This window comes from Brachypodium distachyon, chromosome 4 (assembly GCF_000005505.3).
Source record: "Brachypodium distachyon strain Bd21 chromosome 4, Brachypodium_distachyon_v3.0, whole genome shotgun sequence".
NCBI classification, from domain to species: domain Eukaryota; kingdom Viridiplantae; phylum Streptophyta; class Magnoliopsida; order Poales; family Poaceae; genus Brachypodium; species Brachypodium distachyon.
This window is the reverse complement of record NC_016134.3, coordinates 25,495,035-25,565,134: the sequence shown is the minus strand read 5'-3', so window position 1 is coordinate 25,565,134 and position 70,100 is coordinate 25,495,035. Positions and strand designations below refer to the sequence as shown.

At 52.7% G+C, this 70,100-nt stretch overlaps 3 protein-coding genes across 3 annotated transcripts; 1 reads left to right on the top strand and 2 right to left on the bottom strand.

Annotated features, from left to right (window-relative positions):
- The first annotated feature begins 12,599 nt into the window (after positions 1-12,599).
- Positions 12,600-18,528, top strand: LOC100841261 (leucine-rich repeat receptor-like serine/threonine-protein kinase BAM1). The gene is made up of 2 exons (XM_003576093.4): positions 12,600-15,757; positions 17,709-18,528. The coding sequence occupies exons 1-2, from the start codon at positions 13,042-13,044 to the stop codon at positions 18,122-18,124; spliced, it is 3,132 nt and encodes a 1,043-aa protein (XP_003576141.1). The 5' UTR covers positions 12,600-13,041; the 3' UTR covers positions 18,125-18,528.
- A 786-nt stretch (positions 18,529-19,314) lies between these two features.
- Positions 19,315-24,069, bottom strand: LOC100830252 (phosphoribosylamine--glycine ligase). The gene is made up of 4 exons (XM_003577635.4): positions 23,520-24,069; positions 22,877-23,250; positions 21,662-22,192; positions 19,315-20,343 (listed from the first exon to the last, which is right to left on the bottom strand). Exons 1-4 carry the CDS (start codon positions 23,773-23,775, stop codon positions 19,933-19,935), a joined length of 1,572 nt encoding a protein of 523 aa, XP_003577683.1. The 5' UTR covers positions 23,776-24,069; the 3' UTR covers positions 19,315-19,932.
- A 1,566-nt stretch (positions 24,070-25,635) lies between these two features.
- Positions 25,636-26,948, bottom strand: LOC112268829. Its single transcript, XM_024455003.1, has 2 exons — positions 26,870-26,948; positions 25,636-26,795 (listed from the first exon to the last, which is right to left on the bottom strand). The coding sequence occupies exon 2, from the start codon at positions 26,759-26,761 to the stop codon at positions 25,826-25,828; it is 936 nt and encodes a 311-aa protein (XP_024310771.1). The 5' UTR covers positions 26,762-26,795; positions 26,870-26,948; the 3' UTR covers positions 25,636-25,825.
- Positions 26,949-70,100: the final 43,152 nt, after the last annotated feature.

The window sequence follows — 70,100 nt, the reverse complement described above, 5'->3', positions numbered from 1 at the left end:
CGCGTCGTAGTAAGAAGAAGGAAAAGAAGCATTGTTGGAGTGGACGGAGTTACTTCACAAGAAGACTACGAAGGTTTCCATGATCCGACGACCGCCGCAGATGACGAAGAAGCAGAACGCACGATATTAACGAGGAAAACGAGAGGGAAAAGAAGAAGTGATGGGAGCGAGAGCGAAAAAATACCACAAAAACCCTATCTCAGAAGCAGTTCAGCGAGGAGTCAAGTTATGACTTACCGAAGGAAGGAGAAGCACTAGTAGTCACATTGTAAAAATGTAGTACTGAATCTTAGCAAACTTTGTACTAAGTGAAATTATGTGTGATCCATGTACTTTTGTGTATGCATGTTAGTACATGGCTTTATGTGATGAATTTTTTAAATTAAATTTAGCACAGATACTAGACAAATGCATGAATTTATTCATCAAACTTTCGCTTTTTTGTTAAATTGGTACAAAGCTCCTGTAATTTAAATTGGTACAGTACTAGACAAATTGGTACAAAATACGTTCTTATAATTTAAATTGGTACAAAATACGTTCCTGTAATTTAAATTGGTACAAAGCTCAGCAAGTATAGATGCACATCAGTAACGGTCGGCTGGTTAACTGCCCCTTACTGATGTGCATCTATACATCAGTAACAGTCGATTTCTTACTTGACCGTTACTGATGTATAGATCATCAGTAACGGTCGCACCGCAGCTTGCCCGTTACTGATGTGCATCCATACATCAGTAACGGTCGCATGGGAAGGCGACCGCCACTGATGTACTTGGGTGTATATAAGCGAAGCGTCGAAACCGTAGCCCGTTACTTCTCGCCTGCGCGTCGCTTTCCTCTAGCAGACTAGCTGTGGGCGCTCCTCCTCCCCGGGCGAAGCCCTGCCGGATTTCCGCGCACCGCCGCCTCCTCCTCCCCCGAGCCCGACGCCGCTGCCTCCGCCCCCGAGCCCGACGCCGCCCCCGAGCCCGTCGACCTCCTCCCCCGAGCCCGCCGCCGCCGTTGACCCCGCCTCCGCACCGAGCCCGAGCCCCGCCGCCCCTGACGCCATCCTCCTCCTCCTCTGCCTCCCTCTCCTCTGTTGCTGTTGTTAGAGTAATTTAGGTTTAGGGTTAGCAAATTAGGGTTAGCAAATTAGGATTAGCAAATTAATTAGGATTAGTTGTTGTCATATATTTGATGATTATTAGATGCTGTCATATATGTTAATTTAGCAAATTAGATGATTGTTAGGGTTAGGGTTAGCAAATTAGGTGTTTTATATGATATATACATGTTGTTGGTTAGGTGTTAGGGCTTAACTTGCTAGAGAGAAATACATAGGTGTTGGTTAGTACAATTTTATATGATATATACCTGTGGTTTATTGATCTTGCTGCTGTATAGGTGTTGGTTAGTACAGAATTGCTGCTTGTGCCCCTGTTTTACAAGTGTTAGGGTTCACTGAAATTAAAGAGCATGATTTATACAAGTGTTAGCTTGCTGATTTGAATTAAAGAGCATGATTTGAATTATGTAGCTATATAATTTATATGCTGCAATATACATGTTTGCGTAGTGTTCCCCGAGCCACAAAAGCATGTTAATTTGATAATTGAATTGTAGTTTGTCGTAGTGGATAATTGAGTTAGATGGGCACACATATTGTGAATTTGATATAGGGTTAGTACATTGTAGGGTTAATTTTCTATATATAGCACACATGAGTATTTTGTGGGCCCGACCATCATGTCGGGTCATTGGAGAAGAGGCCGGCCATCGTGCCGAGGGGTACATATGCGGGTGGGTTTTTTATGTAGGTTTCGAGCTCCTAGTAGAGAAAAATTGCTAGTTTTTTAGTATAGATCATGCCGAAATTTTCGGCCGATATTTGATGGTTTTGATTGCATAGGTACGAAATGGGCAAGAGTAGCCAGAAACCAGTTCTTGATCGGGAGGAGGTAGATCGTGTCGATGAAGAGTCTTCATCGGGAGAGCAAATTGCCAGCTCTGGCTCAGGTAGCTCTCGTTCAGAAGAGCGCGACAACGAGCGACGGGTGGAAGAGAGTAACCCGCAGCCTTCTGAAACTCCCACTAAGAAGCAAAGGAAGAAGACGCCGAGGGGGAGCCACAACTTGAAGGAGTTCTGTTACGTGGTCACCCGGCACTCTGAGAGAGGCCGCCCGGAGTCGCTTGAGAGGGCACAGAAGGCCTTCACAACGACCTGTGGAGCCGTTGCACGCAAGTATTGCAAGATCACCGACGAGTGGAGTGACATCTCCCAAGTTGTTAGAGACACGTGCATCGCGGACGTTGCAAGGAGGTTCCAAGTCACCGACGAGTGGCATGAGCGATTCCTAGCAGCCGTCAACATAGCAGTCCTCTATAGACTTGCTAATTGGAAAACCACCGCTAGAAAGTGGATGGACAAACCATACGAGATCATCAAGAAGAAATGGCCGTCGGTAACTGATGAGGCCGCATGGGAAAAGTTCAAGAAGGAATCATCTGACCCTGCCTTCATTGCGAAGAGTGAACGCATGAGGGCGCTGCGCTTGAGGAAGCCCTTGAACCACAGGCTAGGGAGTGCAGGGAAAGAGGGGAAGAAGAAGGTCTGGCGCAAGCAGGACCGAATTCTCGAGGCGGCAGGCAGGGTGCCTCCAGTGCATGACATGCTGGAGGACCAACGTGCTAGAGAATATGCACGTCAGCACATGACACCCGAGGAGTGGGCGGGCATTGAGCCAATGCAGCCGCCTGTTAAAAAATTTACGATAAGGGTTCACGTGCATTTAGTTGTTGACGTTAATTATGACACTTCTGATCCATATAGACTCACGTCCTGTCTTATATGATAACAGGAAAATGCCCACAAATGGGAGGAGAGCAAGAGGTCAGAAACCTCCGACAACTCCGTGCAGAGCAAGAGGTGGGAGTCGGCTGTGACCGCCGGCTTGCAAAAGGCGGAGCACACAGGCTGTGTTCTAGGAGAAGGCGAAGGGGCCTGCTGGGATGATTATTTCCCACCTTCTCCGAAGCGAAGCAGGGTCCAGAAAAAGCTCCTCGCTTCTTCTGAGATAATATAACAAGCTAAGGCGGAGGTGTGAGAGTAGGCATCTATCGTGTCTCAAGAGGTGTCGCGGGAATATGCAGTGCAAGCTGTCCATCATTTGGTGTCGGCATTGGCCAAAGACCACCCCGCCCTTGGCGCAATACTCGGGGGAGGAGTGGAAGGTTTGAGGAACCTCCTTCCTCCTCTTCCCCCACGAAAGAGCACCCCGCTGAAGAGCAGCGCCGCCTCCGACACACGTATGGAGGACGAAGACACCTACACCCCAGGTTACAGCCCGACTCCTAGCAAGGACAACCCCCCCCCCCCCCCCCCGCTAGCCAACCTTCCCAAGCGACAACATCCTTGTAAGCAATCTTTTCAAACTCTTTTTCACTCCTTACCTTCATGAATAAAGATCTTACACACATATGCCTTCTTCTTGTTACGCGCGGGCACCGGTGAAGTGTCGTATCCACGTTGACAAGCCTGGGAAGCCTGTAGGCGCCATTGGCCGCCTGATGCCCAGACAATCACCGCCATTGGTGCACATCATTCTCATGAACGATGCACAAGTGAGTGTGATGGTTGACTCCGTCGTCGAGGAGCATCGGGATTATGCTATCCCGCTACCTCCGGAGGAAGGCGTGGATATCCTAGGCGGTTGTCCAAACTACCGAATTATGTGGCCTAGGAGCTTGGTATCTCTTTACAACCAGCGCCGGCCCTCTATGACTCCATCTCCCTCCACCCACAAAGGTACTTCTCATTCGCCGCTCGGCCTTTCCCCTAGGATACTTCCTCCTGTCGATGCCGGCGGAGATGAAGAGCGGGCAATGTCGATGCCTGCACAGCTCAAAGATAGCCAGACCACAGGGTCAGCACAGGCTGGAAGCGTCCCTCCCACCTTCTCTCTCTTGGGGGCCGCTGAGTCCGTGGGTGGCCACAAGATCGATGACAAGTACAAGGCAGAGGAGCAGAAGGCATGGGACAGTAAGAGGAGGCATAAAAAGAGGGGGCGCGGTGGCAACGGATCCTATTTCGTGGCTAGGGAGTTCGACCGGGTGCTTATTACTATCCTGAAAGATCGATGGTCACCGAAGATCCGAAGATTCCCTGCGTGCCGTGTCCAGAGAGAGATGCAAGAGCTTCATTAGTTCTACATGCAAGCATCAGCTGGTTCTCAACAGCATGCCCAACAGATCAATGTTAGAATCCCAAAAGACTATGGCTTCTTTGACCAAGAAACCGGGAACATTCAGAAACGTCTTATCACCTTTGGTGTGGAGTTCAACGAACTGTTCCACCTCTTCAACCGCCAAAAGCTTGATATCAACCTCTTAAATCTATGGTCTACCTATCAAATAAGAGAACTGCGGCGATTGGAGGTCAAAAAAGTAGCCATTCTAGACCCCGCGATGTTCAACTACGGTGACATCGGTCTTGAGCCTGAAAAGGATGCCTCAAGAACCATGGCATCTAAATACTTGGTGGCATGTCTCGAGAAATATGCGGACCACGACTTCATCCTCTTCTTCCTTAATTTGGAGTAAGTTGAATTTTATATATGGAACCGTTTGTTTTTCGTAAATCAGTCTTTCTTATACACACTTAGATACTAAAGTTTGTTTCTTTTGAAAACAGAGACCATTGGGTGACACTACTCATTTGTTTGCCTTGGTCCGCGGTATACTACTTCGATTCACTACTTCCGAAGACGGGTGTTCGAGGTAGGTTCTGAAAACCCATCAAATCACTCATTAACACTGCCTGGAAAGTGGCCACCAAGGGAAAACTAGCTGGTAAAGGTTATAAAGACGAGCCGCACCATAACCATAAGTTCCCTTGCCAGCAACAGCCGCCAGGCAGTGTGTTCTGTGGCTACTACTGCTGTCACATCCTTATGGAGAATGCCAACATGTTCAAGCCTGAGTGGAATGGGTCAGTTGCTGCGATGGAAGAGTATTGGCGGCCCTGAATGACAATGGGACACCGACCTAAATGGGTCGTCTATAACATTCAAAGAGAGTTCGCCCATCTCATAAACAATGAGATCATCAAGCCTAGTGGGGACTTCTTCGAACGCGTGGAACAAGTCGTGTCTAGGGTTCACACACGACAATAGATTCAAGCTTGAAATGAGATACATTTGTATTCTTTATATGCTTTCATGAAATTTTGGCACTTTGTAATTATGCTTTTATGAAATTTTGACACTTTGTAATCAATGTCGTGAAGTGAGATACATTTGTAATCTTTATATGCTTTATATGATCCGGTTTATATACATTTGTATGCTTTAAATGATGCGATGTGATGCGATGCGATGCGGCTTTATATGTATTTTTCTGTGATGAGATACATTCTGTGCTGTGCTGTATATAATTTTATGTGTATTTCCTGTGTATTTACTATGGTTTTAATTATTATTTTAAATACCGAAAATGTATCAGTGTCGGTCCCTCAACCGACACTGATGTGGCAACGCAACCGTTACTGATGATATATACATCAGTAATGGTCGGGTAGGATCGACCGCCACTGATGTATATGTACATCAGTACTGATGATGATGGGTATCATCAGTAACACGAAGTTAGTAACGGCGGCCCCGACCGTTATTAATATTGTTTTTCGACCGTTACTGATAAGCCTTCTGTAGTAGTGATAGTTCCAGTTGATCAAACAAAGAAAAACGAAAATATATGTCGTTAATCTTTATTCTCACAGTCAATTAAGCCCAGATCGACCAACACACATCCATGCCGATCGAAAAGAACATATGTACACGAGCTATAGAAACACGATCATATGTAACGACAGACACGTAAAGACTGGCATAGCCTAGGTATCTTTGAGTTGGCATCCACATGCCCATACGTACTAGACCCACCGCACAAGAAATGACGGGCCCTCAGCGCCAAAGGTAAAAACAGAACCCCGAATTAAAGCTGGTAGGGACCGTGAATATAATGCACCCCGCGCGCGCATGGAGAGATGCAAATTAACTAAGATCGCGATCGATCAATTGTATGCCGTATAACTGTTGCATGCATGCATGCATGCATGGCATTAGTTTAACACATAACTTGGAACAGTTGAACTAGTAGCTAGCTAGCACTGAATATCTATCGATCATGCATGCGCTGGCCTGCATCATTTCGTGGAGCTAGCCTTGCAATTAACTAAGTACACATTGTGTGTAGGGACTAGCAGCATCTCAGCTCTTTGGTTCCAAAAAAAGACGTATTTTATTAATTTGGTAAATATGGCCTAAAAGATTATCAAAACTTGAACATAATTCTGCATGAACGCAAATTCTTTCAAAATTTGAACGAATTCTTTTGAATTCAAATTCGGAATAATTTCTTTCGCTGAGAAGTGAACAATTTCGAAATTTTCCTTGACACGCTAAAGTGACCACTTAATTGCTTATTCTCTTATATACTCCTATTTATGAATTGGATACTCATTTTACGCTGTCATGTTTACTTGGACAGTTGGATCTCAATTTTATGGTTAACACCGAATGGAGATTCATAAACCTTCATAATTCAACCGATCTTAATGTCATCTATTCATTCTAGGCCAAAACTATGTAGCAAAAAAAATTATATACCCTGTATGCATTAAAAGATTGAATGATCCTAAGCAATCATGGGTCCCAACTTCTACAGTGTTACCAAAATTCATATTTAATGTCTAAAAGTTCCTAAATATTCATGCAAGTAATGTGTTGATAGAACTTATTCTATTCATGTAAGTTTTTGTGAAGAAAAAAAATGATAATTTGTGACCTATCCAAAGTTCATAAAATTAATGGAATGTGCCACAACTTACGATTTTTGCGTAGCTTGCAAATTTCAGAAATTATTTTGGAAAAGTATTACTTCCTCCGTTCCTAATTAATTGACGCCGGCTGTTTTGCAAAAAAACTCTGTAAATTTTCGAAATAAACCTGCAGTCCACATCTTTAATTAAACGTGGATTGTGCGTTGATTTCGGAAAACAACAGGGGGTTTTGGCTAAAGTTCCTATAGTGGACTGCAGGTTTATTTCGGAAATTTACAGGGATTTATTTGCAAAACAGCCAGCGTCAATTAATTAGGAACGGATGGAGTATCTGAAACCTGCCTAGATCAATCTGATCAAGATTTTTTTTAAGCCATTCATATTTCAGAAAATAAATTGTATGCCTCTCATACTATTTTTTAAACAAAATTCAACCAAGGTCAAGTTTGATTAATTTCGGTCAACTGAAAGTGGCTACTTTCAGGGTTTTCTGAAATAACCGGCCGAGACTTCCTAATGAAGACACAAGGCCGTGTGATCGATTTGATGCTGCGAGCTAAAATGCATGTGATCTCTGAACCTAGCATATGCACGGTAAAATACAAAAGGGTTAACCACCAGGACGACCAGCTTCCTCTGAGTTGAGAGTTGAGACAACAAAAGTGATCGCGAGCTTCTGCAAAGCGGCGCCTTCGTTTCGCCGTCCCTTTGGCCCTAGCTAGATGAGAGTGGAGACACGGCCCAAGAAAAGAGAGCGTGTAACACATACATATGGAAGCCAGAGAGAGCTTTGCAAAAGCAGGAACACGGTAAAAAACTAAAGGAAAAAGAGAGCAGGACGCCGAGGCCGGATACGAGAGAGATCAGGACGAGCCCGTATGATACCCAAATGCACGCTTTCCCATGCATGTGGGGCTGGCTGGCCCCAATACAAGAACATGTCGATCTCTTTATAAATCTCTTGGCTTTCCTTTCGATCGAGTGGGATCCGAACTTGCAAAAAATAATCCCAATCTTTGTACTTTATGTTCTTTAGCAGCCTCACTGCTTTTGGTTAACTGGCTAGTTAGGTGCCGAGGTAAAATTAGCCTGCAGGTGTACCAGCTTGTAATGCGAAGACGAGATACGCATCCTGCAGGGTTGTCAAAATCGATCACTATCCTAGATTTAACTTTTAGTGGGTGATTAGTGATTATTTTCGTTCTCGGCCAGTACAACGAGGTTTGTGATACTCCCACCGGTCATAATTACTTGTCGAAATATTACATGTATGTAAACACTTTTTACACATAAATATAACCGTATTTAGCAAATTTGAGACAAATAATACCGGTCGGAGGGAGTAGTTTGTTCTAGTCACTGTTTTCTTAAGTCGAGATTGTTCAGCTTTACCGCTTGAATTTGTCTGGTTTTAATAATATATGGTTGTGTCATTGGATGCACCTGATGCCGGAGTTATTCTTATTTTCGAAAAAAAAGTCTGCATTAGTTCCTATCACATATATTGCCAAGCTTGTTCATCCTCGACTGATTTGTGTTGTTACGTCGCTAGCTATCTAGATTTGGCGAGTAAAACACTCCCCAAGATTCCTTTTTGTTTTGTTCTAGCTAGCTCGATCGTCGATCGCTTTTGTATGCATGCATGGAAGAGCACCGTGAACCACTCATGACAGGAAGCTGCATGCCGGAAACTTCCTACAAAAAGATGATAATGAAAAGGCGCGTAAGGTAACGTACCTATCGTCGCTTGAATTCAGCTCGGGCATCTGGTACATTTTCGATCAAGGTGCCAATTTGGCTGATTCACAATAAATTCTTAAAAGGTTTATCTTGGTCGCCACTGTAGTATCAAAGTCTAGTAAAGTTTTGTCCCTCAGCTCTGTAGTGATCTGTACTTGTATCCGCTGCTCGGCAGTTTTTTTAACTATAAATGATGATACATCTGCTTGGTGCAGTATAGAAAAAACTATACTCCTTCCGATCCATATTAGTTGTCGAATTATTATATGTATCTAGACGCTTTTTAAGCATATATACATTCATATTTGAACAAATTTGAGACAATTAATATGAATCGGAGGGATAGTACTTTTTAAGAGATGTAGAAAAATTGTTACGTATTTCTCAATCAACAAAAGTTCCACTAAAACCTAAAGTTAAAAACAAAATTTGGGCAGTTAACATTAACTTTAGCTACACAAGCGTATAATTTGGGCAGTTAACATGAACTAATTTAGTTCCACTAAAACCTAAAGTTAAATAAATTTGGGCAGTTAACATTAACTTTAGGTACACAAGCTTATAATTTGGGCAGTTAACAGGAACTAATTTTAGTTGTTGAACAGATAATGAATGTTCAAAACTAAAACTATGCCACCTTGGCAGTCCCACTCCCAACTCTGCCCTCCACTTCATCCCCCATCTACCTGCCTGAGCCTGACAGAGGTTCTTGTTGATCGAGAATCATGCATGCATATATGGCAGGAGCATCAAATTAACTAGGCAGGAAATAGGAATAAAGCGTGCAGGGCAGGCAATCACAAAGCCCCATGATTCCCCCCCACTTCCCTTCCGAGTTCCAGTAATTAACATACTACGAGTTACATGTACGTACAGCCCATGATCATCATCGCCACGTACCCTGCTCAATCCATCATCGACCGATCTCTGAACAGTCTGAACTCCAAAACTTCCACAGGGCCAAAGGGGGGCACCATGCATGCTGGATCCACAGTTCATCCTGGCGCCCCTTGCGGCCTTGCCTCCTCCCTTCCATTCGTCCCCAACGTACAGTCTCCCGTGCACGCTCTGCGCCGGACACAATCATTCGCCCATAATCCGGACCAGAAAAATGCGTGCACGACAAGTGCACCCAGGCACAGCAGTACGTACGTAACGCGGTACGCCCTGCGTTGGGATGCGTTTGTTGGTGCCTTGCCGCTCCAGCACCTGCATGCGGCAGGCCTGCCAAGCTAAATAGCAAGTCGCATGCTGCCTGCATTGTTTCCATGCAGCAGCAGCAGCTGTGACCGAGATCAGATCATCCTATCAACCACTGTTGCAGAGTGATGGTGCCGCAGGCGCAGCGCAGTGGCCTTTCCGTCCTTTGTCGAGATGCATGCACGAATGGCCACTGATCTGATTCGGCTTCAACCCTGTTTTACTGTACTAAAACTAAAACTGTTGTAATCTGGATTGGTCGACACATCAATCCTCCCACGGACTGATGGCTGCTGCATATGTTCCTGTGATTCGTTCGAGCCCCCCATGCTGCCGCAGGCGTCCAATCCAGTCTCCAGGACCAGGAGACCATGGCCGGCCGGACACGGCGAGCCAGCCAGCAGCATGCAGCACTGTTCTGCGTGGCGCGTCGCGTCGCTTTGCCGGATTGTTGAGCCAGGAACATAAGCGCTCGCCGAGCCGAGGCATACGAGGCTGCAGTCAAGCCCAACCTTTGGCAACCGGCGCCTTCAGCTACGCTTTAACAGCTGCTCAACCTCACTTTATTTTCCCTCTTTTAGTCCGTCATTGTCCATGTCCCCGCTGCTGTCTTTGGTTAGCCACCTCACTCGCCTGCTCTGCTCTCCCCGTGTCTGTCTGTGTTTGCATTGCGATTGCGGCTTGGTGGCCATGGTACCCCCATCCCTTCATTGGCTTCTAGCTCCTTCTCTTATTTTATTTTTCAGAAATTCGACCAATGTTTTCTGTCATGCATATTCCTTGCTTCGGTCGCATGAGTTGCTTGTCTAGGGAATATTTGACCTCCCAACAGGGACGAACCCAAAGAAGAAGAAGAAAATATTGTGCCACATCTATTATAACGGCTTCATCTTTTATAAAAAGCATGTATTGGTGTCACCTTAATGAAAGTTTGGCAAAATCACTGGTGTCACTGGCTGCATGCCAGCTCTGGCCCTGCTTCCGAAACCACTAGAGTGTTGTGTTCGCTATGTAGGTCTAGAGGACGAACACCGCCTTCCTTTGTCGACGCCTCCCTCTTCTTCCTACTCTATCTCGCTAGCCACCTTCTCCTCCTTTTGCTCTTCAAATATCCAATTCACTTAGAGCTAAAAATACACTCTTATCAAACAGGACCTTATGAATAGCAATTCATGTCTTATTCCATATTCCTAAATGCAGCGTATGCACTGTCATGAAGTGTACGTTAATTAATTGCAAAATAAATTAGCTATATTTATGAATTAGATAAAAGTCTATTTTATTCTCCCAACAAGATTATGTAGTCCACTTAACTCACTTAAGTAAGAAATCCATCTGAATGTGGAAAATAGTACACCATTTTTCTGATGGCGATGACTCCGATATCTCTTTACGAGGGACGACACGTGAGGCCAAATACTAGTGGCAGAGACACGGGCGTCCCACGTGACCGACGGTGGCTTGCAATGTCATGGAGAGACCCTCCCTAATGGGTCATCGGCTTCGGCAACGTGGCATCCACCTGGTAGTGTACCTCCTTCCGACAGTGTCTCGATGGTGATGTGGTTGATCGATCTCGGGTGGTTCTAGAGACTACCCATGCTTCACGATCGGGTTCACTGAACCCTTCTCTCGCGGCCCAAGGCGGTGGATGGGATCGGAAACTGTGACGAATTCGACCCAAGGGATAAGTCCTTCCCATGGCATGTGATGGCAGTAGTTTTAGGCTGGGCTCGAAGTGAGATGGGTGATGGCTTGTGATGTGTATAGCTATGGTGCCTTTGGTGTTTTTCCTTCCCTTGTACCCGACCTTGCATGGATCGATCTAGTGGTGTGTCTTAGGATCTTGCCGGGATGGAAGTTCGACGCGACATAATGGGATGGCGATCCCTAACGGTGCCGCGTCAACGACCGAATGTGTAGTGCGTATGAAGGTTAACTTACCTGTGGCGATTTCTCCATCAACACGAGAGGGCTATGGCTTTTTCATGTCGAGATGCTTCGTGTGATTAAGTGTTCGCCGATGGCAAACATGGAAGGTGCATTGGCAATTTCATGGTGAAAACTGGATCAAGCAGCACAACGTACGTGTGTCGTATCTTTGTTGAAGGTGTTGGCTCAAGCTACGTTTCGTGGACGAAAGCCCCAAAGTTTTCTCTTTGGTTGGATTTTACAACATTGGAATCTCTTCTAAAATGTGTTGTTAGGTCTTTTGTTGCTCTGCCTATGGACTTATTCCTCGCTCATATGTAGATCTTTATGGTAGATGATGGAGAAGATGGCTGTCACGAGGCCATATGATGCCTTCCGAATTTTTGTAAGTCGATAAGCTCGATCTTGATGCTTAACATATTTTCAATAAAATTACGGTTGTACGTAAAGATGCAGACGGGTATGTTTTTCTTTCCGAAAAAAGAGAGTTTTGAATAACCATCCGGCCGGCCTCCCTAGACAGAACCGACATTTAACATGTAACCAAAGCATATTTTGTTTGTACTACTCGGGAAGCTAACGAATGATTTACCTAACTGAAGCACACATACGCATACGGAACACATTGATTTCTTTGCTTGTTCTTTCATCATTGCTGAAACTCAATCACCCAGGCTATGTACTTCAATTCGATAGAGACCGGAGTGCATTTCTCTTTTTCTGTCGGGCGCCACGCCATAATTGCAAGAAAACTTTCTAAACACTCCCCCAAAACCATGCATGGAACAATTTGTGAACAAAAGAAGTGTCAAAGCTAGAAACTCCCCTATCACTTGCCATGGCTGCTTCCTTGCCCACTAACAGACTTTAACAGTTAGCTTCTCTGCTCTCAAAGAAAAAGCAAAAGGAAGGAGAGAGAGAGATGGAAGAACAGGACCAGAGAGAGGAGGAGCAGAGGAGAGAACACACAAACACTCAAAGCAGAGAGCCCAATGCTAGACAGTAGACACCCTTCTCCCACAAGGCATAAATAGCTCAAAAGACAAAGCCAATTCTTGTGAACACAGAGAACATATTCCCCTCACCTTCAGCGTGAAGCTAGGCTCCCCTCCCCTCACCTCCATTTTCATGTGAAGCTTCTCAAGATTCTTACATGCCTTTGCCGTTCCTCTATCTACCCATCTACGGAGTACCTCTTTTATCTCCACATCCATATATCCATCCATCCGTTTCTCTGTAAGCTTCCCAAAACAGCCGCAATGCCAATGCGAATGGCTGCAAATTTCTAGCTAGCTAGCTGATCCCTCGCCACAATTCCAAAGCCGCAAAGAAGCATTACAAGCCAGATGAGGCCTCGTCATCTTGTCCTGTTCTTGATTTTCCATCTGCTGTCCTCCAATGTCTACGGCAACGGTGTTGACGGCGACGACGCGTTGCACAGAGACGCGCTGGCCTTGCTCTCCCTCAAGGCCGCCCTTCGCTGCCGCCCCCAAGCGCTGCGCTCCTGGTCGGCCGGCAATATCGCCTCCGTGTGCTCCTGGACCGGCGTGCGCTGCGCCGGCGGCCGCGTCGTCTCCCTCGACATCGCCAACATGAACGTGTCCACGGGCGCCGCGCCCGTGAGCGCGGCCCTGAGCCCGGCGCTGGACGCGCTCCAGACGCTCTCGCTCGCCGGGAACGGCATTCCGGGCGCGGTCACCGCGTCCAGTCTCCCGGCACTGCGCTTCGTCAACGTCTCCGGCAACCAGCTGAGCGGCGCCCTCGACGTCGCCTGGGACTTCCCCTCGCTCCGGAGCCTCGAGGTGTTCGACGCCTACGACAACAACTTCTCCTCGTCTCTCCCTTCCACCATAGCCTCTCTCCCACGGCTCCGGCACCTCGACCTCGGCGGCAACTACTTCTCAGGCTCAATCCCTTCCTCCTACGGTAACTTACAAGCGCTCGAGTACCTCTCACTCAACGGCAACAACCTGGAAGGCCCCATCCCGGCAGAGCTCGGCAACCTCGAGAACCTCAAAGAACTCTACCTCGGCTACTACAACTCCTTCTCCGGCGGCATCCCGCCAGAGCTCGGCAATCTCCGGAACCTTGTCATCCTCGACGTCTCCAACTGCGGCCTGACGGGCCGAATCCCGGCCGAGCTCGGGGAGCTCTCTTCCCTCGACACTCTCTTCCTCCACACCAACCAGCTCTCCGGCCAAATCCCCCCGGAGCTCGGGAAGCTGACTCAGCTCACGGCGCTGGATCTCTCCAACAACGTGCTCTCCGGCTCAATCCCGGGGGAGCTCGGCTCGCTCGTGTCTCTCCGGCTGCTCAACCTGTTCCTCAACCGGCTCCACGGCCCGGTCCCGGAGTTCGTGGCCTCGCTGCCGCGGCTGGAGACGCTGCAGCTCTTCATGAACAACCTCACGGGCGAAATCCCGGCTAGGCTCGGAGCCAGCGCGGCGGCGCTGCGGCTCGTCGATTTGTCGTCGAACAGGCTCACGGGGCCGATCCCGGAGCCGCTGTGTTCCTCCGGGATGCTCCGGGTCGTCATCCTGATGAACAACTTCCTCTTCGGCGCCATCCCCGGTTCGCTCGGCTCGTGCGCGAGCCTGGCGCGGGTCCGGCTCGGCCAGAACTTCCTCAACGGCACCATCCCCGCCGGCCTGCTGTACCTGCCGAAGCTCAACCTCCTCGAGCTCCAGAACAATTTGCTCTCCGGCTCGATCCCGTCAAGCCCGAGCCCAGCCGGATTCATCTCGCAGCTGGCTCAGCTGAATCTCTCCAACAATGCGCTAACCGGAGCTCTGCCGGGCTCGCTGGGGAACCTGACTTCGCTGCAGACGCTGCTGGCGAGCAACAACCGGCTGAGCGGGCCGCTGCCGGGGGAGGTCGGGGAGCTGCGGCAGCTCGTGAAGCTCGACCTGAGCGGCAACGCGCTCTCGGGCCCGATCCCGGCCGCCATTGGCCGGTGCGGGGAGCTCACGTTCGTCGATCTCAGCAAGAACAATCTCTCCGGGGCGATCCCGGAGGCGATCGCGGAGATCAAGGTGCTGAATTATCTTAATCTCTCGAGGAACCGGCTGGAGGAGTCGATCCCGGCGGCGGTGGGGGCCATGAGCAGCCTCACGGCGGCCGATTTCTCCTACAACGAGCTCTCCGGCCCGCTCCCTGACACCACGGGCGGCGGCCAGCTGGGGTTCCTCAACGCGACGGCGTTCGCGGGCAACCCTGGGCTGTGCGGCGGGCCGTTGCTGGGCCGGCCCTGCCGCAATGGCATGGCCACCGGCGCCGGAGAAGACGACGGGCCGAGGAGGCCGCGGGGCAGGGGGGAGTACAAGCTGGCGTTCGCGCTGGGCCTCCTCGCGTGCTCCGTGGCGTTCGCCGCTGCGGCAGTCCTCCGCGCTCGGTCGTGCCGCGGAGGGCCCGATGGCAGCGACAACGGCGGGGCGTGGAAGTTCACGGCGTTCCACAAGGTGGACTTTGGCGTGGCGGAGGTGATCGAGTGCATGAAGGAAGGGAACGTGGTGGGCCGGGGCGGGGCCGGCGTGGTCTACGCCGGCCCGCGAAGGCCCGGCTCCTCCTCCATGATCGCCGTAAAGCGCCTCAACAACAACAACAATTACGGGGCCCGGTCCGGGTCGGGAGACCACGGGTTCCGGGCGGAGATCCGGACGTTGGGCAGCATCCGGCACCGGAACATCGTGCGCCTGCTCGCCTTCTGCACCAACGACGGGCTCCGCGCCAACGCGCTGGTGTACGAGTACATGGGCAACGGCAGCCTGGGCGAGGTGCTCCACGGCAAGGGCGGCGGGTTCCTGGCCTGGGACCGCCGGTACCGGATCGCGCTCGAGGCCGCCCGGGGGCTCTGCTACCTCCACCACGACTGCACGCCCATGATCGTGCACCGCGACGTCAAGTCCAACAACATCCTCCTCGGGGACGACTTGGAGGCCCGCGTCGCGGATTTCGGGCTCGCCAAGTTCCTCCGCTCCGGCTCCGGCAACAACAACAACAGCAGCAGTAACGCCTCCGAGTGCATGTCCGCCGTCGCCGGCTCCTACGGCTACATCGCCCCAGGTACGCACGCTTGTTTTCCACATCTCGTTACACGTACATGCATGTGTGTTTTTTTTTTGTCTCTAGTTGTTGTATGCATATCGCCTTGCCTCCCTAGGAGGTGTCGATCTTCAGAGCTTTGGTTTAGTTAGGACCGATCGGGTTTTGGAGCTCATCTGCTTGTCACCATCCTGCACTGTACTAGCAGTACTACGACTGCGGTCACGTAGTCTCTGCAGCGTGGGACCCAGAGTTCTAAAGTCAATACCACTAGCTGGTAGGGCCTTTGCCGAGGAGTGAACGCCTGGTTAGATTTGGATTTTGTTCCCCAGTCAGGCAAAGACCTTCACTGACTTCACGTATTTGCTCTGTATTGGCAGCATGCCGAATCGTATGCGCAGAGTACTACAGTAATAAGTATACCTATCCGTAGTTCCCTGTTCCGGATAGATCGCACAGAAACGCATGGTCCTTGACGATAAGCTGCGTGTTCTTCCTGTTCTGTCTTTCCTTTGTTCCAAAAAACCAAGATGGAAAATGTGGTGGCATCGAAATGGCAAGGCTAGGCGGTATGGCCGCGTGCTACTTTAGTCCACACCGGAGCTGTAGAGCTGTCTCTGCCCGGTCCGGCTCTGGGTAACGCACATGACAACACGCAGCATAGCCCATAGCCTGCGTTGCGTTGCACGCAGCGGTATAAACAAACCCAGTACTACCACAAGCTTTACAGTTTTACTACACCACGTCGTCACCGAAAGCGGCCGAAAAGGGGTCCTTGGGTCAGGCTATCGTGCCCTTCTCTTGGATTTTTTTTTTCCTGTGGTTCAAACGTGTCAGGCCTAGCACTCGAGTGCCCAATAATTTCCGGCGGCGGGACCGACCGACCCATCGGGGTGTCAGGCGCGATGGCGACCACACGAAGCCCCTGCCAGCAACGGGGGCGGCGCTAGCAAACGCAACACACGCGCAGAGGCAGAGACTCCCGTTTACCGCTCGGGTTTGTCGTGGCAGCTGTCCTGGCCACGTCCCTGACAGGTCGGCTCGGCCGGAACAGTCCAGAGCCAGAGACTCCCGTGTACCGGAGTACGTATTGTTGCTGGTCCCGGCGCTTCCACGGCCACACACACACACAGGGATTGGGTTCCGCTGCTGTATCTTTGACCGGCATGGGGCTTACTCCAGTAAGAAAGCCTCATCGTCCTTTGCAGGTCCATCTCCTCCAGTCCTCCTCCTGGGGCCTTGCCAAAGCAGCTCTCGCAGCCTCTTTTTGCTGTTTTACGTCCGTCGCCAAAGCCCAAAAGCCACGAGTGCCATCCAACGGCGCGGCCGGCCACGCTGTTCATTACGGAGTACGAATACTTTTCTTTCTTTCGAACGGGACGGGCGGCTTCACTGTTAACGTCGAATGCTTTGCTCCTCTCTTTACGTGTTTGGGATTTGGCAGGATCTTAGGGCAGCGGCATGGGCCTTTGATATTTGATTTGACGGAGCTTAGGTATGGGAGAGGAGGAGTGATCTCTTGATCAGGGAGAAGAATTTTCCTTGGATTTGACGAGCTTGGTAGAATATCTGTTTATGTGCATGGGAAAGATTCGACAATGGTGTGGATGCATGCGGTTTCTCTTGGGATTCGCCCAAGAATGTTGTACGCACTTGCCTCTGTCCTCCTTCCTCGCTTCACTAGCCGGTCTCTGTACTATTCAAATCGCTAGCTCATGCTCACATTGCCCTAGAATGCTTTTAAACATAGATTAACTACTAAGGTGTGCACACATAGATTTGTTCTCGCTAGGAGATCAGGAATTCAGGATAGTATCTTAGTATATGATCACAGCGCATGGATTCATGTTGGGAATGGTCCCATGTTTAAGTTCCTAGCATTTGAATTCAATATTAGTCTGATTATTGTGTTTTCGAGATAAAAACGAGAAATGTGAATAGTATGTTAATTGTGATCTTGTTGTTTTTACAGAGTACGCTTATACCCTGAGGGTGGACGAGAAGAGTGACGTGTACAGCTTCGGGGTGGTCCTCCTCGAGCTCGTCACCGGCAGGCGGCCGGTGGGGGACTTCGGGGAAGGGGTCGACATCGTGCAGTGGGCGAAGCGGGTCACTGACGGCCGGCGGGAGGGCGTGCCCAAGGTCGTCGACCGGCGGCTTAGCACGGTGGCCATGGACGAGGTCGCGCACCTCTTCTTCGTATCCATGCTCTGCGTCCAGGAGAACAGCGTCGAGCGGCCGACGATGAGGGAGGTGGTGCAGATGCTGTCCGAGTTCCCCCGCCATAGGTCCAGCCAGCCCTCACCGTCTTCATCCTCATCGGCACCGGAGCCGGAGAAGGAGAAGGAGCCCAACTGCTACAAGCTGTTCCCTGACCTGCTGACCTGAGTCGAGCAAGCAAATCAAGCAGCAAAATGCCATGGCAACAAGCTCAGCATCAAATTACAGTACTCTAATTGGAGGTAGCAGCAATCTACAGTCTGTTGGTAGATGGACAGTGATGGTGATAGATGGGGAAGACCAAATAACATGTAACTTTGTTTTTTCTCTCTCATGTTCTTTTCTATATATTCTTTCTTTTCCTCAAAGGTGTATAGGGTTTGATCATAAGCTAGTACTACCATCTAGGGGTTTGTGCTGTCAAATGTAACAGTAGTCCTTTCTGTCATAGCTTTGGCCCTTTGTAATCTCCTGGTAATCTTCAGCCACCATCCATTGTCATCTCCTTTACACTAATCCTTGTTTATGCTCAGTTCTGTACTACCAGTGCTACTTCACAGCGTTTTGTATTACTTGAGCAAAATTTTGTCACCAGCGGGTTTAGTAATGATCTGTCCGAAGATTCTTGACTGGAACTTTGGTTTCAGGGAAAGTAAGGAAAAGAAAACAAAAAAAGGTACTTGGCAGTCTTAGAAAACGTTTCGATTCCCAAAGCTTTAAAGCATCCGGATAGGGACTTGAATTGAACAGCTTTATCAAAATAAAGGAGGGTCAAAAACATCAAGGAAAAGATTTTCCAAGAGTTCCTATCATGGGTCGATGATGCATGGCTTCAGGGCTTGCAGTGTCAGTAACTTCAGGAGTCATGCAAACTAACAGTTCCACTATCACAAATTGCTTTAATCATTAAAGCTTATAGAAACTGCAACTTCCAGAGGATGCAAAGGCAAAGATGCATACTTGAATGTTTTACATATTTCAATTGTAAATTCAACACACAGATCGGAGCAAGTTGTTGGAGGACTAATTTTGGTCTGAAATAGCAAAGGTACATAAAATGGTAATAATAATAAAAGGACAACATTCAGTTCGCCTGTGAGAGTACTGTTGCCAAGGAATCTCCGGAGCAATGGAGATGGGCACGGCAGCCTCGGCTGTTCTCCAATAGAGCTCATCTAGTGGATTCTTTCACTATTTGCCTCATCCTTTTCACCCCTTCTACAGCTATGTATATATGTGGTCACTATAAAAGTTTGCTATTGTGAGCATTCCAGTGTGCAGCTCTATTTTCTATTTTTATTTTGATAATAGCATACCTGAATGTTTTACATGTTTCAATTGTAAATTGAACACGCAGATTGGGACAAATGGTCGGAGCACCAACCTCTTAAAATAGCAATGGCAAGAGAGAATGCTATGTTCACCTCTGAGAGAACTGTTGCCAAGGAATGCTCCAATAGCAATAGAGATGGGCATCCTCGGTTGTTCTCAAACAGAGTCGTCTACTGGATTTTTGTATCAACTATTCGCTGTATCTTTTCACCCCTTATACAGCTCAGTGGTCACTGTGAAGTTGGTCCTTGTACAGCTATGTGGTCATTGGCGTGAACCTCTGTTTGTGTATAATGTCACTGAATGGAATCAGATGTGTCCTTAACCCAGTCGATTAAATAACTCAACAGGAAATTCGTAAACATGATTGAGGATAAGGAACGCTTCCCAGAGTTCATATGGTCATGTTCATCCCAATAGCTGATTGCATGATTGCACCTCAAGAGTTAGATACTTTGCCTTCAGAAAAATACAAGACCACTACAAGAAGGTTAATAACCACGCCATGCTCAAAATATGCTCAAATCTGAACATGCTACTGCTCCAGCAGTTATGCTTCGGAAGCGCTGTTACACTAATATCTCTTTATTTCACTTGACACCACAAGCACGCCGTAGTTTTGGTGCTTCAGAAAAACCTCATCATCAGTTAGCAATCTGCTTGTGTTTCAGTGCCCTCCAACCAATATCATGCCTGAAGAATCCTTCTGGCCAGTCAATAACATCTGCTGCAGCGTATGCTCTTTCCCGTGCTTCTTCAATGTCCTTGCCCTTTGCAGTGACACCGAGAACTCGACCTCCAACAGCGACAAGGTTGCCATCTCCATCCAAAGCTGTTCCAGCATGAAATATCTTAACAGCTGGAGAAACCTGCTCAGCATTGCTGATGTTTTTTATTATCGTCCCCTTCTTGTAAGAGCCGGGGTATCCTTCACTTGCCATCACAACCACCATTGCAATTTCAGGCGACCAGGTTAGCGAAACCTGGCCTAATTCTCCTTTGCATGCAGATAGCAGAACCTGTGCGAGATCGGATTCTAATCGCATCATCAGAACCTGAGGAAAAGAAAAAGAATTAATAGATGAATGCACAATCAGAATTTAACTAAAGAAATAACAGGTGGCAAGTCAACTAGAAAAAGTAAATCTATGAAGAAACAATTTGCAAAATTTGCAGAGTGAGATTATGTGTTGTACTAGAGAAGCATGAGAAGATATGTGAACGAGTTAAAATTTCACATCAGCTATTAAATATTTAAGAAAAAAACTTAAAAAAAAACAAGGTCATTTTGGACTGTAACTATGATTTTAATGTTGGATATATCGTTGATTCAAAGTTCATATGCCATTAAGCAGACACCTAGAAATTGGAGGTCCAACAAATGTCAACAAAATTGATTGTGGTTCTGAAAGTACATGGAACAATAGAACATAATAGATAGGTGGCACAAGATGATTGAAAAAAATAAATAGGCGTGCAAGTTCAAAACAAGCAAGCTTGAGCAGCAAAACTAGCAGGATGCCCCTCTTCTGTTTCCCAAGTAAATGTACATGGCAATAAGAAATGCAGTCTCGATGGCATTTAGTACAAGGCATTCACTCATGTTGCAAATATACATTGTTTTCAACATGAGCACAGTCCACAAGATGAACCTCCGATCACCAAATTCTTTCACAATATGCAACTAAAATGTTGTGGAATGACATTATTAAGATGTTTTTATGCATATACTAGTGATGTATTCATTTATTCATTTCCCGAATATCAGATATTTAACTTATTTTATTTAATCTAGACTTACCCAAGGCCCACATCTATATTTATACCTATAACACATAAATGCACTATCCTCATTGTAGTACACAAACTACTCAATTTTCTTTTCTCTGGATGACAAAGAAAAACACTAAACTCCTTGTCACATGAAGCGAACTGTTCCACAGATCTTTTTTCCACCCGGGATTTCTCCCCTTTCCATTATGAACATAACGGAAATACAAAGTCTTAGACATGCCCAGATACATGATTAGGAGAGCGATGGGGAGAAAAGGATGGGAAGGAAAAACAACTAGGTGAGCAGGAAACCCGCTGACCAACGCCCACAATCGGAACGCTGACTACGGAACAAAAACCTGCTCATAACTACAACCCTAACTGTTCCACAGATCTATAAGGAGAACTTTATTAGGGCAGAAATAAAGTATGACAAGAAACTGTCCTGGGAAAGAATTCAAATCCATTGCCTTCCATTGTCTTTCATCAAGAACACAAGAATATTTTGATCATGAAGTGATTATGAGAAGGAAATCAAGCTTGTAATGATCAAACTGGGAGTTATAAATCCTAAGATCTAGATGAGAGATGACCACTAACCTGGCATTCAGGATCCCCAAATCGCACATTGTATTCAATAAGCTTAGGTAGCCCAGATTTCTTCTCTATCATAAGCCCAGCATATAATACACCAACAAACTTGCATCCTTCAGCTGCCATACCTTTAACGGTCGGAATAATTATACTTTCCATGACCATGCGCTTAAGCTGTTCTGTCACTATTGGTGCAGGGGAGTATGCACCCATACCACCTGTGTTAGGGCCAACATCACCATCACCAACCCTTTTATGATCCTGTGCTGATTCAAGTTGCAAAGCATTTTCACCATCTACCAGTGCAAAGAAAGAGGCTTCTTCACCCTCTAGAAACTCTTCAATGATGACCTGTGAACCGGCAGAACCAAATGACCCTTGAACCAGCATACAGTCTATTGCTTCAAATGCCTCATCCAAAGTCATAGCAACAACTACGCCCTTTCCAGCAGCCAATCCGTCAGCTTTAACAACAATAGGGGCTCCTTGGTCATTGACATATTGTTTAGCTTCCACAGGATCCATGAAAGTGCGATACTACATGAGAGAGAAAAAGGTAACTGTATTACTCCCTTCGTTCCATAATTCTTGTCTCAAATTTGCAAAAAAAATGGATGTATCTATTCCTAAAAAACGTCTACATACATGTAATATTTCGACAAGAATTATGGAACGGAGGGAGTAGCTTAATTTGTATGTCTTCACTACAAATAATTATCAAACGGGGAGGTGTATATTTTCTCCGTTTTTGCTAAAGTAATTCTATAGTCCATTTTCTGTAGCAACAAGATGACTTCATTTCAGAGAGGTTTATTTCAAGGAAATGTCAAGAATTATGAATGAACAATAGTTAAAACTAATACTCCATCCGATCCATATTAATTGTCGAAATATTATGTGTATCTAGACGCTTTTTAGGCATAGATACATCCATATTTGGGCAAATTTGAGACAATTAACATGGATCGGAGGGAGTAGTGATATACTCGAAGATATTCTGGTGGAAAGTCGAAGCTGGTTACCATACTTATATTATCTGTAACTAGTAGTAATGTCAATTCAGTTGAATATGAGCATGGTTCGTAACATTGTATCGAGACAAAAGAATGGGGTGATTATACCTAAGTTGGTGTACCTTAAACATGGATAGCATATCATGGAAGCAAATCAATGTAGTGCTAGATAGATTATATAGCTCAGCGCAGATGCAAAAGAAAGTACCTTAGCGGTTGGGATATTATACTTATCACATAGCTTCTTCATAAAGTCTTTTGATCCTTCTAATGCTGCAGCCTCTGATGAAGGACCAAAGGTTGGTATCCCAGCTTTGACAAGATCATTTGCAAGACCCGCAACAAGAGGAGCTTCAGGGCCCACTACCACCATTCCAACTCTCCTCTTGTGGCAGAACGATATAACATCATCACTACAGGAGATGTCTAGGTCCGACACACAGGTCGCGTCTCCGGATTGAGCAATACCAACATTACCAGGGGCACATAAAACTGATTCACACGAAGGCGAGCGGTTCAAAGCATAACAAAGCGCATGCTCCCTTCCTCCACCACCAATCACCAATACAGTTATCCTCTCTTCTGAAAACACAGAGAAAACAAAAATTAAATACCATTGTTGCAGTTTGTTAACTAGAAGAAAGTTTTTTGGTTTCTCATTTCATTTACTGATTAATATTGGGGTTTTTTTAACATATGGCATCATACTTATAGTACTCCCTCAATCCGACTTAACTGACTTGTATTTGTATAAAAATCTATACAAATCCACGTCAGTTAATTCGGGACGGAGGGAGTACTATAGTGCTCCAGAAGAAATAATTACACGCAACTGATCAAAGAGTATTTACCAGCAACGATGCTACCATCCACCGCTGAAGCTTTCGTGTTCGACCGCCGTCTTTCTGAACTCGGGGCAACCAAGTGGGAATGGCGGACCATGTGCCGCACTGCATTACTGGAGATATTAGCGCTCGACGCCCGAGAAACGGCGTAAGATGACGGAGGCCTCCAACCGCGGCAGAGGTGATTGTTAGCCAGCGCAAATGGACCATGACCCACGGCAAGCTTGAGAGGTCCCCTGACACCGTAAGCAGCGAAAGCCATGGTCGTGGGGCGGAGGACCCAGCAGTAGGGTAAGGTAGGGCGGCCGCCCTACCTTGATTTTTGCCTCAGCTACGAATTCGGGAGATTGAGGAGATGAAACGGGGAGGGAGCTACAGGGAGGACTCGGTTCGTGGGGTGGTGGAGAGGAGAAGCGGTCGGGAGCGAGAGAATCGAAGGGGAGACCAACCGGCGGCGGCGGCGGCGCTTGCGTTTACTGGAGTTGTCGGGCGTGCGCAAGGAGGAAGACGAGCGAGGCGGCGAGATGGGCCGGGCTGGATGCTGCTGCGAAAAAAGATAAAAGGGGAGACGGCCCGGAGAAATTCGTCAACCTTGTCGCGGAGGAGGCATTTGAAGAGCTTTTCCCCAATTCAAGTTCAATTCGCTACACTTTTGAACTCAAATCGCGGAGGGGGCATTTGTTTGACACGTTTTTTTTTAAATAATACAAATGTTTTTAATCATTTTCAAAAATAATATGCGTTTTTCAAAAATTTCAAAAATAATACGGCCTTGTCCTCGCCCAGGCCGAAGCCGAAGCCGATTAGGCCCAGTCGGCGTACGCCAGGCCGACTGGAGGCAAGCTGCGTAGAGTGGGGGCCCGCAAGAGGCAGTCGGCCTGGCCCAGGCTGACTGAAGCCCAGTGGGATTCGCCCAGGCCGACTGGAGCAGTCAGTTTCGGCCAGGCCTACTGGATGTAGTTGGTTTCGCCGAAGCCGATTGGAACTAATTAGACTAATCAGTTTCACCAAAGCTAGTAGTTGCATGATCAATGCATACACGGTCAAGGCCTAATTTTTGTCTTGAATCCTTGTGGTTTTTTAAACTAAAAGACTTGACAACTTGGATAAAGTAACATACATCGATAATGTGTTGGACAATTTTTGTGTTGATTCCTTGCGGGTTTTTTGAACCGAAAGACTTCACAACTTGGATAAATTAACATACATCGATAATGTGCTGGTTACGAAACCAAGGCACGACTAAATTAACATACATCGATAATACCGCAATTGGACAGAATTAAAGATAGCAAATACAATTGAAACACAGTACAAGCACTACTGAGTCCATTTAGGCCATTTTCCGCTCGTATCGCCATGTTCTTTTGCAGCCTTTGCCACAGCGGCCCTTTCTCTCTGCCTCTCCCTTTCTGTCTCACGAGCATCCTTGCGCCTTCGTTCCTCCTCTTGCATCTCAATCGCTTTTTCCTTGTTTTTCCTTACTGCTTCATCAAAGTAACGACGTTGTTCCGCCCTATGCTCTTTCAGCTCTCTCTCTTGCTCCTCTTTCTCCTGGGCTGCAGCTTTTTCCGCACGCTCCTCCGCGTGGAAACGCTACCATGCACTTCGGGACCTTGTTTTAATCTCTTCCACCGCCCAATCCGGCATCTCCTTGTCAATCCAACGGTACCACATGCATAAGGGCGGAGGAGACTACAAAATAGCCTAATGTTACAAATAAATCGAATATGTTACTTTATCCAAATTGTCAAGTCTTTTAGTTCAAAAAACCGCAAGGATTCGAAACAAAAATTGGGCCTCGGCCGTGTATGCATTGATCATGCAACCAACTAGCTTTGGCGAAGCCTAATTAGTTCCAATCGGCTTCGGTGAAACCAACTGCATCCAGTCGGCCTGGCCGAAACCGACTGCTCCAGTCGGCCTGGGCCAGGCCGACTGCCTCTTGCCCCCACTCTGCGCAGCCTGCCGACTGGGCCTAATCGGCTTCGGCCAGGCCGACTGGGCCCATTCGGCCTGGGCGAGGCCGAGGCCGTGTTATTTTTGAAATTTTTAAAAAACACGTATTATTTTTGAAAGTGATTAAAAAAATTGTATTATTTTTAAAAAATTAGCCATAACAGCAGACAATTACGGTTTCTTCTGGCTTGAACAAAATCTCCAGGGCGCCGCCGATAGGATCCACCGAGAACACTTTGCAAGCTCCTGTTCCGAACATGACCTTCTGTCCATCTTCTGCATGATACAGACCTAGTGGAGCAATGCAGCGAGACCGCAGCAGCGTGCGTTCAGATTTTGGCCAACCTAAGCGATCAATGCAACAAAGCTTCTCCCATCGCTCTTCCGTGTAGCCTCTCAGCAGGAAAACATTGTAAGCTAGGATCATCACTATTAGGCTTTCCATAGCTGAAGCACAAGCACCCATCCAGCTCCGTCAGTGAAGCTGATACATCCACAAAACATGGTGGTGGCGACAGTGAACCGAAGGTCTCGGTGCTGATGTCAAACGTGATAATGACAGCACCACGGCAGAGGAAGTGCAGATGGCCGTTTAAGAAAACAGCAGGTTTGCTCTGGCTCACGAAGCACAATGGAGGTTGTTGGGCAGTAGGCCTCCAGTATGCAGCTGTGGCCAGAACCAAAACCTCACAGATACACACATTTTGTCGACAGAATAAACGTACGATCTTATACTCCTTTGTGATTGAGCAGTAACCAAGGCCGTAAGATACCAAACTGAAGAATGGAGGTGCTTGGCCATGAACTGAAGGCCGCCAAATCATCTTCAACGGTGCCGCGCTGTCTGGGATTTGCAAGATCGCACCAGTAGAAGGGTTGCAAACGTAGTAGCCGCCATAGCTAGTGCATTCGATGAGAATGAGACCATGACAAGGCTTAGTGATAGGAAGAGGGTAACCGATTGGAAAATTGTCCCTCATGAGATTGTTGACCGGACCACCGGGCTGCCAAGAGTAAATATAGCTGTCGCTGGAGCCGGAGGGGGCACTTATCGGAGAAAGGAGTAGCCGGGGATGGCTGGACCTATTGGCTAGCCGGTAATGGAGGTCGATGAAGTAGGCCGTTGAGAGCATGGCGGACCACTCATGCGACGGTGCCGAGGCGGGCGACCGATTTGGCCGGCAGCCGCGCGAGGATCTCCATGAGGATCTCATGGGGCAGCCGCGTGCAGTCTTGGCTGATGTTCTCCGCCATGGCCTCTGCAGAATCTGTTGATGCCACCATGCCATCTTGGTTAATCTTCTCCGCCATTGCAACTCTGACCTGAAGCAGGAGGAACGCCAACGTTAGCACAGAAATCGACGACAGTAGAATAGATTGGGGAAAATAGCACGTACGGGGGAAAGATACGATCAGGGATTCAGGGCTTTCTCCGTGGAATATCAATCATATATGACGCCCCTTGTCGTACTTTTGGAAGTGCTTTTTATTACGATTATTACGAATATGGTTGCATTTTTTTATCATGTGACTCAGAAATCATTAGTCTAATTGGTCAAAGTTGATCTTTAACTTTATTCACATCTTTTACTCGTGGTCCTTCTTTAATGGAAATCGATCAGGAGCTCATTTTTTCAAAAAATAAAGCTAGCGGATGTACCTTTCTTACAAATTAGTACATATCGAAAAATATTTTGGTTGTGTGTATCATTTCAATGTAGAGGGCGGGCAGTTTCCCTTTCTCGAAAAAATATAGAAAAATACTCCATATTGATGTTAGTTAATTTCAATTACTACTGTAGTACTATCTACATTTTTTGTTTTCCTTTTTTTTGAGGATGTCTTTTTTCCTTACAATCGAGTCTAGAGTAAGGAGTCATAAATACAGTGGGATTTCACAGTATCTCAAAGAGTTTGTTTATTAGGAAAACACTCAAACAAAATATTGTTTTGCCTAAAAAACAAAGCACCCTTGTAGAGTACCTTAAAGCCCCCCTAAAACGTATCTATTAAAATTTTAAAATAACATACAACGTACATCGAATGGATTTTGTTACTTTGTACGGTGTTTGGATGAAAAAAAGTCAACTTTCGGAAATCAAGAAACGGGAAAGTATTCTTCCATGAAGATACTCCCACTCACCTCGCTGTTGGCTCTCTTATTCAGGATGTCACCCTTTGGACTTTTAGATTGAAATGCCATTCTCAGAAAATAGACGCCGGTCCGTGAGGGAACTAGTTCTCCTCTCTTTTATAACAACTCTTGCACTTAAGTAATATATTCAGGCGGGGAATATCCCCCACCCCGGTGGTTGCCTTAAAAAAATATACTTTCTCGAAAAACAACAAAATATATAAGAGTGAACGTTCGCCTACCTTTCTTTAGCGAACGCTCTGCTGTTCTTTCGATTGGAAAGTGCATGGCTGCGATCGCGCCATGTGTCCTCATGCGTGTTCTGTAGCGGTCTCAACTTGGCTTTTGTAATTACCAACTTTAGTTATGTGACGGCGACAACTTTAATTTGCGATAGTAACAACTTTGTGACCGGCAACTTTAGCCTATCACATGATATGGCTAGTGGTTCCAAACAAGGGCGGACGCACCGGTATGGCAAGGTGCGTCTGCCGCCATACCTAATGTCGGAGCACGGGTCTCCGGCACCGGGGATGCCGAGCACCCCCTTTTTGGTTCAGTGGAGGGCGAGGCGATTGCTTTGGCGATCGCCGGCGTGGCGAAAAACACGAAGTGTCGAGACGTGAATTTACCCAGGTTCGGGCCACCCGGAGGTGTAACACCCTACGTCCTGCTTGGAGTTGTATTCACGAATATGTGTGTGGTTACCGAGAGCCCCGGGGGGTTCCCGAGGAGTTACTTGGCTATCACCCTAGCTAGAGCTAGAACAGAACTGATCGGAACCCTTTGCCGGCGGCATTGGTCCTCCTTTTATAGACAAGGGGATACCACAGGTGCCGATGTATGCAGCGTGACACGTCTCCTAGACGCGTGTCACAGCAATAAGAATTACACTGCCGTTGATCCACGCGGGGTGCCATGCAGCGCTCGGTCCACTGTACGCGGTAGAAAAAATGATTTGTAGATTAGACGCCCTAGCCTTGCCGAGCAAGACTAGCCATGCCGATGTGACTCCTGTCGGTGCATTAAATGCACTGCGTCCGCCGTCTTGTCATGTCTTCACTGTTCTGTGGGCCCCGCCTGCATGCCCGAGCACGGGTTGCTGGGGTGCTCCTTCTCGGCTAGCACACCCGGCCAGTTGCCGGGGAGGTGTTTCTTCCACTTCCCGGGACTAGAGTTCCCGGACGCTTCTTCTATTTTGGCCCTTGGCTCTGCTTCCACCAAGGACTGTCTCCTTGGGACAGGCTTCCCGGGCCTATCGTTCCCGGGAGGTCAACCTGGCGGGGCTTCACCCCTGGCGACCCACGCGTCCCGTATCAGTGGGACCCCGTGGGCCACTGGTACGACAGTAGCCCCCGGGTGTGGGCCGGCAGCCTTGAGGCTCCCGGTAAGTGCTATCCTCGGTCGGTTGCCGGGCTACGTCCTATCCGACGTGTGGGTCCCGAGGGGAGTCCCCCCTGGCACCCTGCCTTGTGGGCGCATTTACAGCTCCACTCTTCCGAGCGAAATGGTCGGGCGCACGATTTCGTGCCTTATCCCCCTTAATCACCAGAGAGTTAAGGCCACGTCGCGCACCCCCATCTTAATCCCCGATTCTGTAGGGCACTTTATTGCCGATCGTGGGGGTGTCCGTTGCAGCCCGCCAGCCCCGAAAAATACCCAAGGCTGGCGGCGGGCACTCTCCATTGCCTCTTGCTTTCGCCATTGCCCTCCAAGCTCTCCGCACCCCCAACTCCAACCAAATCACTCCCCCCGCTCTCGTCGATGTCTTCCAAGGGACAGAACCGACCCAAGGGGAGCACCAGCAAAGGGGAGAAGCGTGAGAAGGCTAGCAAGAAGGAGCTGTCGGACCGAGCTCGGAAGGACGAGGAAATGCGGGGCCAAGTTTGCCTTCCCCCCGGGTACAACGGCGAGGGGGTGGACAAGTTGGTCTTGGCGCTCGCTACCAAGCACAACGAGTACGGGCCGATGCGGATTCTCCCCGTCGGCGCGGAGCGCGACCCGCAGTACTTCCGGATCTTCGGGAGATTCATCCTAGCCGGGTTCGTGCCGCCACACTCTTTTTTCCTTTCCGCCATCATGGAGACCTACGGGCTCATCATGGCGCGAATTCACCCCACGTCGTTGTTCACATTGGCTGTCTTCCAACACTTCTGTGAAGCGTTCGTGGGGGTGATGCCATCGGTGGCTTTGTTTCGCCACTACTACTACCCGAGGGTGGAGGCGAAGGCTCCCCTATCCTCGGGAGTGGTATTCCGGTTCCGCGACAGGATCAAGTCGGAGTTCATCTGGCTGGGGAAGAAGAAGATCAAGCACGAGTGGCACCACGACTGGGGCTGGGTGCGCACCGACGAGCTCCAGGAGTTTCACAGGGAGCCCCTCAGGCCCCCGAAGGGCTCTGACGACTGGACACTCCGCGACCAGAAGGACGAGGAGCTGGCCCCAATCTGTGCCAAGATCAAGGCGCTCCATGAGGCTGGGCTCACGGACACGGATGTGGCACGCCACTTCATCGGGAGGCGCGTGGCTCCCCTGCAGCGGCGCTCACACCCGGCGTGGATGTACACTGGGTCAGGCGACCGGACCCAGCCGCATCACACAGAGCTCCTGCCGGAGGCGGTGCAATTATGGGTGAAGAGCATCACCAGCGAGGATGAAGCCTTCCGGCTACCGTCGCTCGGAGCGCACCCGCTCCACGCCGGGATCCCGAACCCGGGAGCCCGAGATCTCCCACTCTGCGATGAGTGGGCGATCATGGAGGACCCGTCGGCGCAGCCCTCCCCCCGCAGCCTAGGCCCTGCAAGGGTAAGGAGCCGGCTGCCGATTCAGGGAAGGGGGGCCAAGGCCAGGGCTCCGTCAGGCCGGAGGACACGGACTCCGCCGACTCCTCGCTGGGCGTCGGAGGAGACTCCGACGATGACGACGACGACAACGACGCTCCCCCGGAAGCCAGCGGGGTCGCGCCGAAAGAGGACGACGAGGAAGACGACGTCCCCCTACTGAGGCGATCTGCGGCGGAGCGAGCGAGCAGGCAGGAGGCCAGCCCGCAGCCTCAGGAGCCTCAAGCCGACGTGGGGGCTGGGGCCTCCAGCGGCAGCGATGCGGCTGCAGCAGCCGCTCCGGCTACCCCGGCAGCTCCGCTAGTTCCCGCCGCGCGAAGCTTCCCCCCGGCGAGGAGCATCCTGGCGGACAAGGTGTTCAAGCTCAAACTGGCGGGGTGAGTTCGACTTAAAAGTAAACTAACGTTGTTCTGAACACTCTAGATTTGCGAATTCGAGCTCGCAGGGCACCGGCTCGGCGGCAGGTACGTGCAAGCTTCACCATTTCTTTTACCTATATGTGCTATCTCCCAGACTGACGCAGGTGCTCTTCGCGCAGTTGACGGGGATGCTCCGGCTGCACCCGCACTCACCGAGGTGCGGGTAATCAACCTCACCGGCGAGGCCGCCGCCGATGCTCCGGCGGAGGTTGCCTCTGTCGGAGCCCTTCAACACTCTGCCCCGACGCCTGCCGGGGCCGTGACTGCTACCGCAGGGGACGCCACGCAGGCGGCGGCGCCTGTGGCAAGTGACACGGAACAACCTCCGCCAGCCGGAGTAGGCAGCGGCGCTCTGGAGAAGCCCCCAAGCCCCCAGCCCGCCCCTCTGGACGGGCAAGGAGCGGCGGGGCTCGGCCAGGCCGGGGGCGCGTCGTTGAATCCAGCCGTGCCCTCGGGATCTCAGACGGTTGCGGCCGGGTTCTCCTCCTCCGCCGGAGCCGCCTTCAGCTCGGGAGCAGGGGAGCTCGTCGGGCGGTCATGGGGTCGGATTACTTTCGACCCCGGCGTGTTCCAGCAAGGGCACCAAGTGATCGACAACATCCAGCAGCAGCAGTGGATGTTCGTCGATTTTTTCAACGACGCGCAGCAGCACCACTCCCGCGTGGTGGCGGAACTGGGCGTAGCGCGACGGGAGGCGAAGGAGCAGCGCACCGAGCTGCAACGGCTCCGGGGGGAGCTCCAGCAGGCGCAGCAAGCCAGGACGATGCCTGCCGTGCAAGGGGCGTCTCCGGGAGAAGACGGACTTACTGTCCAACTACTCCCTGGAGATCCAGCGCCTCCTCCGCGAGGTCGGAGAGCTGGAGACGGCGGTTGCAACAGCAGCCAAAGCCTCGGCACGCCGAGAGAAGGAGCTGCAGGACCAGGCTCGCTCCCGGGAGCACGAGCTTGCGGGGCAGCTCAAGGCTGCCCAAGATGCCAGCTCGTCCCTTCAGGGCGAGCTTGACATGGCGCAGCAGGAACTCCGGCTCGTCGATGAGGACAACACCAAGAAGGCGTCCGAGATCGGCAGGCTGAAGTCCGAGTGCCGCGAGCACAAGCTGCAGGCCCAGGATGCTTGCGGTGCGTGCACCGAGCTGCGGGCCCGCAGGACGGCGGTGGAGGCGCTGCAGGGGTTTCACATCCCGGTGATCTCCTTCGAGGGGGCGAACATGGGCAGCTTCACCTCCTTCTTCGCGGACTTCGTTGGCCGGCTGAGCGGCCCGCAGAACTGCGTCATGGCCTTCGGGGATCGGCAGGTCGGCCTTGTAGCCGAGCAGGTTGTCGGGCAAATCCTTACCCGGGTCCACTCCACCCACCCTGACTTCCCGTTTGAGTCAATCTTCGAAGCCTGGTCGGACAAGGAAGAGGCCAAGACCCACCGGGAAGCGGTGCAGGGCGTGGTGGACGAGATGGTGGCGCGGATGCAGGGCAAGGTTGATGAAGCTGAAGCCGCTGACGAGGAGTTGGAGAAGCCTCCGGCGCCGAGGATGCACCTGACGCCGATGCAGCCGCCCCGGGAGAGCCTCCTGCATGATTGTCTGTTTTTTGTTTTTATTTCCCTGCAAGTGGCGCAAGGCGCCTTAGAACTATTTGTGTTAGCCTTTCCTTGCCATCCCAAATGCTATTTGTGAACTCATTTGCTCAAGCTCTATTATATTCAACGCTACTTTTACTTGCTTCTTCGTCTAAGACTAGCTTGCCGTGAGAGGCTCTGTCCTTCCGTGTTTTAACCTTGCGTATCCGGGGAATCGCCAACCACATGCTTGGCCGAGGATCCAAAACAAAGTACTTAGCTTTCCGTTCTCTTTGCTCTTGGAGCACCTTGTTGAGAGCCGTGGCAAGGACGCTTTGGCTGTGCACCCTCCAGCGGCATGTGCGGAGGCATGCACCACCACAGCGTCTTCGCGACGCCCCTCGCCTGCTGCATTGCCATTTCTGGTGTCCTTCCATAAGAGATGTGGCAGGGCCGCGATGGTGGGAACACCCTCAGTGACAAGCGCAGAGGGACGCACCACCATCGCCTCTCTGCAACATCTATTGCTTTCTTGCCCGTTGCTGGTGCTGCACTTGCCCCGGTCTCTTTAAATAGCTGAAGCGTTGCCCTTGCCTCCACAAGCGCGGGACCACCGGTTGCCGCGTGGAGGCACTGGCCCTGCCTCAGTTTTCTGCATCAAGCCTCGAAGTAATTGCCATATATGTAAAACTTACTCGCAAGATGACGACACCCGTGACCACCCCACGAGCATCACAGTGTTCCTTCGCCCCATCTTTACCCTGCATGTCAGATTCTTGCAGTGCCCAAGGTGCATAGCAAAAAAATTCGAAATGCACGAAAATCAACACAAACTAGATAACCTCCTGCCTCCCAGCCCCCGGGCACAGAAGGGTCGACCTCAGACTTGGGTGTGAGCATTTTCATACTTCGATGGTGCCTTGCTGGCACGTAACAAGTTGCGGACGGGTCCGACAATTGCTAGGCCTCGTTCCAGGATGTCCCGGCAACGAGCATGGTTTTCGGGGTTCCGGCAGCCCCCTGCTCACAGCCAAGGATGAGGAGACAATTCTGTGCACCTAGAGCAGGAGACAGAAGCACACATTAATAGCAAAGCACAGTATTTATTGAAGCAACACTTATCTTTATTCAACTTTGTGCTAGCGGATTACAATCGGGCATTGCCCGGCTACACTAGCTTAAAGAGGCACGCTGCCGCAGCGTTACCCATGGGTAAAGCGCCATCGTTTCATGGGTAGAACTTGCGCAGGTGCTCAATGTTCCAAGTATTGGGCACCGGCAAGCCTTCTTCGGTTTTCAGCCGGACAGCCCCCGGTCTGGTCACCTGCACTACCCGGAAAGGGCCTTCCTAGATTGGAGTTAACTTGTTACCGGCCTTCGTCCTTGTATCCGACGCAGGACGAGGTTTCCAACCTCGAGCCCCCAGGGACGGACTCTCCTGTCGTGATAACGACGGAGTCCCTGCTGGTAGCCTGCAGCTCGCACAGCAGCCCGGCATCGAATCTCCTCGATGAAGGTAAGGTCATCAATCCTTTGCGTGTGTTGGCTCATATCGCCGTACGCGCGTACCTGAGGTGACCCATACTTGAGCTCGAGGGGCAGCACAGCTTCTCCCCCATAGACGAGGGCAAACGGAGTTTGACCCGTCGCCCGACTCGGTGTGGTCCCCAACAACCACAGCACGGGCTGGAGTTCTTCAACCTAGTGTTTTCCGTGGCCCTTGAGCTTGTCAAAGGTTCTCGTCTTGAGCCCCCGCGGCACCTGTGCGTTGGCTCGCTCTACTTGCCCATTGCTCCTCGGATGAGCAACAGAGGCAAAGTGAATCTTGCCGCGCTGGGCCGCTTATCCTCAAGGTTGGGCGAACGCGCCCTGCCTTTCTTCAAGGTGATGAAGAGGAAGGGCTCGGTAGAGTGGACCCCCGAGGCCGAGGCGGCGTTCCAGGATCTGAAACAGTACCTGAAGTCGCCGCCTGAAACAGTACCTGAAGTCGCCGCCCGTCCTCGTCGCCCCCAAGCTGGGCGAGCTGCTGCTACTCTACCTAGCAGCGACTGACCAGGTGGTTAGCTCGATGCTGGTTGCTGAGAGGGAGGGAGACGTTCCGGGGGCTGAGGCTGCGGGGCAGGGGGCTGAACGGCCCCCGGCAACCGCCTCGAGCCCGGGGACCACCCCCGAGCCAGCAACTTCAGCACCGCGCAAGCGGCTCGTGGAGCACCCAGTGTACTTCGTCAGCACTGTGCTGCGTGACGCCTGTACAAGGTACCTGCAGGTGCAGAAGCTCCTCCTGGGGATTCTGCTCGCGTCCCGCAAGCTGCGCCACTATTTTCAGGCGCACCGCGTCACGGTGGTGTCGGGGTTTTGCCTCGAGCGAGCCCTCACCAACCGTGAAGCCACCAAAAGGGTGGCTGAGTGGAGGATGGAGCTGTCCGAGTTCGATCTGCACTTCACCAACTCCAAGAGCATCAAGAGTGCTGCCCTGGCCGAGTGGACGTCGACGAGCATAGAGGAGGAGGAGCCAGAGACCAGCCTGCCAGACAGGCTGGACGAAGGCCACTGGGTCCTCTACTTCGACAGCGCGTTCAGTCTTCAGGGAGCTAGCGCCGTGGTCATCATTGAGTCACCGACGGGGGACCAGTTGAGGTTCGTTGTCCAACTCGATTTCCCGAACTCCACCAACAACACGGCAGAGTACGAGGGTTTGCTCGCCGGGTTGCGGGCAGCGATCGCCCTCGACGTCAAGCGCCTGGTTGTTCGTGGGGACTTCCAGCTCGTGATCAACCAGGTTAACAAGGTCTATGACTACCCGCAGATGGCACCGTACGTGGAGGAAGTCCGCAAGCTAGAACGCAAGTTCAAGGGTTTGCGATTCGAGCACGTCAAGCGGAAGGACAACTTCGTGGTTGACGAGCCGTCCAAGATGGCAGCAGAGCGCCAGAAGCCCCCGGTGGGGGTGTTCTGCCACCGACAAGCGGCTCCTTCAGTCGCCCCCAAGCCGTTGCCAGGGAAGCCCCTCCGGCAACCGAAGGAAACCCTGCAACGGCAGGGGTCCATGCCGCTGACACAGCGGCATGCGTTGGCAGGGAGACCCCTCCCTGGGCGGTGGAAATCGCCTGCTACCTGAAGGGAGAGGCCCTCCCGGAGGACGATGTCGCCGCGGAGCGAGTGGCCCGGCAAGCCAAATGTACACTAGGGTGGATGGGGACCTCTACCGCAGGCGTGTAAATGGAGTCAAGCTCATCTGCAGGCCACAAGACGAAGGACACGCACTGCTGGAGGAGATACATCGAGGCACATGCTCCCACCATGTGGCCTCCCGGGCACTGGCCGGCAAGGTGCTTCGGCATGGTTTTTATTGGCCCACGGCCCTGGCCGACGCGGAGCAGCTGGTGAAGACGTGTGAGGCGTGATAGTTCCACTCAAAGAAGAGCAACCAGCCGGCGCAGGCCCTGCATGTCATCCCGTCCTCATGGTCGTTCGGGGTCTGGGGGCTGGACATCATCGGCAAGCTGCCGAGAGCAGCCGGTGGCTACGAGTACTTGTTCGTGGCCATCGACAAGTTCTCCAAGTGGGTGGAAGTGGAACCAGCGCGTAAGGCGACCGCCCAGGCGGCCATCAAGTTCTTCAAGAACATTGTGTGCCGATTTGGTGTGCCTAACGGAATCATCACCGACAACGGCACGCAATTCACGAGCGCAGTGTTCCAGGCCTACTGCGAGGGCATGGGCACCAAGTTACACTTCGCGTCCGTGGCTCACCCAAGGAGTAACGGGCAGGCGGAGCGAGCCAACGCGGAAGTGCTGTGGGGGCTCAAGACGAGAACCTTTGAGAAGCTCAAAGGCCATGGGAATCACTGGGTCGAAGAACTCCAGCCCGTGCTGTGGTCAATCAGGACCACACCTAGGCGGGCAACGGGCGAAACCCCTTTCGCGTTTGTCTACGGGGCAGAAGCGGTGCTGCCCCTCGAGCTCAAGCACGGACCTCCCCGGGTACGCGCGTATGGCCAACACGAGCAAACGGTTGACGATCTGAACTTCATCGAAGAGCTTCGATGCCGGGCTGCTGTGCGAGCCGCGTGCTACCAGCAGGGACTCCCTCGTTATCACGACAGACGAGTTCGTCCTCGGGAGCTCGAGAACGGAGACCTTGTCCTGCCCCGGATACAAAGAACGAAGGCCGGGAACAAGTTGACTCCGAAATGAGAGGGCCCGTTCCGGGTAGTACAGGTGACCAAGCTGGGGGCTGTCCGGCTGGAAAAACCGAAGATGGCTTGCCGGTGCAAAATAGCTGGAATATTGAAGCGATCCCCCTTCACAAGGGTTCGATCTCTGTGCTTACTTGTGCTAGTCCCTGGATCGACTCACTAGCACACACGGTTCAAGATGTAATACCAAGATACAAAGGTCAAAAGTACTTTATTACATCGTATCATCCAGAACTTAAATTGTACTTACAAACTTGCATGACCTCTTGGGCCAGCATAAACAAATAATGTTCAAAACCATGACAACAATGTATCATGAAGCTGCAGCGGAAAAGTAGAGTAAAAGGGCCTCATCTACTCCAGAGGAGAGAGCATGTTGGAATGTAAGCACATGACCCATGACAAAACGACGAGCCTCACTCATCGTCGGATCCACCTGCATTGTTAATTGCAGCCACTACGTGGTCAATACATTTGAATGTATTGGCAAGCTCACTAGAGTTATAAAGGACCTACCAAGTACATGCATAGTTTGGCTAAGTGGGGTTTGGCTATTTTGCATAAAAGCATCATTATTCAAATCCTATCATTTTTAGACAAATAGTTTTGAATTCTATTGGACACGGGGTAGAAACACTCATGCTCCTATTAACCTAGGCACATTGAGTAGAAACATCAATGCTCCTACCCAGTTCAAACCATTCATTTTATTAAGAAATTGGAATGAGTGAGACTTTCCTTACAGCTCCGATATCCAGTTGCTCATAATTGTCCGTAACCGGGGACACGGCTAAGTACTTAGCTTGACACTCTCGAGAGGTGGTACACTTTACCCACAAGAAATCGACGTGTTAATCCCTTGCTGTCCTCCAGGTGGAGTAGCAACGGCATCGATTACAGGAATTTTCAGAACATATTCCCCCAAACCACCTGAGGGACGCGCCCCCACCTACACTGCTACATACCGATGTCACCTCGGATCCGGGTTCATATTTCTTACATCCATCCTGGCAGAGCCCATAATACCATGTGGTTGTACTGGAAGCTACTAAACAGGAAACTAGTCCAGTCTCTGGTTATCCCGGGTGGCATCCCACATTGTGACGCAGGCGCTCCCCGAATCGCACGGGGAGACGACCATGGACGCTCCCGAATCACACGGAGAGATGACTCAGCGGGCCCCATAGAAATGGACCTAACGTCACGACATCCGAAAACTCAAAGCAGCCCACCCAGGAGGGTTCATTGAATTACTTGTTTTGCCATACGCTAGGAAATTCATATTGTAATTCAATAGTATCACATTGTATTAATACCACCCTCGTATATTATCATAGCATAGCATTTTACTACTACGATGGCAATTGGTGGTAAGGTCATGACAAAGGGTATCATATACTACTAGGACAGATCATAGCTAGCATAGATACAATAATAATCCTAACAATGCAACTAATAAAATCTAGTGCATAATAAAATAATAGGATGATGGTCAAAGTGAACTTGCCTTGATAGTAGTTGGAGTTCAAACACTCGTCACAATCGCAAGGTTCGCTCTCCGAGACTACTATACAATCAACAAACATATACACACACATAAACACATAATACAAACATGACAAAAGAATATGTATGCCATGATGCGATGCGAAACATATGACATGGGTGGGTTGGTTTTATTTGGGTGATCTACTGGTCCAAGGCATTGATAATTAAGCACATGCAATTAGGGTTTTTAAATGAATTGCAATGCCTAGGGTTTAAACCCTAAAATGAGGTTTTATTAGCATCAGCCAAATAGATTAATTCAAAACATTTATTTCTCTGTCCCATTGGACAGAGGACATTAAAACAAAATTTTGGGCACTGATTTCATTCAAAAAGGACTTCTAAATAATTAGTTATGATTTAAATGGTATAAACCCTAATCTGTAATTTGAATGTGATTCAAATATTCAAATTTGAATTTGGACAGTGCCAAAAGATTCTACACTTTCTAAGGATTCCAAAAAGGTGTGGATCATTAAATTTGGCCAAACAGATTTAAAGTTATGACCATTTGAAGTTACAGGGGCCTATCTGCAAAAATGCCTTTTATTAATTCCGGGGGATTAAAATTACATTTTATTTTATAAAACCGGGTGCCACGTGTCGCAATCTCATTGGTGCATACCGGTTCGGTTAAATGAAAAAAAAAATCGGGATCTAATCTGGACCTTTGATCACGATCGGACGGACGGGGACTCTCGGGCTCACCTAGGGTTTCGGCGAGGAAACTCCGGCAGCGGCGCGGCGCGGGCGGGGACGGCGGCGGGGTCTCCGGCGGGGCTGGCGTGACGGGGAGGCGCGGGGACGGAGCGGCGCGGCACGGCGAGCTCGGGGACGCGGTCGGCGCGGGCTCGGGCGGCGCGGGTCGGCGCCTAGGACGGGACGAGCGGGCGGTGCGGTCGGCGGAGGGCGGCGCGGGCACGGGCGCGGCGGCGCGGGGATGCTCCGGCGACGTGGGCGCGACGGTGAAGGCACGGGGAGGCGCGGCGCGGCACGGCGGAGACGGGGCGCGGTCGGGGACGGTCGGGGACGGTGCCGAGGACGAAGATGGGCGGCGGCGCGGTCGGCTTCGGCGAGGAATCGGGGCAGCCCGGCAGCGCGATCGGATGAGGAAACAAGGGGGAAAGAGAGAGGAGGTCGCGGGGGTTATAAAGGAGTGCTCGGGCATGAAAATGGAAGGCCGGAGGAGCGGATTGCGGCGGCGGGCGCGCGGGGACGGCGGCCGGAATTTGCGCGCGTGACCGGCGGCGCTTTCCTTCGGGGAAGACGCAGCTGACAGGTGGACCCCACCTGTCAGCGACTGCGGGCGCGCGCGCGCGGACCGGGCGGTCTGGACCGGTCGGGCGCGGTCGGACTGGGCCGGTTCGGCCCATTTTGGCCGGGCCGGTCCGGTTTACCCTTTTTTTTTAGGCCTTTTCTTTTTTTGTTTTTCTCATTTCTTTGATATCTTTTGTGTTTGAACTCCAAATTGGTCCAAATAAATTCCCGAAAATTTGTAAAATCATGTTCTACCATGATACAACTTTTGGAAGTAGTTTCTCTTCAAAATAAAATATATAAAAATACATTTGCCCTATAAATGACTTTAGGGCTATATATCTGTTTGAATAAAATACCTTTTCAACTCCAATTAGTTAACCAAAAATTATGGGATAGCTTATATATGCATTAAAACCCTTTTTATACCTCAACCCTATTGGTTTGAAAATCCAAAGGTTACAGGGATGTAAACAAAATCTCTTAAAGTCTTTTGTGATTCAAAATTTGAATTCAAACAAGCAATTGTGTCAGGATGCTCATGGATGCAATGCACATGTAAAGGTTTGAAATTTTGGGATGTTACAGACCTAACCCCCTTAAGATGAATCTCGTCCTCGAGATGCGGTGTGGCTAGCAAAGAGGTGTGGGTGGTCTTCTCGAAGATCATCTTCGCGTTCCCAAGTGGCTTCTTCTTCTGTGTGATGGTCCCACTGGACTTTGCAGAACTTGATGGTCTTGGATCGGGTCTGCCTCTCAGCTGTGTCCAAGATCCTGATCGGTTTCTCCTCATATGTGAGGTCACTCTGCAATTGGACTTCTTCTAGAGGTATCGTATCCCTCAGGGGTGTGTCGGCCATCTCGGGGTGACACTTCTTCAGTTGCGATACGTGGAAGACGTTGTGGACATTGGACAGTGTTTCCGGCAAATCCAACTTGTAGGCTACCTCTCCTTGTCGTGACAAGATCTTGAAAGGTCCAATGAAACGGGGTGCTAGTTTCCCTTTTATACCAAATCTCTTTACCCCGCGTATCGGTGAAACTCTGAGATACGCTCTGTCTTCAGCCTCGTAGATGACTTCCCTACGTTTAGAATCTGCGTAGCTTTTCTGCCTTGACTGGGCTACTTTCAGCCGGTCTCGGATGAGTCTAACTTTTCCTCGGCATCCTTGATCATATCTGGGCCGAATAGGCTACGATCTCCTACACCATCCCATAACAATGGTGTTCTGCATTTCCTTCCATACAAAGCTTCAAACGGTGACATTCCAATGCTGGTTTGGAAACTGTTGTTGTATGAGAATTCTGCATAAGGCAAATTGTCATCCCAACTAGACCCATAATCTAGAGCGCAAGCTCTCAACATATCTTCAAGGATCTGATTTACTCTCTCGGTCTGTCCATCCGTCTGCGGATGAAAGGCTGTACTGAATTCTAGTCTTGTTCCTAGAGACTCATGTAGTTGTCCCCAAAATCTTGAGGTAAATTGAGTACCTCTGTCTGAAACTATTTCCTTGGGTACTCCGTGTAAACGCACTATTCTGGACATGTAGCGTTTCGCTAACTGTGCACTGGTGTATGTAGTCTTCACTGGTATGAAGTGGGCAACCTTGGTCAAACGGTCAACCACTACCCAAATGGAATCGTATCCTGATCCAGTCCTTGGTAGCCCGGTGATAAAGTCCATGCCGACTTTATCCCATTTCCAGTCCGGTATAGGCAATGGTCTCAGTAACCCTGCTGGCTTCTGGTGTTCTGCCTTAACTCTACTGCACACATCGCACAAGGCAATGAACTCTGCGATGTCACGCTTCAATCCGGACCACCAAAATGTTTCCTTGAGGTCCATGTACATCTTTGTGTTTCCAGGGTGGATTGAGTATGGTGAATCGTGGGCTTCTTGCAGAATTAACTTTCTGATTTCCGGATCTTGCGGTACGCAAATGCGTCTTCCGAACCATATGGTACTCTGATCGTCTTCTCGAAACTCTTTGGCCTTTCCAGTAAGCATATTCTCTTTTATTTCCTTAATTTCTGAGTCATCCTTCTGTGCTTCTCTGATCCTATCCAGCAACGTGGGCTGTACTTTCAAGGTGGCTAAATAACCTTCAGGTACTATTTCTAGTCTGAGGTCTTTGAACTGTTCGCACAACTCTGGTGGTAACTCTCCAGCTGTTAGTCCATTTACATAGCCCTTGCGGCTCAATGCATCGGCTACAACGTTAGCCTTGCCTGGATGATACTGTAGACTCAGGTCATAATCCTTTATCAGTTCTAACCATCTTCTCTGCCTCAGGTTCAGCTCCTTCTGGGTGAATATATATTTCAGGCTCTTGTGATCCGTGAACAGCTCACAATGCTTTCCCATCAGATAGTGCCTCCAGGTCTTCAGGGCGTGCACTACCGATGCTAACTCCAAGTCATGAGTGGGATAGTTGCCTTCATGGCTCTTTAGTTGCCGCGAAGCGTATGCTACAACTCTTCCTCCTTGCATTAACACTCCTCCCAAACCTTGACGTGAGGCGTCACAATATACTTGAAAGTCCTCCTGTAGGTCAGGCAAAATAAGGATGGGTGCGGACACTAGCCTTTTCTTTAATTCCTGGAAACTCTCTTCACAAAACTCATTCCAGGCAAACTTCTTCTCTTTCTTTAACAGCTCTGTCATGGGTTTCGCTATTTTGGAGAAATTCTCAATGAATCTCCGATAGTAACCAGCAAGTCCAAGGAAACTACGGACTTCTCCGACGTTCTTCGGTGCCTCCCATTCGGTAACTGCTGCGACCTTAGCTGGGTCAACGGCTACTCCGGCTCCTGACACTATGTGTCCAAGAAAGCTGACTTCTGATAACCAAAATTCACACTTGCTGAATTTGGCGTACAGCTGGTGCGTTCTCAACTTCTCCAAAATCATGCGCAGATGCTGCTCATGTTCCTTTTTGCTCTTGGAATAGATCAGAATGTCATCGATGAATACTACGACGAACTTGTCCAAGAATTCCATGAACACCTTGTTCATCATGTTCATGAAGTATGCAGGTGCATTGGTCAAACCAAAAGGCATCACGGTGTACTCGTACAGTCCATACCTAGTGGTGAATGCTGTCTTGGGTATATCCATCTCCCGGATTTTCAGCTGAAAATACCCTGATCGCAGATCGATCTTTGAGAACACTTGAGCTCCCTTCAACTGGTCGAATAAATCATTGATTATGGGCAAAGGATACTTATTCTTTATCGTCACCTCGTTGAGTGAATGATAGTCAATGCACATCCGTTGGCTCTTGTCCTTCTTTTCTACAAACAGGACAGGTGCTCCCCATGGTGATGAACTGGGGCGGATGAACCCTTTCGCTAACTGTTCAGCTAGCTGCTTCTTCAATTCTTTCAACTCATCCACAGCCATCTTATATGGTCTCTTGGCTATGGGTCCACTTCCTGGCATTAACTCAATAAGGAACTCCACATCACGGTCCGGTGGCATGCCTGGTAATTCCTCTAGAAATACGTTTGGGTATTCCTTCACTATTGGTACTTCGTCCATGCTAACCCCCTTAAGAGCATTAACCTTGGGTCTCTTAAGCTCATGGGTTGACTTGTACCGGATGCGTCTCTTGTCTGGGGTAGTGAGTGTGACAGTCCTCTGGGCACAATCTACTAATCCTTCATATAAGGTCAACCAGTCCATTCCCAAGATTAGGTCCAGTCCTCGGGAATCTATAACTACGAGATCAGAGGGAAAAATATGTCTCCCAATACTTAGGGGTAGCTGGCGACAGTGTCGGGTTGCTAGTATTGTTCCACCCGGTGAGTTCACTTTCATGGGTCTTAGAGGGTAATTTGCCTCTTTCTACCAATACTCTTGAAATGAATGAATGCGATGCTCCAGTGTCAAATAGAACAAGTACTTCATAAGCATTAATGTGGAAGGTGCCAAGTATGATACCTGGTTCCTCGGTGATCTCTTCCACATCCACGTGATTCACGTGGCCCTTCTGGAATGGATTGGGCTTGTTCCCAGTGCCATCCTGGTTGTCCTCCTTCTGTCTCCTGCTTTATTTGCATGTTTCTCCTCCTTCTGTCTCCTGCTTTAGGTGCACAAAAGTGTCTTTCCATACTTGGTTGTGAGCAGGGGGCTACCGGAGCCTCGAAAACATAAACCTGTTGCCGGATCGTTCCGGACCGGGACATGCAGTTGCCGAGCTTCCCGCAACATGCATCACAGGACATGCAGTTGCCAGGCTTCCCGCAACGTGCGTCACGCAGTCGTTGCGTCTGGGAAATAAAGTGCTCACATTCAAGTTTGGCGTCGACCCTTCTGTGCCCAGGGGCTGGGAGGCAGGAGATTATCCATGCTGCTCTGTGTTTTCGTGAATGTCGAAAAAAATTGCAGCACCTCGGGTTTGGTAAGAATCTAACGTGCAGGGTAAAGACGGAATCTTGCGCATTGTAATGCTCGTGGACCGTCCACGGGCTGTGGCGCGTAGCGGCACCTTGTGGTGTGGAGCGACCGCATCACGAGAGACTCACCGCACTCTGAGGCCCTTGACTCAGGAGGAAGCCGCCACGTGTGTCATAGCAACTTGGCATGCGGGGTGGCGAAGACCGTACCGCACTTCAAGGGGCAGGGTGCCACGGGTGCTGCGCTAGTCGGTCGCGCGCGGTGGCAAGCCTTTCCCCCGCGCCTATAAAAGGGGCGTCCCAGCCATGGAACGGCTCAGAGCGAGCCAGGGAAAAGGCTGCGAAGGGGAGTGGAGCCGCAGAGGCGCGATGGTGGTGCATCCCATCCGCGCTCAGCACCGACTGGTGCACTGCCGTCGCGCCCTTGTCATGTCCCTCCACCGAGCCCACTCCGAGGGGTGCCGCGGAGACATGGTGGGGGTGCATCCCACCAGCGCTCGGCGCCGGCGGATGCACTGCCGCCGTGCCCTTGCCGCACCTCCTCTACCGAGCGGCTCCGGGGCGAGGGCTGCCGCGGAAGCACTGTGGTGGTGCATTCCATCAGCGCTCGGCACTGACAGGTGCACTGCCGCAGTGCTCCTGCCGCATCCCTCCAAGGGGTATCTCCGCAAGGAGCGAGGGTTGCCGCGGAGACACTCTGGTGGTGCATGCCATCAGCGCTCCGCGCCGACGGGTGTACTGCCATAGTGTCCCTGCCGCACCCCTCCAGAGGGTGCCCCCAGAGGCGAGGGTCGTCGCAAGGACGCTGTGATGGGGCCGGTGCTGGCGTTCGCCGTCCGCTCAGGCCCACCACAGTGTCCCTGCTGCGTCCCTCAGGCAGTTTTTCCCCAAGCAGCGAGGGCTGCTGCGGGGACGCCGTGGCGTCCTCGCCGCCCGCGTTGCCGGTGGTGGCGAGGAAGCCACGACGTCCCTGCTGCACCCCTCGGAACAGGTTCTTCCAAAACCAAGGGTTCCTTCAAAGGTTGGGGTTGCTGCGGAGACGCGACGCCGACGGCGATCCTGCCGCGGCATTCCTGCCGCACCCCTCGAACAGGCATTCTCAAGGGCAACGAACTAGGAGTACACCTCCGGCAAACGTTCCGAGCAAGAGACCAAACGGAAAGCTAAGTGCTTGAACCTAAACGATGAACTCTTTAAGAACTGAACGCTGCCTCGCTAAGGGTGGCCCCGGAACTTGCGCGTGGCCGGGGTGTTAGAAGGACGCTTGCGGGGGGAGTACGCTCCCCGTGCGGCTTCCAGGTCCGTCCCGGAAGGGCATGGCTTGGAGTAGTTACCCTGCAAGTGGAGTGGCTCACCGCTGCTGCTTGACCCCAGGTCGGCACCACGGGTCCGTCCCGGGTCCCTGGTCTGGTCAAGGGTGAGGCGTGCGAGTCCCCGGCAACACAAAGCACAACACGCAAAGGCTAAGGGAACCACTCCGCGAGGCAGCCCCGGGAACAAAGAGCAAAGATTAAGAAGAACTAAAGAGCTTGATTAACTAAGTAGCGAATGATTACATGAAATAGTGAGAATGTAACTGTTCAAATGGTGCAAAGCGCCACACTTGCAGGACGAAAACAAAAGAAGGTAAACCAGAAAACAACAAGGGCTGGCAGGAGGCTGCGGCAACTAGTTGCCGGCGTCTTCCGCCGGGGGCTCCGAGGATGGCTCGGGGTCCGGCTTCCGCTGCATCCGCTCGACCACCTCGTCGACGAACCCACGCACCGCCTGAGTGTGGGTGGGCTCGTCCTCGCTGTCCGACCAGGCGTCCAACAGCGTCTCAAAGGGAAACTCCGGGTCCCGGAGGTGTATCCTCGGAAGGATCGTCCCGACAACCTCCCGGGCGCAGTTGGCAACCTCGTTGGTGCCGAACTGGGCGATCCATACGTCGAGCGCCCTAAGCTTCCCCACCAGGTCGGGGAAGAACGGGATCAGCGTCGAGACGTCCGTGCCGTCCACCGCCGCGGCCTGCAGCTCGAACCTGGGCAGCAAGTCACGCAGCGCCTGGGCGATCTTGAGGAGCTTCTCGGTCTCCAGCTGCCGCTGCCCGATCAGCATACCGTGGTGGATCCGGGCGTCGTGCGCAGCCTTCTTGGCCTTGCGGAGGTGGCCCTCCAGCGTCGTGAGCTCTGCGGCCTTGGCCGCGTTGTCCTTGCCGGCCTTGGCGAGCTCCTCCCGGACAGTGGCCAGCTCGGTCTCGAGCCGAGCCGCTCTGTCCTTGACGGCGCCGAGCTGGATCTCGTGCCGGGCCGCCGCGCCTACCGCGCTTTCTGTGGCCTTCACCTGCACCTCCAGCTTGACGCGCAGGCCCTGGATCTCCCCGAGGTAGTTGGCGATCAGATTGCTCTTCTCGTCGATCCGGGCCTGGGCTGCAGTGAGCACCTCGGCGTGCTCCTTCTTGGTTGCCGCTTGAGCCGCCACCATCGAGTCCAGAGCTCCCTAGAGCTCAGCGCACTGAGCCTCCAGTCGCCGGTAGAGCTCTGCTTCCGGGACGACCGGTGTGTCGGCATCCTCCAAGGCTTCCCGGGCGAGGCGCGCCTCCTCTCTAGCGAGGTGCGTCTCCTCCCCCAGTCGAGAGAGCTCTCGCCGCTCCTTCTCCCCGGCTTCCCGCAGCTCGCCAAGCTGGCGCTTGGCGATTGCATGATGCTCCCTCACCTTGTTGAAAGAGGTGACGAAGGCCAGTTGCTAGTCCTTGACGGCGTCCAGGAACCGATGCCCTCGGTCGAAGACGCTCGGATCCCAGGTGATGGGATTCCAAGCAACCCCGGCTAGGGTGCCGAGGTCGGTGTTGAAGGAAGTGGCCGACAACGACGAAGCCCCCGCCGCCACCGTAGAGCTGGGAGGGGGGTCGTCCGTTTGTGCCGGGGCGTCCTGTCGCTCCTCCCCAGCAACCTCCCCCTCACCCGCGCCCTGGGACTGCAGGGCTGGTGAGGCTGCCGCGCCCCCGGCAGGGGCCGTCCCCTGCTGGGCGGCAGAAGAATCCGCGCCAGCATCGTTCGCGGCTGCTGGCGCGTCGCCGGGCGCCGTCCCGGTGGCGGCGGCGGTCACCGCTGTCGCCGTGGCCGGTGCAGCAGGGCTTGGCTTTGGGGCCACTTCCAGCTCCTCCGCCGCCCCCGTGACCTCGACGTCGGAGGCGAGATCAACCACAGTAACACCCGCTCCCGGTGCGAGTGCACTTGGGCCTGCAGCAGCGAGAAGTGTGAGAAGCGGGAAGCCAAAAAGTTGCCCGGAGGCGGATAAGGGGGCTCAGGATGGTTAACTTGCAGGGCTGTTGGGCTTGCGGGGGGAGCCTCCCCCTCATCCTCCGTCCCGGCAGGGGTCTCCAGGAGGCTTGCTGCGGGCAGAGTGTCGCCTACAGGAAGAGAAGGTTCGGTTACGTGATTAACCGACGATTGAAAATGCAGCAAAAGAGGCAGGAACGAGCTGTACCTGTTGCCGGCGCCACTTCCGTGGGTGCTGGGACGCCGGCCGGGTTGGCAACGCTGCCAACGTCCGCGCGCGCCTTCTTGAATCGGCGCAGCAGGCGGGGAATCGTCCCTCCCCCTCTTGCTGGCGCTTGCAGGCGAATCGTCCTTCGGGGGGTTGCGCCGGAGCGCGAAGCCCCGAAAGACCCCCCGAGCGGGCGGGGCCGTGGGTGCCCGGGGGGTGCCGCGGCCCGAGGCGCCGCGGGAACCGACGACGGAGCCGCCGCGACATCGGGGACCATCCTTGGTGTGGCTGCCACTGCGTCCCCAGCAACCGCTGCGGAGGGAGCCACCGTTAGGTCGCTGGCGGTCGCTGCCGGGGTGGTCAGCGCCGTGGCTCCGGTGATCGCCACGGGTGGGGTCGCCGCTGGGGTGCCCGCGGACCACCGTGCGCCCTTGATCTTTACACAATGAGGGGCGCGTCATCGCTATCCTCCTCATCGTCGTCCACGGGGACGACTGCCTTGGACGCGGCAGGCTGGCCTGCCTCGTCGTTCGAAGACCGAAGGGAGGGCCAGCTTATCTTCGACTCGCCCCCGCTCTCCTCAAGCACCTGCTTCCTGCGAGGTGCCGGTGGGGGAGCGTGCGGGGTCTGAGTGGGGGTGTCGTCCATCAATCCCCACTCATTGCAGGGTGGGAAGGAGGCGACGATGTTGTTGAGCCCCGCGACGCCGGCGTGGAGGGAGATAACCCCCGGCGGGAACCCCGTAGCGGGAAGGTCCTCGCCGGAGATCCCCTTGACCCACACTTGGAGGGATTCCAGGTCCACGCCTTCGCGATGAAGGCGTGTCCTATCCCCGGAACCCGTGTACATCCACGCGGGCCGGGAGCGCAGTTGGAGCGGCACGACGCGGGATGAAGGTGCGCGCCACGTCGACATCGGTGAGCCTGGCCAGCCGCAAAGCCTTGATCTTCTCCACGATGGGGAGGAGATCGGCGACGCGGTGGTACCGGTCCCGCCAGCCGCTGTGGGGTTGCGGCAGCTCGGTGGGCGAGAGGATGAAGTCCTCGGGGTTTTCTACCCGGACCCAGCAGCAGTCGCCCCGCCACTCCTTCTCGATCTTCTTCTCCGACCGGACGATGAACTCAGTCTTCATCCGGTCGCGGGCGCGGAACATCACCCCCGACGACATCGCATTCGCGTTGTCGATCCGGGGGTAGAAGTAATGCCGGAACAGCGCCATCGACGGCATCACCCCGACGAATGCTTCGCAGAGGAACTGGAAGATGGCGAGGAGATAGAGCGACGTAGGGTGGAGCTGCGCCACCCGCAGCTGGTATGACTCCATCAGCGCGTGGAGGAACAGGGAGAACGTCGGCACCAGCCCGGGGAGGAGGAAGCGCCTGAACACCCGGAAGTCGTTTTCCTGGAGGTCGGCGCCCGCGGGGAGGATCAGGGTCTCCCCGTGCTCGTTGAACCCGGAGGCAACGGCGTGCTGGATCTTGGCCAGCGCCTCGCCGTTGTAGCCAGGCCGGTAGAAGGCGAGCTGGGCCCTCATCGCCCGCTTCTTCTGGTCTTTGTCGACGACGGCCTTGGCGGCTGCCTCGCTTTTGCTTGCCGCCGCTTTCTTTTGGGCCTTCCCCTCCTTTCCCTTCCTGGTGGTGGGGGGCGCCATGGGGAACGGAGGCAGAAGTTAGCAGAGCTCTTGGGCGCAAGATGCGAAGAAGTTGGAAGACGAAGGCTGGGGGGGCAAAGTGTTTTCCCCTCGGCGCAGCAGCAAAAAACTAAAAAACTTTATGGCACCCGGCCGTTTGGTAATGCCCGGTTTCGCACCCTACGGATGCGCTGGGATAATTCCTAATCAAAGGGATAATGCGAAGAGTGGCCTGAACTTCCCTGTTTAAGGGGGAGGTTACGGCGGAAATCACGCACCCACTACTCCGTCCGTAACGGCGGGGTATGTGAGACAGCAAAGAGACGTGGGCCCGAGGCGAGTCGGGACCCACGAGTCGGTTGGGGCGTAGCCCGGCAACCGACCGAGGAAAAGTTCGTCCGGGAACAGGTGTTGCCGGTCCACGCCCGGGGGCTACTGTCGCACCAGTGGCACCCGGGGTACCACCATTGCACGACGCGTGGGTCACATCGCCGAGTCCCCGGGAAGATCTCACCCCGGGCAGCAACGTATAGGCTGCCCGGCAAGCTACCAGCCCGGAAGGGCTAGCGGGGCTTCGGGAATAATCCCGCCTGGGCACCTCCCGCAAAGGCACTTGCCGGGAAGAGGAGTTCCCGGGCGCAGGTTCCCGTCGAGATGGCGGGGCCGAGCGAGTAGAGCAGCGGCGCCACGTGGGCGCGTGCCAGGTGCCCACTGTGCAATTTCGCCATAACGAGGAGTGAAGCGCGCGGCGCATTTAATGAGCCGACAGGAGGAGCGTTACGCGTCTAGTCAGGCAAACAGTGGCTGTCCAATCCTATTTGTTAGGCCCTAGACACCTAGCAGCGGGGTTGGCGCTCATGCATGCATGCCAGCGCACCGAGGAGAAGTTGCCCTAGCTCCTTGCTCGCCACTTGTAAATCATGGACCGTGGCACCTGTGGTATCCCCTTAGCTATAAAAGGAGGACCCCTGCCAACGGTCAAAGGGTTCAGTCTTTGGTTGGGTTTTTTCACTAGGGTTCAATTCGTTCGTTGGTTCGTTTCCAGAGCCAACTCGTGGTGCAACACTGGCAGTAGCCTGAAGTAGAAAAGAACACTCGGGGGGGCTCCCCCGGCAACTTGTAACCAGCTGATTTCCCAGTAATACAAGCTCTGGCAAGCAGGATGAAGGGTTTTACACCGCAAGGTGGCCCGAACCTGGGTAAAAAGAGTGTGCATGTGACCCTGGTAGTGTTCTTGGTGCATTTCACGCTTCGCATTGGTCCCGCCGGCGATCGCCGGAGCGACCCCCATAGCCCACTACCGAACCTGAAAAGGGGGTGCCCGCGCATCCCCGGTGTCGGAGCCCCGTGCGACGACAAGTAGTAAAATGCTATGCTATGATAATATATGAGGGTTGGTATTATTACAATGTGACGTTATTGAATTAAAGTATGGTTTTCCTAGTGTATGGCAAAACAAGTAATTCAACGAACCGTCCTGGATGGGCTGCTTTGAGTATTTGAGATGTATGCGACGTCAGGTCTATTTCTATGGGTCCATTTCTATGAGTCGTCTCGCCATTTCTATGGGAGCGCCTGTGTCGCAAATGTGGGATGCCACCTGGGGTAACCAGAGACTGGACTAGTTTCCTGTTTAGTAGTTTCCAGTACAACCACATGGTAATATGGGCTCTACCAGGATGGATGTAAGAAATATGAACCTAGATCCGAGGTGACATCGGTATGTAGCAGTGTAGATTGGAACGCGTCCCTCAGGTGGTCTGGGGGATTATGTTCTGAAAATTCCTGTAGTCGATGCCGTTGCTACTCTACCCTGAGGACAGCAAGGGATTAACACGTTGATTTCTTGCGGGTAAAGTGTACCACCTCTTGAGAGTGTCAAACTAAGTACTTAGCCGTGTCCTCGGTTATGGACAATTATGAGCAACTAGATTTTGGGGCTGTAAGGAAGGTCTCACTCATTCAAATTTCTTAATAAAATGAATGGATTGAACTGGGTAGGAGCATTGATGTGTCTACTCAATGTGCCTAGGTTAATAGGAGCATGGGTGTGTCTACCCCGTGTCCAATAGAAATAAAACTATTTGGTTAAAAGTGATAGGATGAAACATTGATGCTTTTATGCAAATAGCCAAACCCCACATAGCCAAATTATGCATGTACTTGGTAGGTCCTTCTATAACTTTGGTAAACTTGCCAATACATTCAACGTATTGACCACGTAGTGGCTGCAATTAATAATGCAGGTGAATCTGACGAAGAGTGAGGTTCGTCGATGTTCTTTGGATCATGTGCTTACATTCCAACATGCTCTCTCCTTTGGGAGTAGTTGTGGCCCATTTGCTCCACCTTTTTCCGCTGCCGTTTGTGAAACAATATTTTGTTATCTTGAAACTCTATTTGTTATGCTGACCCAAGGGGTTTTGCAAGTTTGTAAGTAAAATTAAGTTCTGGATGATGCGATGTAATAAAGTACTTTGACCTTTGTATCTTGATATTACATCTTGGAACTGTGTGTGCTAGTGAGTTGATCCAGGGACTAGCATATTAAGCACAGAGATCGAACCCTGTACGGGGGCGGTCACTTCACGTCACCATGACCTCGACACGGTCAGCGGGGCAGTCGATATGCCAGCCACAAACCGTGCAGACTGCGGGGGGATCTTCGGCCACCACCACCTGCTCTGGGTACCTGCAAGGACTGTCAGTGGTGACATAAACCTCATGCATGCCGAAGTTGATGAAGCGGCCTGCGCAGGGAAGCGGCGCGTTGTTGAAGCAGCCTGTGTTGTTGTCGATGAAGCCCAGAGAGCCGAATCTCTGGACCAAACCGGAGACCACGCGCTCTCCGGTGACGAGGAAGCTTCCCATCCGGATGAATACTCCGGCCAGCGCCGCTGCTGGCTCCACAGTGGGCGCCAACTGTCGTGGTGGTGTCATGGTAGATGCCACAGGATGGCTTATGTTGGGGCTGATGGACGAAGGAGGAATCGGAGGAGGGAGGACGTGACGAGAACCACGCACAACACAAGAACACACACACGGTTTACCCAGGTTCGGAGCCCTTTTGTCGAGGTAAGACTCCTACTCCTGCTTTGTTGTATTTGCCGAGATACCAAGATCTACAATGGTGCTCCTTGAGCAGTTTACTTGAGGAAGAAGAAGAAGAAGAAGAAGGGGAAACCCTAGATGTCTAAGTGAAGGATCCCACTCCAGGGAAGGGTAGTGCTCCTATTTATGGACCGCCCATGTCACACTGACATGTGGACCAAAGGCTAACATTATCTTCTGTGGGCCCCACGGGCACGCCCCTTGGTTCCCTTCGGGTGGCACGGCAGGGGACAAGATAGCTTTACTTTTCCTTGCGTCTGGCAACACGTACTGTAGCCACGCGCCGGCTTCCGTCATCGGTTCTCTTTTGGTGCTTCTTTGCGCAGTCGCCTAGCACCGCAACGTGAGCAACGACTGCTTTCCCGTGATAAAGAGGGCACTGCTTTACTTTGCGCCATGTGATGAGGATAAGACCGTTGATACATCTCGGCAATCGCCGAGATCGAAGTGCTCGTACTTATCCTGCAATTACACAAGATAAGATAGACATGCCGGCATATCCTTGGTATGTCGGCCTAGTATTAGTTCGGCTTAAGGATGCCGGCATACATGCCTGTGCCGGCTTTGCCTTCGTCATCTCGGCTAATGTGTGTCGTCTTGACCCTACCCGGGGTCATCCTCCCGACAGTTCCCCGTCGACTAGGGCGTAAATTTTGGCTTGCCAGGATACTCGCTCCGCGGCAACGTCTTCCTCCGGGAGGGTCCCGTCCCTGAGGTAACGAATAATATCCCTCCCCCAGGGTGGCGGTTCCCGGCTCGTGCATGCCACAAGCTTGGTGGCATGGTGCCCCGCAGCTGCGAGGTCTCCTTGAGTTGTCGGAGGGGCTTCCCCGGCAACCGTCTTGGGATCGACAGAGGGCTTTGATTGCCTCTGTACGAAAACCCCAGGAGGCACCTTGCTGCGTTCCGCTGCCCATTTGGACAGTTCATCCGCAACAAAGTTGTCCTTGCGCTTCACGTGCTCAAACCGGAGCCCCTTGAACTTGGACTCCCGCTTTCGCACTTCCTCCACGTACGCTGCCATTTGGGGGCAGTCGTAGTCCTTGTTTACCTGGTTGATCACGAGTTGGGAGTCCCCGCGAACAACCAAGCGCTTTATGTTGAGGGCGATCGCCGCGCGTAGTCCGGCTAGCAGCCGTTCGTACTCTGCCGTGTTGTTGGTGGAGTTGGTGAAGTTGAGCTGTATTACGAACTTGAGCTGATCTCTAGTGGGTGACTCGATCACCACTCCGGCTCCAGCGCCCTGCAGGGAGAAGGCGTTGTCGAAGTACATGACCTAGCACCCTTCATCCAATCTGCCGGGAAGGCTCGCTTCCGACTCTTCTTCCTCTACGCCCGTCGATGTCCACTCCGCAACGAAGTCAGCAAGAGCAGCGCTCTTGATACTCTTGGTGTTTGCGAAACGCAGCCCAAACTCCTCCAGCTCCATTCTCCACTCGGCCACCCTCCCGGTGGCTTCACGGTTGACGAGGGGGCCCTCTAAGCAGAACCCCGACACCACCGTGATGCTGTGCGCCTGAAAGTAATGGCGCAGCTTCCTTGAAGCGAGCAGGATCCCAAGCAGAAGCTTCTGGACCTGCGGGTACTGTACCCTGGCGTCGCGCAGCACCGTGCTGACGAAGTACACGGGATGCTGCACTAGCCGCTTGTGGGGGGCAGCCTGCATGGGCTGTCCCTCGGGTCCAGGGGCAGAGGTGGTAGCCGAGGGTTCCTTCGGCTCGCCGGGAGCCCCCGGCCCTTCCGTCTCAACCCCCTGGACTTGCTCTTCCCTCTCGGCAACGACCACGGAGCTCACTACCTGGTCTGTCGCTGCCAGGTATAGGAGCAACGGCTCGCCCGGCTTGGGGGCGACGAGGACTGGCGGCGATTTCAGGTACTACTTCAAGTCCTGGAACGCTGCTTCCGCCTCGGGGGTCCAATTGATCGGACCCTTCTGCTTCATCACCTTGAAGAAAGGCATGGCTCACTCTCCCAGCCTTGAGATGAAACGCCCAAGAGCCGCAACACACCCGTTGAGGCACTGGACGTCTCTAACCTTGCGGGGTGCCTCAGTCTTCTCAATCGCCTCGATCTTATGTGGGTTGGCTTCGATTCCCCTGTGAGACACCAGAAAACCCAGCAAGTGCCCCGAGTCCACACCGAACGTGCACTTCTCGGGGTTAAGCTTGAGCTTGATCCTGCAGAGGTTGTTGAACGTCTCCTGGAGGTCGCCGACGAGCGAGTCCCTACGCCGCGACTTGACGATGATATCGTCCATGTAGGCCTTGATATACCGGCCTATCTGGGGTCCCAGACACTCGCGCAGGGTGCGTTGAAATGTCGAGCCCGCGTTCTTCAGCCCGAAAGGCATGCAAGTGTAACAGTAGCAGCCAACCGGGGTGATAAACGTTGTTTTCTCCTCGTCTTTGACTGCCATCTTAATCTGATGGTAGCCGGAGAAGGCATCCAGAAAGCACAAAGACTCACAATGAAGCGACCGCCCCCTTACAAGGGTTCGATCTCTGTGCTTATTTGTGTTAGTCCCTGGATCGACTCACTAGCACACACAGTTTCAAGATGTAATACCAAGATACAAAGGTCAAAATGTACTTTATTACATCGTATCATCCAGAACTTAATTGTACTTACAAATTTGCATGACCCCTTGGGCCAGCATAAACAAATAGTGTTTCAAGACCATAAAACATTGTATCACAAAACTGCAGCGGAAAGGTAGAGCAAATGGGCCTCAACTACTCCCAGAGGAGAGAGCATGTTGGAATGTAAGCACATGAACCAACGAAACATCGACGAACCTCACTCTTCGTCAGATTCACCTGCATTATTGATTGCAGCCACTACGTGGTCAATACATTGAATGTATTGGCAAGTTCACCTGGAAGTTATAATAGATCCTACCAAGTATATGCAATTGACGTATAGTGGGGTTCAGGCTTTATGGCGTGGTAGCAAAACATAGTTTATCCTACTACAATTGAATGTTACAATATTGTTAATTAATGGACACCGGGTAGAAACACCGATGCTCCTATTAATCTAAGGACATCGAGTAGATACATCAATGCTCCTAAACCCAAGTTCAAACCATTCATTTTATTTAAGAAATTTGAATGAGTGAGACCTTCCTTACAGCCCCCTTATCTAGTTGCTCATAATTGTCCGTAACCGGGGACACGGCTAAGTACTTAGTTTGACACTCTCGAGAGGTGGTACACTTTACCCACAAGAAATCGACGTGTTAATCCCTTGCTGTCCTCAGGGTAGAGTAGCAACGGCATCGATTACAGGAATTTTCAGAACATAATCCCCCAGACCACCTGAGGGACGCGCTCCCACCTACACGGCTACATACCGATGTCATCCTCGGATCATCAACAATGTGACGGTGACCAAGGTGCTGGTGGACAACGAAGCGGGGGTGAACCTCCTGTCCGCCAAGTTGGTGGAGAACCTTCAGCTGCCGCTGGAGCAGTTGAAGCCCTCCGACCTGTTCCGGGGAGTGAACCCCGGGATCGTGCACCCCAGAGGGCGCATCACGCTGCCGGTTACCTTCGGGTCCCGGGAAGCGTTCAGGACCGAGCACCTTGTGTTCGATGTGGCGCACACCCCGTTGCATACAACGGGATCCTAGGTCGGCCGGCGCTGATCATGTTCATGGCGGTGACTCATTGCGCCTACGGCGTGATGAAGATGCCGTCCAGGTATGGAGTCTTCTCCATCAGGTGCGATCTCAAGTACGCAGCTGGTGTGTTGGCGAGGTCGTCAAGGCCGCCGCCGCAGCCGATTCCGGTGACGAGGACGTCGCCAGAAGCGAAGGCTCGTTGTCGGGCGATCGCCCCGCAGCGAAGAAGGCCCGCGCTACCCCGCAAGAGCTTGCCGGGGGAGGCGCAGGCTCGAGCCCGTGCCCCGGCAAGGGCCAGAAGCTCAAGGATGAGACCGCCAAGGTGAAGAAGCTGCCCCTCCAAGCCGGCAACGAGGAGCGTACCGTCACCGTCGGTGCGAACCTCAATGCATAGGAAAGCGCCCTCATCACTTTTCTCCGGGAGAACGCCGACGTGTTCGCTTGGGAACCGTCAGACCTCCCCGGGGTCCCTAGGGAGGTGATCGAGAATCGACTCGCGGTGCGTCCAGAAGCCCGCCCCGTCAAGCAGAAGATCCGCCGGCACGCACAGGAGCGCAAAGATTTCATCAAGCAAGAAGTGGACAAGCTTAAAGCTGTAGGGGCTATCAAGGAAGTACTGTACCTCACTTGGTTAGCTAACCCTGTAGTAGTACCCAAGGGGGAGTGTAAGCTTCGCATGTGTGTAGATTTTACTAATCTTAACCGTGCGTGTCCTAAATATTCTTTCCCTATACCTCGCATTGACCAAATAGTACATTCCACTGCCGGTTGTGATTTGCTGTGTTTTTTGGATGCTTTTTCCGGCTACCATCAAATTAAGATGGCAGTCGAAGACGAAGAAAAAATGGCGTTCATCACCCCGGTTGGCTGTTACTTCTACACGTGCATGCCATTCAGGTTGAAGAATGCGGGCTCAACATTCAGCGTGCTTTACGAGAGTGTTTGGGATCCCAGCTAGGCCGAAACGTTGAGGCCTACATGGATGATATCATCATCAAGTCAAAGCGTGGGGACTCGCTGATTGATGACCTGCGGAAAACGTTTGATAACCTCCGCATGATCAAGCTCAAGTTGAACCCTGAGAAATGCACCTTTGGTGTAGACTCGGGGCAGCTTTTGGGCTTCTTGGTTTCGCACAGAGGGATTCAAGCCAACCCAAAGAAGGTAGAAGCTATCGAGAAAATGGAGGCTCCCCGCAAGGTGAAGGACGTGCAGCGCCTCAACGGCTGCGTAGCCGCGCCGGGACGTTTCATTTCAAGGCGGGGCGAGCGCGCCCTCCCTTTCTTCAAGGTGATGAAGAAGAAGGCCCCAATCGACTGGACCCCCGAGTCTGAGGCGGCGTTCCAAGATCTCAAGCAGTACCTGAAGTCGCCGCCGATCCTCGTCGCCCCCAAGCCGCTACTCTACCTCGCTGCTACTCTACCTAGCGGCGATCGACCAAGTGGTCAGCTCGGTGCTAGTTGCTGAGAGAGAGGGAGACCTCCTGGAGGCTGAGCCTGCGGGGCAGGGGGCTGAACTAGCCCCGGCAACCGCCCCGGACCCGGGAACTGCTGTCGAGCCGGCAGCGTCAACACTGCGCAGGCGGCTCGTGCAGCACCCGGTGTACTTCGTCAGCTCGGTGCTGCGCGACGCCCGCACGCGGTACCCGCAAGTGCAAAAGCTCTTGTTGGGGTACGCGCTAGGCTACGCTAGCACAAAATAAAAATTCTATTGATTCCGCTCGGATCAATGCTGTAGATAATGGATTACGAGATTACCACTAGACGCGCAGACCCGTAGTGGAAGTAGAGTCGATGATGCGAGTCGATTCCGAGTAGTCGTTCGGCCTGCTTCTCCTCGCCGATCCCACGAGCAGTTCGTCCAAGCGCCGCACGTGCAGCGCCTCCGAGGTATCCACACGTACAGGGAGGAACTCCGTGCGGCGGAGGTGCTAGATCCAATCACAAGGTTTTTGGCGTGGAGGTGTGACGGCCGAGTATAACTCGCATCTGGACTGGTGTAACCCTAGCCAGGTTGGTCTCCTCCACTTATATAGACGTCCCTAGTGGGCTCAACACTTGAGGCCCATTAGGAGTCTAAGCCCGATACGAGTTGGATCCGATCCAACTCGGTCCCCACCCCTTAAGTGTGTGACCCTTCAGGTTCGCGGTCAGTTGGACATGACTACGAGCTCGGACCGTGGGCCCAAGTAACACCTTACTCGTCCACTGGCACCAACTCAAGTCGATAGTTAGTAGCGGCCCAAGCAGTACGTGCCAACTCCCGAGTGACCACAAGGTATATTGACGAACCATACAATGTGTCATATGCAACATTTCTTTTGCCTCACGATATGTGTGTCGAGCTCAAGGCGAGTGCTTGTCATCCTTGTGGATAGCTCGACTCTCTTCTCGTTCCTGTGATACAGATTCCCGAACGGGTTAACACTTAAACCAAGTCGCATGGCCATGCTTTCCGAATCTGATCACTCGACAGGGTCCAGAGATATCTCTCCGAATAGGAGGAGCAAATCACATCTTGATCAACCATGACTCGCAGCATGCTTCTCGAAAGCTACCTTTATAACCACCTAGTTACGGAGTAGCGTTTGGCAACCCCTAAGTAGGCCGATTCACATCCCAAGCTCATGCGATGACCTCAGGTCTAGGACTGGCATATACATCGTACTTGAGACTAACAAATGATAATCATCTCGTTGTGTCTCAGTGCGGGTCTGTCCGACTCTACAATCTCATTGTCGAGTCCATGCTATCAGTCGGCAACACCTTGCCCTATGACTTGTGAAACATAGTCATCATACTGATTCACATTGCTAGTCTAGGTTTTGTGTCTGCATAACCTCAATGACCAGGGACCATTAGAACAACATCATAGAATACATAGTCTCACAAACAAATCACGTATTTATTGATACATATCAATGATGATGTTCAAGGACAATGACAATAACTCATGAATACATAGGAAATAACATCATCACATGATTGCCTCTAGGGCATATCTCCAACAGCTCTTGCTGGGGATCCTGCTTGCATCACGCAAGCTGCGCCACTACTTCGTGGATTTGGTGTTGTATTGGCCATGGGTACGACGACTGGCTCAGTCACTCGAAGATCACCTGTCGAGTTATCCCCTACTGGCTCATCTCGAACTTCTTCGAGTTGCACTGACCTCCCACTTGCCTCCTGACTGAGAAATTCTTTCTCAAGGAAGACACCGTTTCGAGCGACAAACACTTTGCCCTATGCCCGGTTGTAGAAGTAATATCCTAAGGTTTCCCTTGGATATCCCACGAATATGCACTTGTCCGATTTGGGAGTGAGCTTGTCTGACGGAAGTCATTTGACAAATGCATCACAACCCCAAATCTTTAGAAAAGTCGGACTGGGACGCTTTCCAGTCCATATCTCATATGGTGTCTTATCTACGGACTTTGATGGTACTCTGTTTAGTGTGAACGCTGCGGTTTCTAGAGCATAACCCCAAAATGACAAGGGAAGATCTGACTGACTCATCATCGACCGAACCATGTCCAACAAGGTCCGGTTCCGCCGTTCCGATACACCGTTTCGCTGTGGTGTACCTGGCGGTGTGAGCTGTGGAACAATTCCACAACTCTTCAGATGTTCGTCGAACTCGTGGCTCAAGTATTCACCTCCACGATCGGATCGTAAAAGTTTTATTTTCTTGCCACGTTGGTTCTCTACTTCATTCTGGAACTCCTTGAACTTTTCAAAAGTTTCCGACTTATGTTTCATTAAGTAGACATATCCATATCTACTCAAGTCATCAGTGAATGTTATGAAGTATTGATAACCTCCTTTAGCTGTCGTGCTCATTGGTCCACACACATCAGTATGTATGAGTTCCAACAAGTCGGTCGCCCTCTCGCAACTCTTTGCGAAAGACGACTTGGTCATCTTGCCTAGTAGACAAGACTCGCATGTCTCGAATGATTCATAATCAAAGGAAGTTAAAAATCCATCTTCATGGAGCTTCTTCATGCGTTTGTCACTTATGTGACCCAACGACAATGCCAAAAATAGGTTTGATTCACATCTTTAGGCTTGCGCCTCTTGACATTAATGTTATATACAGATTCTCCTTCAAGATTAAGGATGAATAACTCGTTCATAACAGGTGTAAAGCCGTAAAACATATCCTTCAAATAAAAAGAACAACCATTGCCCTTAATATTGAATTCATAACCATGACTCAACAACTTTGAGACAGATATAATGTTTCGACTTAAAGCAGGAACATAATAACAATTATTTAATTCCATAATAAATCTAGAAGGTAAATGAAGTTGCATAGTGACGGCGGCCAACGCTGCAACTCTTGCTTTATTGCCAACCCTTATGTCAACCTCTCCACTTGCGACGCTCCTAGTCCTTACCATCCCCTGCATCGAGGTTCAAATGTGAACAACCGATCCGGTATCCAATACCCAAGAGCTATTAGGTGCATCAGCAAGATAAATGTCTATAACACATACAACAACATTACCTGAAGTAGAAGTCACACTTCCACCCTTCTTTGCCACTTGGGCCTAGTACTTGTTGCAGTTCCTCTTCCAATGACCGGTGACTTTGCAGAAATAGCACACGGTCTCTGAGTTCGGTCCAGCCTTAGGCGCAGCAGGGGCAGGGGTCGGAATCACATCCTTAGCCTTTCCCTTCTTTGCCTTCTTCTTAGCCCAAGAATTCTTCTTGAACTTAGGCTTTCCCTGCACCAGCAACACTTGCTTGGTATTCTTTTTGATATCCTCCTCTGCTGTTTTAAGCATCCCATGCAACTCAGTGACTTTCTTTTCCATGCCATGCATATGGTAGTTCGAAACGAACCGTGCATAGCTCGATGGAAGAGATGCCAGAATTGTATCCGTGGCCAACTCTTGGCTCAGCGGAAAGCCCAGCTTCTCCAAGCTTTGCATGTAACCAACCATCTTGATTGATTACACGCAGGCTCAATGGGTCGCTCTCCTTCAGCTTGCTTTCCAGGAAGGACCTCCAGACATTAAATCTTTCAGTCCTAGCCTGAGTCTGAAACATGCCCTTGAGAGTCTCGATCATATCGAAATCCTCAACATTCTCAAATTGCTGCTGCAATTCAGGTTCCATGTAGGCAAGCATCAGACAGATGATTTCAGTCGACTCATCACATGAGCGCTGATAGGCATTTCTAACACTAGCGGTGGCATTATCAGCCGGCGCATCTGGAAGTGGGTTCTCTATGACATGTTCTTTCTTATCATGCCTGAGAACGATTCTCAGGTTCCGATACCAGTTGGTGAAGTTAGTTCCATTTAGTTTATCTTTCTCAAGAACAGATCTTGAAGCGACCGCCCCCGTACACGGGTTTGATCTCTGTGCTTTTAGTGCTAGTCCCTGGATCGACTCACTAGCACACACAGTTTCAAGATGTAATATCATAGAACAAAGGTCTCAATATTACAACGCATCATCCAGAATTTAAAAGTACGTACAAGCTCGCATAACCTCATGGGTTAGTTGGAAATAAAACAATTTTTTAGCAGCGGAAAAACGGAAGATACAAGGGCTACATCAACACCACGGTGAGAGCGTGTTGGAATATAGGCTCGTAACCCAAACAAGCAGAACGTACTCTTACTCTTCGTCGGAGCTTCCAGCATCATTAAAAGATGCAGCCACTAGGGTCAATACATTGAAAGTATTGGTAAGATCACTAGGAGTTATATCAGAACCTACCAAGTATATGCATAATGTGGCAAAGTGGGGTTAAGGCTATTTGCATAAAAGCTTAGTTGTTTTGTCCTATCTTTTAATCAAATAGAATTTTATCACTATTGGACATGGGGTAGACACACCCATGCTCCTATTAAACTAAGGACATTGAGTAGACACATCAATGCTCCTAAACCCAAGTTCAAACCATTCATTTTATTTGGAAATTAGAATGAGTGAGACTTTCGTTACAGTTCCACATCCAGTTGCTCAAAATTTGTCCATTACCGGGGACGCGGCTAAGTACTTAGTTTCGATGCTCTCGAGAGTTTGTACACATTCCCCACAAGAAGCGGTCCCGGCGGGGGTCGCGGCTTCGCTCAGGGAGGTCGGGCGCGACGTCTAGGACGACGAAGGGCGGTGACCGGCGGCGACGGGCTCGGGCGGCGACGGCCTCGGGTCTCCGGCGGTCCAAAACAGAAAACGACCGCGTCACACGGTGCGCGAGTGGGAGGAGAAGGAGGAGGGGGCTGGCCGTGCGAAAAGCTCACCGTGACGACGGCGACAGCGAGGAGACGGCGGCGGCAGAGAGCTTTCTCCGGCGAGAAATTGCGACGAAGCGAGGGCGTAATTGAGCGTGGGAGTTGGGGGGAAAGTGAGGGAAAAAAGGGGGATTCGGGGTGACGCGCACAGGTTTTTGGAAGGGGGCTCGTGCGTGGAAGAAACGGCGCGGAGTCGTGGGCGTGCTCGCGGGTTGTGGCCGGAGTTTTCGGCCGGGCGGTTGGAGAAGATGATGGGCGGGGCCCACATGTCAGCGGCACAGGCGGCTCGGGCACGCGGGGCTGGGCCGGTTTGGTCCGGTTCGGTCAGTTAGCAGGCCGGTTCGGCCCATTTGGTCGTGCCGGCCGCGGTTTTCTTTTTTTCTTCTTCTTTTCCTTTTTCTTTTTCTATTTTCCGTTTTTGAACACCAAAATTGATTCAAAGCTCCAAATCACTCCAAATAAGTTGCAACAAAAATTTATAAAATCATATTTTCATATGATTTAACTTTTGGGACAAGAATTCCCTCAAAATAAAATATTTAAAAATACCTTTGCCTATAAATTTAGCCTTTAAGGCCTTTTAGACTATCAATATAATTTGTTTTTCAAAATAATTTCAAAAGCCAAATTATGGGATAGCTATATATATGCATTAAATCCCTTTTTACGGCGAAACCCTTATGGGTTAAAATGCAATTATTCAAAAGCAAGAACAAGGGCCAAAAATAAAAGTACTTTTGTAGAAGGGGTTTTCTGGGTTAATTTTAGGTTTTTTTTAAAATGTGGTTAAATGCAAGGGTGGTATGATGCTTATGAAATGCAATGCATATGGAGAGTTTTGAAAATTGGGATGTTATAGATCTCAAAGCAAAACTGGACAATTGAGGTGGTACCATTGATCTACAACAGAAAATGCAAAAACGCTAAGACAAGTATTCATGAAAAGTAATTCATATTAAACACTTTAATAGAAATATACTCCCACTAAAATCAACATCCCTCCATTGATCATTAGTGATTCAAGATCCAAGATCAATCGTCTAGTGAGCTTTAGCATCACTGCTAGCCGATTGAATCACTCGGTAGGCAACTCTTGCCAATCGTATCTCTATACGACTCTTGTTAGTCGGTAGGCAACACTTGCCCTGGCTCCGACTCCTTTTACCCCGAGGCCCAAAACCATTTTGATAGCCCCGTCAAGTTAACCAAAGCTTCGCATGTAAGTGTCCGACATGAACATCACCAACGACAAGGAAAAATGGTGATACCCCAATTTCATGAGCCCATCACCAAATGTACTTGTCTTGTGGTGTTGCAGCTATTGGGGAGATAAATAAACTTAACATTCTTCGAGGGATCATTCTACTCTAACACAATAACATGCATAGGAGTAAACAAAGCAATAACCATCACAGATAATCAAATTAACATGTGAAATAGTATGGCTCTGTTCTTCATGGTGATCTCCATCTCCATGAACCTGTTCATCCAGCCGCCATGGTGCTCACGCCCTCCAATTCATACTAAACTACTACACCTAGTACCTAGTAAAGAATTTACATGGAGAATGACATCACATGCCGACACGCAGGTCGTCATACAATTATAAAGATAGCACCTTGGCTCCAGTCTGGCTGACAAACTCATGACACGCGGATCATGCAAATATTACACACCATGACGTGCGTGGCGATGATGGCTTCAGCCGGGGTTCGCACTGGGGGCAACCGGTTTCCTGAACGGCTGCTTCCCGCCCTGGCCCCGGACGCCTCCGGGCGTGCAGGGCGCGAACCTCCAGGGATCGCCCGTGACGCGGCATGCTCTGGGTGCCGCTGCCGCGGGGCATCCTCGGGTCGCGACTCCACCCGTTGGCTGGCCCGGGCGATGCCATGCGTGCTCGCCCGACTGCCCCCGGCGCTGGGGGCAGCCGGTCCCCTCGGCCGATTGTCGGTCGACGGTCGGGGAGGCGGTGGAAGCAGCTGCGTTTGCGGCACCCTCGAGGGCTCGGGATTCTCTTGAGCTCCCGACTCGGGTCGCACGTCGTGCGACCGCGTGTGCGCCGCTGGGGCCTCACGCGGGTCTATGCGTGAATCACCAGCCCGCTTGGGGGGCATGGTGGCAAGGCTCGAAGACGAAGAAGAGTGAAGCCGATGCCGATGGGAACTTCTGCTGCCGGCGATCCCCGGCGCTGTCCACTCCCGCGCCCCCTACCTGGCGCGCCAGATGTCGTCGCTCGGTGCTTCGACACCGGGGACGTGCAGCCACGTCCCCCTTTTAGGTTCGGTAGGGGCGTCTGGGGTGGAGACCAGATGATCGCCGGCACGGCCGATGAGGCCCTACGGGGCCGGCGAGACAAAGTGCTAGGGGTACGCGCTAGTCGAAGAACAGACGCACGCACGTTTTTTACCCAGGTTCGGGCCACCCGGAGGTGTAAAACCCTACCTCCTGCCTATCTGAGCTGATATTGATTACGGATCAAATGTTTACAGGTTGCCGGGCAAGCTCCCGGGCTTTCTCTCAGTGGCTAGAGGCTCCTCACCGCTCTTTGCTGGCTGCCTACTGGAGCCAGTAAGCATCTATAGAGCGAGCTTCGTCTGAACCAACTAACTGACCAACTGACTAACCTCCCAACTGTCTGACCCGTCAACCCTCTAACCCCCTTGACCGTTGGCATGGGTCCTCCTTTTATACACAAGGGGGTGCCACATGTGCCATGGTGCATGAGCTACAAGTGTTCAACGGGGAGGCACGCAACTCTCTCTGGTGAGCTGGTGGCATGCATGGGTGCCACCTCCGCTGCTAGGGGCCTAAGACCCTAGGGTAGGATTGGACAACCATTGTTCCTTGGATCGGACGGGTAACTACCCGTCGGTCGACTCGTTTACTGAGCCGCGTGCCTTACTCCTTGCCTTGGTGGGACCGCGCGTTCCGCGCCCGTCACGCGCCCGTGTGGCGCTGTCCAGTGGGCCCCACGACCCGAGGCGGGGGCACGCGTCCGGGAACCCCTAGTTCCCGCAAGTCGGCCCGGGAAGCACCCGGGCCGAGCGCACCCGGGAACCTCCTCCCGGGAAGCAGCTTCCGGGAGGTGCCTAAGCGGGAATATTCCAAGAAGCCCCGCGAGCCCCTTGCGGGCTGGTAGCTTGCCAGGAAGCTCGTTGCGCGCAAAAGTAGCCTTCTTCCGCCCCGGCTACAACGGCGAGGCGCTGGGGAAGCTCCGGCACGCCGTCGCCTCCAACTTCAACGAGCACGGGGAGACGCGGATCTTCCCGGCGGGCGTCGAACACTAGGATAACGACTTCCGGGTGTTCGCGCACTTCTTCCTCTGCGGCATGGTGCCGCCCTTCTCTCTGTTCCTCCACGCGCTGATGGAGTCTTATGAGTTGCGGGTGGCGCAGCTCCACCCCACCTCGCTCTTCCTCCTCGCCAGCTTTCAGTTCCTCTGCGAGGCGTTCGTGGGGGTGATGCCGTCGGTGGGGCTCTTCCACCATTACTTTTACCCGTGCATCGACAACGCGAAGGCGATGTCGTCGGGGGTGGTTTTCCGCGCCCGCGACCAGATGAAGTCGGAGTTCATCGTCCGGTCGGGGAAGAAGATCGAAAAAGAGTGGCGGGGCGACTGATGCTGGGTCCGAGTGGAGGACCCCCAGGAGTTCATCCAGCCGCCAACGGAGCTGCCGGTGCCCCAGATCGGCTGGCAGGATAGGTACCACCGCGACGCCGACCTCCTCCCCATCGTCGAGAAGATCAACGCGGCTAGCGGGGCTCACTGATGCCGACGTGGCGCGCACCTTCGTCCATCGGCGCGTAGCCCCGCTGCCGCTGCGTTCCTGGCCCGCGTGGATGTACACGGGCTCCGGGGACAGCACACGCCTCCAAGCGGACGGCATGGACTTGGAGTCCCTCAAGACGTGGGTGAAGGGGATCTCCGGCGAGGTCTTCCAGTCGATGGAGTTCCCGCCGGGGGTCTCCGCTCTCCATGCCGGCGTCAAGGCGCTCAGCGACATCGTCGGCGCCTTCCCACCCTGCAACGAGTGGGGGCTGATGGACGACAGCCCCACCCACGTCCTGCACGCTCCCCCGCAAGCACCCAGCGGGAAGCAGGTGCTCGAGGAGAGCGAGGGCGGGTCCGAGCCTAGCTGGCCCTCCCTCCGGTCGCTGGACGACGAGGCGGGCCAGGTGGCTGCGTCCCCGGAAGTCGTCGCCGTGGAGGACGATGGCGAGGAAAGCAGCGACAGCGCGCCCCTGATCCTGAGAAGGTCAAGGGCGTTCGCGGCGGCCGCAGCCACTTCCTCAACCGCGACGTCCGCCCCGGCAGCGGCCCCCACCCTGGCGGCGGCCGCCGCTCCTGGGGCGCCCGTTGGTACCACGACGGCATCCGCGGCAACAGGGGCCGCGAGTGCCTCGGCGGCGGCCCCTGTCTTGCCGGCGGCCGCCAGCTCCGCGGCGGGACTCGGCCCGGGGTGCTCGCCGGTACCCCGGCAACATCAGCACCTGCAGGGGCCATCGGCGCCCCGGCGACGGCCTTCGCTCCGGTAGCGGGGGCCTCCGCGAGCTTGGCACCCGGCGTCGCGGCGGCATCGCCATTGACACCTGGAGCTCTCCGGGTCAAGACGACAACGTGGGCGCCCACGGCGCCGCCCGCTCGGGGGGTCTTCCGGGGCTTCGCGCTCCGGCGCAACCCTCCGGAGTCCTCCTCGCCGGCGGGCGCCAGCAAGAGGGCGAGGAGTGATTCCACGCCCGGCTCGCCAATTAAGAGGACGCGCGCGGACGCTGGCGGCGCCACCGACCCCGCTGCCTCAGGGGCCAGCGTCGGTGCGGGAGTGCCCCTTGGCGACCCAGCCCAAGCGGAGACAGAGCCGGCACCAGGTATGTCTTTGTTGATTTTCTGCAACTGCAATTCCTGCTAGCCAAATGCACAAACATACCTTCTCTTTCTGCAGCGAGCGGCAGCTCGCCCGCGGCAAAACCCTTGGACGCTCCCGCTGGCGCAGGCGAGGTAGTGGAGGCTGCACCGGCAAGCCCGACGGCCGCACAAGGTAACCGCCCCAGTCGTCCTTATTCGCCTTCGATAGCACCAACCATCGCCGACCCTCATGCTTTTCCACAGGTGCAGGCACAAGTGCGCCCGCGCCCGAAACAGGCGCGGCCGTGGTCGACCCCAACTCGGTCGTCGGGACCGCGGGGGCGGAGGTGGAGTCGAAAACGGCTCCCCTGTCCGCCCCCGCTACGACGGACACAGCGGCAGCAGTGGGGACCACCGCCGCGGCGGCGGCACCCGGCGACGCGCCCAAAGCCGCGGACGTGGCCGGCTCAGGCTCACCCGCCGTCCAGCAGGGGACGACCCCCACCGGAAGCAGGGAGCCCTCTCCAACCCCGGTGTCCCGGAGCCTGGACGGCAAGACCCGCGGGAGCAAGTGGGCGATCCCGCGCCCAGCTCCATTTCAGCAGCTGGGGCTTCATCATCCTCGGGGGCCCTCCCCGGCACCGACCTCGGCGCCCTCGCTGGGGTCGCTTGGAATCCTCTTACCTGGGATCCGAGCGTCTTCGAGCGGGGGCACCGGTTCCTGGACACCGTCTGGGATCAGCAGTTCGCCTTCGTCACCTCCTACAACGAGGTGAGGGAGCGCCACACCGCCGCCAAGAATCAACTCGGCGAGGTGCGGGAGGCCGTCGAGAGAGAGCGGCGCGAACTCTCCCGGCTGCGTGAGGAGGCGCGCCTCGCCGAAGAGGAGGCGCGGCTGGCCCGGCAAGCCCTGGAGGCTGCTCGGGAGCCGGTAGTCTTGGAGACCGAGCTCCGTCGGCAACTGGAGGTCCAGCGCACGGAGCTCCAAGGTAGGCTCGACGCAATGGCGGCAACCCTGGAAGCTTCTCGGAAGGAACATGCCGAGGTGCTCGCGACGGCCCAGGCGCGGCTGGACGAGAAGAGCGAGCCGATCGCCAACTACCGCGGCGAAATCGAAGGCCTCCGCATCCTGCTGGAGGTGCAGGTCAAGGCCGCTAAGGGCGCGGCGAGAGCGGCGACTCAGCACGAGGCCGAGCTCAACTCGGTCAAAGGCAAAGCGGCCGAGCTTAAGGACGAGTTGGCCGCCGTCCGGGAAGAGCTCGCCAAGGCCGGCGAGGCCAACGCGACCCAAGCCTTAGAGCTTGCGAAGCTGGAGGGCCGCGTCAGCAAGGCCAAGAAGGCCGCGCAAGACGCCCGACTCCATCACAGCATGCTGATTGGGCAGCGACAGCTCGAGACGAAGAAGCTGGCGAAGATCGCCGAGTCGCTGCGCGACCTGCTGCCCAAGTTCGAGCTGCAGGCGGCGGAGGTGGACGGCACGGACGTCACGACGCTGATCCCCTTCTTCTCCGACTTGTTGGGGAAGCTCGGGGCGCTCGACGTTTGGATCACCAAGTACGGCGCCAACGAAGTCGCCAACTGCGCCCGGGAGGTTGCCGGGACAATCCTCCCGCGGATTCATCTCCGGGACCCGGAATTTCCCTTCGAGTCCCTGCTGGACGCTTGGTCCGACAGCGAGGACGAGCCCACGGACATCCAAGCAGTGCGCGAGTTCGTCGACGAGGTCGTCGAGCGGATGCAGATGAAGCCGGAGCCGGAACCCCCCGTCGACCCGCCGGCCGAAGACGGCGACAGCTAGCTGCCGCAGCCCCCAGCTATACTCGTTGCTTCCCCTGTACCTCCTTCTTGTTTGCTTTTCCTGCAAGCATGGCGCTTAGCGCCGTTTGGACAATGACCTATTGATTAGTCCATGTAACCACTCGACACCTAGTCAATCAAGCTTGTTAGTTCGCTCAATTTTTGTCCTTTATTTCCCGAGGCCGCCTCGCGGGGTGGTTCCCTTAGCCTGTGCGTGTCTTGCCTTGTGTTGCGGGGGGACTCGCGCACGCCTCACCCTTGACCAGACCAGGGAGCCGGGACGGACCCGCAGTGCCGACCTGGGGCCAAGCGGTAGCGGGGAGTCACTCCGCTTGTGGGGTAACCACTCCAAGCCGTGTCCTCCCGGGGCGGACCCGGGAGCCACACGGGGAGCGCACTCCCCCCGCAAGCGTCCCTTATAACACTCCGGCTACGCGCGGGATCCGGGGCCGCACCCAGCGGGGCAGTGCTCAGTTTCGTTCAGCTCTTAGCGAATTCAGCGTTTATGTTCAGATACTTAGCTTTTCCGTTTGGTCCAATGTTCCGCGATGCTCTGCGGTAGAGTGCAGACGGGGCGCTACCTCGGTAGGAAACCATCCGGGGTACCTGTTCAGGGGAAACAATCTCGGAGGGATGCGGCAGGAACGCGGGGGCAGGATCGCCGCCGGCGGCAACCGCCACCCCCGATGCTACCACCACGCTCACGCGGCAACCCTTGCCCTCAGGGGCGGACCCTGGCGTTCAAGGACGAACCCTGGCTTAGGAGGACTCCGCTCCAGGAGCAGCCGCGAGACGGCTATAACGTCCTCAGCGCCGGCTTCGCCACACCTCGAACGGCGGGTACGGGTGACGGGGAAGTTATAGCCTTCCAGCGACAGCCCCCCCAACTGGGGAGACCTGGGTTTTCTCTAGGGGACTCGTCCCAAGGGATGCGACGACCCTTGTTACCCGGAGCTAAACTGCTCGAGGGCCGCGGCAAGGACGCGGTGATGGGCCGGAACGAGCGACGAGCGCCGGCACCGGCGCCATCACAGCGTCCTCGCAATGACCCGCGCCCGAAAAAGGCTCTCTCAAAGGGAATGCGGCCGGGTCTCTGCGATAGTGCACCCGCCGGCACAAGGCACGGATGGCACGCACTAGCATAGAGTCTCCGCGCCCGACCCTGCTCCTTGCGGAGGTGTCCTACGGAGGGGGGCGACAAGGGCACTGTGGCAATGCACCCCGTCGGCGCCGGACGCTGACGGGATGCACCACCACAGTGCCTCCGCGGCGACCCTCGCCCCGGAACCGCCCCTTTGAGGAAGCGCAGCAGGGGCACAACGGTAGTGCACCTGTCGGCGCGGGACGCCGATGGCACGCACTACCACTGTGCCTCTGCGGCGCCCCTCGGGGTGGGCTCGATGGGGTGATGCGGCAGGGGCGCGATGGCGGCGCACCCGCCGGCGCTAGCGCCGGCGGGAAGCACCGCCTCCGCGCCTCCGTCGCACCACCTGCTTTCACGGCCCCAAAACCGGCTTCGCTCTGAGCAATTCCATGGTTGGGGCGCGCCTTTTATAGA

Coding starts and splice junctions, on each gene's coding strand:
- LOC100841261 (XM_003576093.4), top strand. CDS start 13,042: ATGAGGCCTCGTCATCTTGTCCTGTTCTTGATTTTCCATCTGCTGTCC. Junction 15,758..17,708: donor CTACGGCTACATCGCCCCAG/GTACGCACGCTT, acceptor TTGTTTTTACAG/AGTACGCTTATACCCTGAGG.
- LOC112268829 (XM_024455003.1), bottom strand. CDS start 26,761: ATGGCATGGTGGCATCAACAGATTCTGCAGAGGCCATGGCGGAGAACA.
- LOC100830252 (XM_003577635.4), bottom strand. CDS start 23,775: ATGGCTTTCGCTGCTTACGGTGTCAGGGGACCTCTCAAGCTTGCCGTG. Junction 23,251..23,519: donor GGATGGTAGCATCGTTGCTG/GTAAATACTCTT, acceptor CTGTGTTTTCAG/AAGAGAGGATAACTGTATTG. Junction 22,193..22,876: donor ATAATATCCCAACCGCTAAG/GTACTTTCTTTT, acceptor TCTCTCATGTAG/TATCGCACTTTCATGGATCC.